Source organism: Gigantopelta aegis, chromosome 3 (genome assembly GCF_016097555.1).
Source record: "Gigantopelta aegis isolate Gae_Host chromosome 3, Gae_host_genome, whole genome shotgun sequence".
Classification (NCBI taxonomy): domain Eukaryota; kingdom Metazoa; phylum Mollusca; class Gastropoda; order Neomphalida; family Peltospiridae; genus Gigantopelta; species Gigantopelta aegis.
Window position 1 is genome coordinate 30461478 of NC_054701.1, and position 72089 is coordinate 30533566.

General features: G+C 37.7%; 3 protein-coding genes across 5 annotated transcripts; 2 read left to right on the forward strand and 1 right to left on the reverse strand.

Moving 5' to 3' along the window:
- Positions 1-17359: 17359 nt before the first annotated feature.
- On the reverse strand, positions 17360-25893 carry LOC121389731. The gene is made up of 3 exons (XM_041521384.1): positions 25799-25893; positions 21512-21848; positions 17360-18011 (listed from the first exon to the last, which is right to left on the reverse strand). Exons 2-3 carry the CDS (start codon positions 21846-21848, stop codon positions 17695-17697), a joined length of 654 nt encoding a protein of 217 aa, XP_041377318.1. The 5' UTR covers positions 25799-25893; the 3' UTR covers positions 17360-17694.
- Positions 25894-26138: 245 nt separating this feature from the next.
- LOC121367866 (complex I assembly factor ACAD9, mitochondrial-like) lies at positions 26139-46721 on the forward strand. 3 transcript variants are annotated; one of them, XM_041492299.1, is made up of 18 exons: positions 26139-26394; positions 28514-28607; positions 29907-30008; positions 30872-30978; positions 31671-31771; positions 32606-32756; positions 33628-33730; positions 34387-34460; positions 35328-35403; positions 36382-36452; positions 37586-37705; positions 38251-38379; positions 38763-38842; positions 40043-40166; positions 40641-40718; positions 42650-42778; positions 44848-44920; positions 45932-46721. In XM_041492299.1, the coding sequence occupies exons 1-18, from the start codon at positions 26206-26208 to the stop codon at positions 46030-46032; spliced, it is 1902 nt and encodes a 633-aa protein (XP_041348233.1). In that variant the 5' UTR covers positions 26139-26205; the 3' UTR covers positions 46033-46721. The 3 variants fall into 3 exon arrangements, with proteins under 3 accessions (XP_041348233.1, XP_041348234.1, XP_041348235.1); XM_041492300.1 differs by having other exon boundaries at positions 40100-40166; XM_041492301.1 differs by lacking the exon at positions 26139-26394 and adding an exon at positions 27162-27953.
- Positions 46722-61198: 14477 nt separating this feature from the next.
- LOC121368594 lies at positions 61199-61831 on the forward strand. The gene has a single exon (XM_041493333.1). The coding sequence runs from the start codon at positions 61199-61201 to the stop codon at positions 61829-61831; it is 633 nt and encodes a 210-aa protein (XP_041349267.1).
- The last annotated feature ends 10258 nt before the right edge of the window (positions 61832-72089 follow it).

The window sequence follows — 72089 nt, forward strand, 5'->3', positions numbered from 1 at the left end:
GAGGGGGCACTTGAGCACCATGTATGCAAATGAGCTAGGTCACGTGACCTGTTCTGAGCTCTGATTGGCTGACCTCTAAGGCATGGCCTCTTCTGATTGGCTGATCTCTAAGCGTGGGGGCGTGGCCTAATGACGTCACGTTCAGTGCCTTGACCTCGGGGTCATGCAGCTGGCTGACCTTTAAGCGTGGGGACGCTACTTTAATGAGTTTAACCGTCGGGGGTCCTTTGATGTACATGAAACAGATAGTGCAGAATGAATGAATGAATGAATGAATCTTTAACGACACCCCAGCACGAAAAATACATCGGCTATTGGGTGTCAAACTATGGTAATGCAAATAAATAAAGTGATGATCAACATCAATATAAAAATTCAAGACTGAAACAAAAACAGTGTAAAGAACTGTGCAAAAACACAAATATAACATAATTTTACGGATACTGAATTTTACTCAAAACTTCAATTTTGTACTGTATTGGCCATTCTCAAAGAGAATGTTACACCCCTGCACCACGGTGAGGTTACAGCACACGCAGGGGCAGATAGTGCAGAAGTCGTTAATGACCCATAGAGTGGTGTCGAATGACCGGGGGGGGGGGGGGGGGGGGGGGGGGTAATTTTAACTGTGACAGCTGTTCGTTTGATGTACAGGAAACAGATGGTGTGGAAGTCGTTAAGACGGCAAGATAGCATGGGTTTTATGAGTGTGTTAATCGTCGGGGGTCTAAACAGATGGGGGCGGAAGTCGTTAATCAGATGGCAAGATGGGTTTAATGGATTTATGTGGGCTGTTTAAGGAGAACCAGTCAACGGGGGAGTGGAATATTCCAGAGGAAAACCCCCAGGGTTTTGCCAGATGTCGGGGAAAGGTTTGAAACGTGCCCATATACGGCGTTGGCCATGAGTCATCCCAGAACGTGTTCAGACACGTCTTGAGTGGGGTCTCTGCATAATGAGAAACAGATGTGAGTCAACGAGGGAGTGGAAATTTCCAGAGGGAAAAACCTCAGGGTTTTGCCAGATGTCGGGGGGGGAAGGTTTGAAACGTGCCCATATACGACGTTGGCCATGAGTCATACAGAACGTGTTCAGACACGTCTTGACCTGAGATAGCGAGGGGATGCTACCTTGGGGGGTCTATAAAAACCCCAGATTCAGGACGCTTGCCATTCGCTCAGCGACACTGCTAGAGAGAAGACGTATACTTACGTTCCTGTGTCTGATTGCGCTGTACTTGGAAAGAAGGAAAAGCATCGGGATATAATAGAAGCACTACAGAGGTCAGTGTCAAAAACGAAGAAAACGAAACGAGATGCAAACTAAACCTTGGCGGTAACGTCTACTTGGTGGCTAAACTGTGGAAGGGGGACATTACCATTCACGTACGTCAGTTCGACGAGGACCGTGGAAAAAAAATTCCCACCAAGAAAGGCGTTTCTCTGACGATGAAACAGTGGTTAGAACTGGCTCGTGAATCTGGTGAAATTGTGGATGAAGAACCCACGGATATCCGTGAACCCGTCGAAATCGTGGATCAGACGGGCCCATGGATCAGACGGATGCTGCTCGAGAAACGGACTCGACTCCCTACGATGATGATGCCTACGACGCCGATGACGAATGGGATGGTCTTTCGAGACATTACTTGTTCTGTCATCGACCCGAAATGAGAAGATTCTACAGACGTCTCTGCATGTTTGGGTGGTGGCCCATACAGTTGCGCCAGAAACCGAGGGAACTCGCCAAGGCCGGTTTCTTCTACACGGGAGACCACGATGCCGTCGTGAATAACACGTTTTGTTTGTTATTAATGTAAGGGTGTGTGTGTGTGTGTGTGTGTGTGTGTGTGTGTGTGTGTGTGTTTGTGGACCTGTGTGTGGCTCTGAGTGTGGCCCCGTGTGTGGCCATGAGTGTGGTCTTGTGGCCCTCCGTGTGGCCCTGAGTGTAGCCCTGTGGCCCTGACTGTGGCCCTGAGAGTGACCCCGAGAGTGGCCCCTGAGCCGTGCACGAGTTATTCTTTGGGATGAGGGGGGGGGGGGGCATGGACCATACGTATCACACAAAATTTAATCTTTGTGCGCATGCGCGAAACTATAGAGAGTATAAATAAAAGGGCAATGGGTAACATCGTCATTTGAGACAGAACCTTCAGAGGTGCAACATGTCAGACCAGTACAAGTTGTACGTTCCCGACGCGGACAAGTGGACAGCTTTTACAAGTTGCAAGCCCAAGGCAAACTTCAACCTCATTTTCCAGTGCAGTGTGGTGGGAAAAGTCAGATGATGTACAGCGTGGATCGATGTCTAGAACTCTACGATCCCACTTGGAAAAAGGAAAAAGAGGAACAGAGCAAGCACCCGACACCTAAAGTCGTCATGGTCTCCCCAACGCAACAGGTGGTAGAACAAGCCAAGGCCGAGCAGAAAAGGAAACGAGAACAGAGCGGCGTGGAACAGAAACGACGAGAGCAGACTCGGCACGTACGAAATAAACATGGACTCTTGGAATCTGAAAATAAGCCTTCCCAGCAGCAGCAGCAACAACAACAGCAGCAACAGCAACAGCAGCAGCAGCAGCAACAACAGCAGCAGCAGCAGCAGCAGCCCTTAAGATTGTTACATCCGTTCACCATGATCGTGTCGGGACCCACGTCGTGTGGAAAAACATTTTTGTTGTAAAAACTGCTACAGGATGGTAAAATCCACCCGCCTCCCCGGCGCATCATCTGGCTCTACAAACGATGGCAGCCTCTCTATGATACGATCAAAATGGTTGCTCGAGTAAAATTTGTTCAAGGCATACCCGAGAATTTGGAAAAGGATCGTTATTTGGATCCCAGAGTCAGAAATCTGATCGTGTTGGATGACCTGATGTCTACAGCTGGAAAAGACTCTCGTATCACCGATCTGTTCACGGAAGGAAGTCACCACAGAAACCTCTCGGTGATTGCTATCAACCAAAACCTATATAGCAGCAAAGACCCGACACAGAGAAGAAACTGTCATTACCTGGCACTGTTCAACAACCCCATCGACAAGCAGCAAGTCCTAACCTTGGCACAGCAGATGTATCCTGGAAATACTCGTCATTTCATGCAACGGTTTGAGGAAGCTACCCACAGGCCCTACGGACATCTCTTGGTGGACTTGAAACCGACCACGCCCGAACATTGGCGCCTTCGACCTAATGGTTTAGAGACGGGGCCGTCCGAATGGTATAAAAGCACGAACGTAACGGCGAATGTCTCAGAAGAGTTTCAACCACCGTCGGACAAAGAGCTCTACGTGCAAATCATGCAAAGGAACGCATTTAAGAGAAAACTACCAGGCATACCCGCCTACGAAGGTGACGACGAATAAGAAGATGAGGTAGAGCCCTATCTGAAAAAAGTCAAGAGGATGCAGTCTTGCGATACGTGTGGTCTGGTCTTTAAAAACGGGAGTGACTTGCAGCGACATCTACGATTTAAAACGTGCAAGGAGGGAAATGAAGAAGAGGAGCCGTCGTCCGATCTGGAAAACGAAGGCGTACGTCTGATGATCGAGCGTGAATTCGACATCAATCGTGATTATATCGAAAGCAAGAGGAAACGCTACGAAGAAAAAAAACATGTCCCAAGATGCCATCGAAAGAAACATGAAGACTTTACAATGGAAGTTATTTAAAGACACGTACGCTCGCTTCCTGGCTTATATGCATTACTTTGATAAAGGCCCCAACACGAGAAAAATTCTACAGTCTGTGATTCCGAAAAGAGATCCGAGACCTCAGATCCAATCTAATTAAAATTAGCTCCACTATTACATGTCGATCTAAAGACAGCCAGTTGGAGCTCATGTCCACCAATCAAAACCTTACTTGCAGAATCCTGCCAGTGATTTAAAACTAACAACACTGCGTAGTCCCCAATGTCCAGGTAACATTTCGTCTGTAAATAATAATTTAAATATTGACCAATCGCACTTCGCCTTTTATAACGTTATTTGGGAGCATACAAATTCTAAAAATATCGGGCGAGTCTATTTTAGTGGCCGCAGTACAGCGAACCATACCAATACGTACGGGGTGGGTTATTTTACATTAAAAATTATTTATTTATTTATAAAAAACCCCAACTAAATCAGTCTTCAGTTTTACATTACAAATTATTTATTTTATAAAATAAAACATGTTTTAAGGCATTCGTAATTCACACGAAACATGTCGTATACCCTCAGGATAATTCGGAATGTTTTCAAATTATTTTTAAATCACTGGCAGGATTCTGCAAGTAAGGTTTTGATTTGTGGACATAAGCTCCAACTGGCTGTCTTTAGATCCACATGTAATAGTGGAGCTAATTTTAATTAGATTGCCTCAGATGCGTTCTAAATTAAATCAGTATCGTTCGTGGATCGGCGAATATTTGGACGAACTAGACGGCGACGATACCGATGGTGATAATACTAATGATGAGGACGAAGATGAGGAGAAATGAACACTCATATTATTCACATGTCGCCCTTTAGGGCCTCTCGATGTAACCCAATGTGTGTCCATTTTATATATATATATATATATATATATATATATTAACATATATAACATGCGAGGTTGTCCGAATGATTTTTGTGTTACAGAAGCACCCGACAACGGCCGAATGCATGGTTCGAACTACCCGATGGGTCGAACAGACTTTGATGCACCGACAGTGTTCGAGCCAATGAGATTCTACTGTATGTAGTTGTCGCCCTTAGGGCCTCTCGATGTAACCCAATGTGTGTCCATTTTATATATATGTGTAGTTGTCGCCCTTGAGGCCTCTCGATGTAACCCAATGTGTGTCCATTTTATATATATGTGTAGTTGTCGCCCTTAAGGCCTCTCGATGTAACCCAATGTGTGTCCATTTTATATATGTGTAGTTTGTGATTTGTCATTTAGAAATAAAATGAAAAAACCCAAACCATTGCGTTTGTTTTTTTGTGTGTTTTACTCCATGACTAGTTTTGTGATTGAATGTCAGTCTCTACCGCTAATTTATAGTAGCAAGGGATGTGTGTACAGGACAGCACATACCACGGCCCTTGGCATAATGCACTGGTTAGCCATAGCCTATTGGACCACCGACGGGGATCGATCCTAGATCGACCACTGTATTTACCCATTTGGTAAAATATAGTCTCTCTCTCTCTCTCTCTCTCTCTCTCTCTCTCTCTCTCTCTCTCTCTCTCTCTCTCTCTCTCTCTCTCTGCGTTTGTTTTTTTGTGTTTTCTACTCTATGTGGCTAGATTTGTGATTGGATATTTCTACCGCTACTTTATAGTAGCAAGAGCTGTGTGTACAGGGCAGCACATACCACGGCCTTTGACATACCAGACATAATACACTGGTTGTCTATAAAGGTTTGTACTCTAGGGAAATACTCGTGTTTCAAATGCAGTTAAAAGATCATAGGTTACGTTGGAACGTTGAGTTGTAGTCACACGTTCTTTCTTCAAAGCAATGGGCTGGGGTGTTTCACACAAACACACACACGCGCGCGCGCGCACGCACGCACGCATATTCCTTTCTTTCCTTAAAAATTAAGCCGTCTATACATTCCTTTATTAATGTTTGTAATGGGCTGGGTTGTTACGCACATTCCTTTCTTCCCCCTACTGGCCACCGAATAAGTGTATCTGCTTTTTCCACTGTATTTCTTTCTGTCTTTGAAAAATATCGGCTGCTTCGCTAAAAATAACCCGGGAAATTAAACTCGACTTTGTAAGCTTCGGTGCGTCGTTAAATAAAGCATTTGCTTGTAGCTTCAGGGGTATCATATTTCAGCCACAGCGTAGTAAGAAAGTAATACTTTGAAGTGACCCGCGTGTGTTTCTCATTACGTATCAATAGCAGACGATATTTCTGTATTATCTAGCTACACATATGTCTCAGTGGGAAGTGATTAATGTTGAAATAAAGTTTCAAACTATGAGGTTATATTTATTTTTCCGTACCTCTATCCCATTAAGGTTTAAACGCGCGCGCGCGCCAGTTATCTGTGGCTAAGACAGTGGTGAGTGTAGGGGTGAGAGAGATTATCTGCTCTTACGTTAAATGCCACTACCAACACCCCCGTGTTTATTATTCTTTAAATGGTATATATCGTTTGAGTATACATTCAGTATTTATTTAATAGTGATACATATGTAATATTAATGCTTTGTCTGTTTATTTTTGAAATTACCATCGTGCGATCATTGCGAGATATGAAAGAAGGTCGTATTTCAAAACAAACTAGCAACCTTCTCATTGGCTAATCTTGTTATGAAGTCTCGGGGGCCATCCTCTACGAAAGTCTGGCAATACGAAATACTCTATCCCGTTAAGGTTTAAGCACGCCCGCACACACACACACACACACACGCCAGTTATCTGTGGATATCTAAGACAGTGGGAGTTGTGTGGTATGTGCTATCCTGTCTGCGGGCTGGTGTAGGACCCCTTGCTTCTATAATGTAGCGGGGTTTCGTCTTTATGTTTCGAAAGTACCATATGTTTGACATCCAATAGCCAATGATTAATAAATCAATGTGCTCTAGTGGTGTCGTTAAACTTTTAAAACTTTTAAAACAAAGCTTACTATTTGTATTTATTTCAACTTATTTCCGTGCTCATATTTCAATTATGGTTCAAGCACGCTGTCCTGGACACGCGTCAGCCATCTGTGGCTAGTGAAAAGGCTGGGTTATGACCAGTTAATACCCGGATACGAACCCCGGTATCTACCCCGGTCTTAACCACCGACTACAGCAATGATTCGGGCATTTCTTGTGACGTCAGACCCCCACGCTATCTCGAGGTCAAGACGTGTCTGAACACGTTCTGGGATGACTCATGGTGTTCCCACGCCATGACCATATATGGGCACGTTTCAAACGTCGTGGAATTTTCCACTCCCCGTTGACTCACATCTGGTTGATACACACGTCAAAACGATTAAACCCATCTTGCCATCTGATTAACGACTTCCACCCCATATGTTTAGACCCCCGACGATTAAACACTCATAAAACCCACGCTATCTTGCCATCTGATTAACGACTTCCGTCCCCATCTGTTTAGAACCTCGACGGTTAACACACTCATAAAACCCACGCTATCTTGCCGTCTTAACGACTTCCACGCCATCTGTTTCCTGTACATCAAACGAACAACTGTCACAGTCAAATAAACCCCCCGTCAGTCGACACCACTCTATGGGTCATTAACGACTTCTGCACTATCTGTTTCCTGTACATCAAAGGATCCCCGACCTTTGAACTCATTAAAGTAGCGTCCCCACGCTTAAAGGTCAGCCAGCTGCATGACCCCGAGGTCAAAGCACTGAACGTGACGTCATTAGGCCACGCCCCCACGCTTAGAGGTCAGCCAATCAGAAGAGGCCACGCCTTAGAGGTCAGCCAATCAGAGCGCAGGACAGGTCACGTGACCTAGCTCATTTGCATACATGGTGCTCAAGTGCCCCCTCTACTACTTTTAAGAAATAAAGTGAAATTTAACCTAGTACAAATAGTAGAACGATCAGAAACACGTTTAACATATAGCCACTAATATTTTAGGGTGAACGTGTATTTACATATACCGGTACCAAAAATAGTGGGGATCGAAATTTTTGGTATATGTAATACTCGTTAACTGACAATAAAATTGTCATGTATTAAAACAGTAAACTCAAATATTGTGGAGATTTATATAATTCAACATTACACACATTTTTCAGTTAGGTATACTCATCTACAAATACATTACATTGATTTATACAATAATTCCGTGTCAAGTGCCTGCGTCACAGTTTGGTTTAGTGTAATCACCTGAAGCCGACAATAATCGTAATTTGACAAGCAGAAACATTTTGGAATAATTTAAAACATTTTGATTTGTATACAAATTTTTCAAATGTATTTACCTTGATTTTTTTGATATTCTAATTTTGTTTTTAAATATACATACCTTGATATTTGTATTGTATTCTGTTGTACTTTCCCACAGCTCTTTACTGTGTTTTACATAATTATACCTTTTTTTATCTTCTTCCTATAATATTACACATCATATAAACAAGGCATCAACACGGAACGATGTATGTGTTTAACGACGGACATATCAACACATTTTTAACTGCAGTTATTTAACATCTAAATTATGGTTATTTTAAAATAATAATAATAATAATAATGGTGATAATAATAATAATAATAATAGAAACACACACACACACACACACACACACACACACACACACACACACACACACACACACACACAAATATTTGTGTGTAGCCTATACCTATGCTTTAGTATTTACAAAAGTAATTCTGTGTCGCCACCTGTAAGTTCGTCTTGCTGGTTTTATCTTTGTTTTTATTGGCAAGCAAAGATCAGCAATAATATGATTCCAACCAAAATATTTCTTCTTTTTAAAAAAATCTGATGAAGTCGACAAATGGCAACTACATACATGCATGCTCGAATTCCTTGAATCTGGTGGAGTCGACAAATGGCAACTACATACATGCATGCTCGAATTCCTTGAATCTGGTGGAGTCGACAAATGGCAACTACATACATGTAAAAAAGAAACGCACTGAAACTGAATCGAATGTGACAAAACACACCGCGTCTGCGCTGGCGCGAACTACAGATCTGGCAGCAGAAAACATAGAACATTGTCTATATTTTGACATCGCCAGTCATCTTTTGTGGCTTTGGACCGGGTATTTCTAAAAATAATGCTCAAAACGTAATACAGACATTGCATGTATTTTTAAAATCTGGAAGTCGTCGGCTTATTGGAATGGGCTGGGTACGTCATAAGTATCTAGTGGACCTAGTTTTTGACAATTGTTATTAAAGGGACAGACCCTAGTTTCAGTCCCATGAAAATTAATACTAAGTTTAGTTAATCTACAAACCTGTAACACATTTGGATAAAGTTACAATTGAGTGAAACACGAGTCTGTGACTTTGAAATGGTGAAATACCCTCCATAACTGTTACTTCTCAAAAATATTCTTAAAAATATGAGAAATGCATTTTGTCATATTAAAAAACCCAGGATGACGAAAAACATTTCGGAATGTACGGATATTGATAATCTAAAACCATAAATTCTAAGTAAAGTTTAATTTCAGTTATCAAAAAACTGCTATAATAGTCCAAAATATGCCTTAGTGTTTAAAAACTAGGGTATGTCCCTTTAAATGTTATGATACAAATTAATCATATTTAATTAGATTATGTTATTCTGGGACAAATCAAAATTTATCTTGTAGTTTTAGCTCATACTACCGTGAGCGCATGCGTGCATATAAAAATAGCAATGGAATTTTCCATTAGTACAGGAATTATTCCAAAGGTCAGTTAATTGATTGTCTTTGTCGGTATCGTTTTAAGTTTAAGCTATTTCCATGCAATAAGAACAGATCTAACATGATGACATAACGTCTAAATATTACTATAATAAACAATAAGTATGTGTTTATGCTTTTTAATATGATAACAAAGTGCATCATTTTTTAAATTGGTACAATGTTGGGTTTGGGTGTGTGTGTGTGTGTGGAGGGGGGGTTATTGAGGGGTTTTTTTTTGGGGGGGGGTTGGAGTTAATAATTAATAATAAATTAATTTGTCTTTTCATCTTTATTTTATTATTAGCCTAATAACTGTAGCATTTATAATATCTCTGTCTAGTGCCTCGTATATAGGACAGCTACTCCCGAGGAGATCCTTTACTGGCGATTCCATCCCTCTTGCATCTCCACAAGGAGGACTGCCACTCCCAGACTAGTTTACTGAAGCATATATATATATATATATATATATATACTCTTCAAAAGAAGAAACGCAAAACCACATTGTCGTAACATTTGGAGAATTGATTTAATTATTGAATGGTGAGTCCGATAATTACCAAATGTTGCAGGATTGTTCACAATTCACTCTAGTCCATTGTGAGTAAGTGATAGGACACACCACCAAGGTCAAGGTCATCTGGAGTCAATACCGGGTGTGGCCTCCGCGTGTGTTGACAACTGCCTGGCACCGCCTGCCCATTGAAGCAACCAGAGTACGGATGACGTCCCGGGGGATGGTGGCCCACTCGGCCTGCAAGGCTGCTGCCAGCTCGGGCAGGGTCTGGGGCTGTGGTTGTCGCTGTCGGAGGCGTCGGTCCAACTCGTCCCATAGATGCTCAATTGGGTTCAAATCCGGTGATATCGATGGCCAAGGAAGGACATTAATGTTGTTGTTCTGTAGGAAAGCCGTTGTGAGACGTGCTGTGTGAGGCCTGGCTTTGTCATGTTGGAACACTGCGTTGGCGTTGGCCATAACTGGAACGATGTGTGGCCGGAGGATCTGGTCAATGTAGCCCTGTGCATTCAGGTTGCCCTGCACGTGGACCAGGTCAGTTCTGCCAGTGTGTGAGATGGCTGCCCACACCATGACACTACCCCCGCCGAATCTGTCCACTTCCTGCACGCAGTTTGCCGCATAACGTTCACCACGACGCCTATACACGCGACATCTTCCATCATGACGTCGGAGCAGAAATCGGGACTCGTCACTGAACCACACCTGTCTCCATCGCAGTTGAGGCCATTGTCGATGAATCTGGCACCACTGCAGTCGGAGTCGACGGTGTTGTGGTGTTAAGATGACACCTCGAACTGGACGTCTGGCACGAATTCCTACCTCACGTAGGCGGTTCCGTATTGTCTGGTCGGATATCCTGCGCAAACCTGGTATTGCTGCGGTTGTGGAGGTGGCAGTAGTCAATCGTTCCCGAAGGTGGCGTACCCGGATGTAGCGGTCCTGCCCGGGGGTAGTGACTCGTGGTCGACCGGATCTAGGGAGGTCACGTGTTGATCCATGTTGCTGGTAACGGTCCCACAGTCTGGAGGTGGTGCTTGGGGACACATGGAATGCCCTGGCAACGGCCGTTCTGGATTCGCCTGCGTCTAGTCGGCCGATGGCATTGTTTCTCTGCGGTTCACTGAGACGTGGCATGTCCTGGATTGTCAACTGTCGGCCAGATACAGAGGCCAGGCAAGCGAACACCCTGCACTTTTATACTGTCGGTGTTCATGTTGCACGTGCAGACAACGCACGTGCAGTGGTGACATGGTTTGCACGTGGCTGCGTTTTTGCGAATATTCACATTTTGGAACTTTATTGTACAGTAGCTGCGTTTTATCGAATGTAACCGTGGGAATGTGTTTGGGACATGCAATGACCTTATATTCACAAAGCATGAACCGGTAGGAAACATAAAATCGGAGTTATAACCCATTTGTACCCTTTTGCGTTTCTTTTTTTGAAGAGTATATATATATATATATATATATATTATTTATACTGGATTTCTTTTTCAAAAAATGTTATTTGAGTTGGTATGGGTTTAAAACTTAATAAATTGTTTTTATATGAATTTTAATTTCATTCATTATGAAGTTGCATGTCAATTCGTGGGCTTCCTTTTGACGCAAACGGACTACATACGGTGTGAACTTGATTACTATTCAACAAAGAACATTCCAGTTTTGATTTTGGCTGTGCAGTTAAATTTCAATATCATAATGGGAGGGCTAGTTGAATTTGAGAAGGGCCAGCAAGATTTTTCTTTAACTGGCGTTGATGGCGACCATGGTTTTCATGCTAATTTTCAACCCTGGTATGCTCGAATTCCTTGAATCTGGTGGAGCTGACAAATGGCAACTACATATGCTCGAACGTTTTGCTACAAACTTTTATCCATTCATTTCTATTTCATAAATCTCTTCAGTAAATGCATAAAACAATAGTACATTCTCCCCCTCCGCCCCCCCCCCCCCCCCAATGACCCCTCTCGTGGGTACAAATAAAAACAGAACAAAAAGTTCGGCCCCATAATAAACGGCAATCTTCTTTTTAGAGAAATGAAAACCTCACATCCCATAGTAATCAACGGCAGAAATCGTTTGTTTACAGCGCCCAACCTCAAACTCATATTCTTTCGCAGGACTCTGCATAGGTCTAAAACATGTGTCATTATGGTTCCTCTTAGTGCTCCGTAGTAAAGTGACGTAAAAGAAAATACATTTAATTTCAGAAATTATGCCAAAATATCATGTTCCCTGCAAGGTGTAATTTAGATTAAAATTGGGATTTTTATTTTTAAAGGGACATTCCTGAGTTTGCTGCACTTTTTAAGATGTTATCGACTAACAAAAACTTTTTAACGATTGTAATTACATATCAAATATATTTTTCTGGATAAAATATCAGTGGCTGTATATTAATCATGTTTCTGATCGTTCTAACATTTGTACTAGGTTAAATTTAATTTTATTTCCTATTTTTTTTTTTTTCATACATACAAAATTATTTGAAGACTAAATCCAGTTTAGGCTTCTTACAAAAATTAAAACGACCAGAAACACATTGAATATACAGACACTGATATTCTAAACCAGATAATGTATTTAATATGTAAGTTTAGTCATAGAAATATTATATTAGTTGGAAACATCTTACAATGCAGCAAACTCAGGAATGTCCCTTTAAATATGTTATTCTTTAACTTTCTTCTGTGAAAATTCCACACCTAAAATGTTACCATTTTTATATTGACAAATACAAATTACAATTATTCTTACTTATGAAGTGAAAGCATGCCCACCTACCTGTATATAACTTAAAATAATTATTTTATTTGCCTGGGTGTGGTAATATTGTAAAAACAAATGTTTAAATAGTGGCCATTTTGAAAACCAAGATGGCCGTCAGCAAACTCCCCTGGAATGTGGCTATAATATTTTGGCTTTTTTGTATTATTTGCAAAAGGTATCCAAATAGGTAGGGGTCTTCCAATAATCTTGTACAAATAAAACATAATAGCATAATGCAATGGGCCTAACTGAATTATTTTTTTTTTTTAGCCTGGGGTGGTGCTTTTAAAATGACTGTAAAAAAATTGCTCAATGATGACAAAGTGTCATCAAACAGTTTCTGAATCAAGATGCCCCAACTGCCATAAAACCACCATAAAACATTGTTTTGTTTTTAACCCTTATTCTGCCAGACTATATCCCTCATGACTACCTGCATAAGACAGTTAATACAATGTAATTAGTCTTTTTCTTTTAAGCCAAAAAGCACTTTTAATGTAGCATTTTTAATTTAATTTTATAAAATTAAAATAGCCGTTATTGGAAATGAAAACATATGTAATGTCCTCTCCTAATATTTGAGTACAATTTTGAAAAACATGTTTTGTCTGGTATTAACTTTACTCTATTATAAAAGTTCACATTAGATGAACGTATACATGACTTGTGTACTACTTTATGCTAACTCAACAAAGTCACAAACTACCTTATTAAGTAACCTGTCATGGCTTTATAACTGACCATGACTTATGTTATAAAAAATAATAATAAACAAACAATTTATATAATAATAAAAATATATATATAAAAAAATTGACATTTTTGTAAGACCAGTTATGATAATTAAATGGCCACCAAAGACCACTAAGAGTTTGATAAATTTTACTGCAGTATTAAATAGGATATAGTCTTCTAGTATGAACCAAACAGCAAAGAGCACTTTGGACACAAAAATTACCAAAATACAGGTATTTCAAATTCAAACAAAGAGTACCGGTGAGGTACATGATACGCCCATCAGGAGTTTGATGGAAAACCATATCTATATTAATGAATATGTTATGGGTATAATTCAATTTTAATTATGTGAAATGTTAGCAATGGGATGGATGAACAGTTCGTTTTGGACCAACCACCATCAGTTGTTCATACATGTGGTTTGATGGTCCTGTATGCATCTGTATGTAAGATATGATCCGGACAAGAATATACTGTTATGTGCAGTAGACCACGAAAAGTAGGTCATAGTGACCTAGTAATAGTATGCAACACACAGCCATCCTAAGTTGTTCCTACATGTGAGGTTTGATGGTCCTGTATGAATCTGTATGCCAGGTGGGGTCGATCCCCGTCGTTCCAGCCAGTGCACCACGACTGGTATATCAAAGGCCGTGGTATGTACTACCCTGTCTGTGGGATGGTGCATATAAAAGATCCCTTGCTGCTAATCTAAAAGTCAGTATCTGTGTGGTCCTTAACTATATAACCGTAAGTAAAAAGTGTTGAGTGCATTGTTAAATAAAACATTTCTTCCTTCCTGTATGCAAGATATGGCCCAGACAAGTATTTACTGTTATGTGCAGTAGACCGTGAAAAGTAGGTCATAGTGACCTAATAATAATATGTGACACGCCGCCATCCCAAGCTGTTCCTACATGTGAGGTTTGATGGTTCTGTATGCATCTGACGTGCAAAACTTTCTCTGCAGTATGCTACAAAGATTAAATCAATGTCAAAACATCCTGCACATAATGCCGAATGTAGTTCTTGATAACAAATATATGAAGTTATTTGATGCGAATGCGATTCCAACATTTGGTCTTCGCATTAAGCAGGTTTTTTTTATCAGTTTCCAGCATTGATTTAACAGACATTTAGAAAACGCCTTCATATTTTATTTCGCCACCCTGGTGTATCAAACCACCAAAAATTGTATTCGATCCTGTGCATCTCAAGAAAGATTTCACAGATGCAGTTATTTATAAACAACATTTCATGGAAATCCAAGACAGATAGGCCTACTGTGGTTCCATTCCTGTTTACACAGATGGATCATGGATGGGAATTTTGTGGCTTCTGCTACAGTTTTTCCATCAGACACAATAATTTCCATGAGATTGCCCAATTCAGCATCAATCTTTACTGCTGAAAGTTGGGCAATCATTAAAGCCCTGGAACAAATTAAGGATTCATGTGCATCAAAATACATTATTTTTACTCTTACTTTCGTGTCTCCAAGCTTTACAGTACATGAAATTGGAGCATCCCTAAGTTGGGATGGTGATACTAAAGTGTGTCTTTTTTATCAACTGCAAATAAAAATGTTATATTTTGTTGGGAAGAAAGACATGTTTTATTTAACGATGCACTCAACACATTTTATTTATGGTTATATGGTGTCAGACATATGGTTAAGGACCACACAGATATTGAGAGAGGAAACCCGCTGTCGCCACTCTTTTTTTCGTTTAGCAGCGGTGCAGGAAGGATGAAGTAGTCATGTACTGTACCCATATTGGCCATACATATTTGACACATTTGTTTATTTTAAAGAAGGACCCTCCTCCTCAGTGTGAACATTGTCAGTGTACACCGACTGTGCACCACATTTTCAAGCTGACGAGAAATGATATATTTGGCAACAGAAATGTTTTGGAATCCTTTAAATTCCATCCAGAATTAATTGTAGTTTTTAAAAACACTTTGACTTCTATACAAAGTTTTAAAATGTACTTACCTTGATTTTATGTACTGTATTATACTGCCCCCCCCCCCCCCACCCCCCCCCAAGCTTCTTACACTGTGGTTTTACATAAATATATATAAATATTTTCATACTTACAATTTGTGACACCCAATAGCCGGTGTATTTTTGTTGGTGTCGATAAACATTCATCAATTCATTCATTTGCATCTGTATGTGGGGCAAAGCGTAGCCTAGTGGTACAGCGCTCGCTTCATGCGCAGTAATTTTGGGATCGATCCCCATCAGTGGGCCCATTGCGCTATTTCTTGCTCCAGCCAGTGCACCACGACTGGTACATCAAAGGCCGTGGTATGTGCTATCCTGTCTATGGGATGGGGCATATAAAAGATCCCTTGCTGCTAATCGAAAAGAGTAGCCCATGAAGTGGCGACAGCGGGTTTCCTCTCTCAATATCTGTGTCTGACGCCATATAACCATAAATAAAATGTGTTGAGTGTGTCGTTAAATAAAACATTTCTTTCAGTATGCAAGATATGGTCCAGACAAGAAAGAAATTAACAGACGGACAGACTGATGGACTGACGGACAACACCATACCATAATATGACCCATCAAAAACGAGCGTATAAAAAGCACTTTGGACAAAAAAATTACCAAAATACAGATATTTCAAATTTAAAACAATGCCGTAACCTGCAACAATTTCTTTGCATGTTAACCATGTTGTTTTGTTTAGTGACACCACTGGAGCACATTGATTTAGTAATCATTAGCTATTGGATGTTAAACATTTGGTCATTTTAAAGAGGAAACCTGCAGTGGCTGGAACAAGATATAGCCCAAAAGGCCCACCAATAGCGATTGATCTGACTGACCAGGCATCAGGCGAGTGCTTACCACTGGGCTATGTCCAGCCTCCTTATCAGAAATGAAGCGTTCATTAAAATATAATAATAACACAACTGAACATTGTTAAAAATATGTATTTTTCAAAATTCCATGATTCTTAATGTTAATATAAAAATGTTGAATCATTGCATGACAGTTCAACAATCTTACATGTATTAACACAACATACTTGGACACCAATACAGAGCGCAGCCAATTGCAAGATTTTAAGAATCACAAGCGTTTCTGTGTTTGTGTGTGACAGTTTGTGTGTGTGTGTTTGTGCCTGTGTGTGTGCATGTGTACGTGTTTGTGTGTGTGTGACAATGCGCGTGTGTGTGTGTGTGACAGTGTGTATGTGTGTTTGTGCGGGTGTGATGGGATGCAATCCATGATTAGGGATTCATAAAGATTTGAAAAGTGCTCGAATTTTAGTAGTACATAATAAAAATTAAAACAGGCCTTGAACTTGTCAAACCTATCAGTGTTTCTGCCAGAAAGAAATTTTTGGGTATGAAGCAATGGAATTGAATGCAACCACAGTTAACAGTTTCCATTTTTATTATCATCACTGTAGACTTCAAAGGAATAGTTGATGGACCAACAAATTGGTATTAAAAAAAACCTCTGCTGTAGACCGCCATAGCAGAGCTATTAATATATATATATACTCTTAAAAAAAAGTAGGGGAACCTGAAATATTAATATTAATATCAACTATTAGACCGAACACAGTCTTTGGCATGAGTAAAATCAAGGCGAGCTGAAATTGTGCTAGGCGAGCAATCTATTGATGTGTCAAATAAAATGCATTAAATATTTTAGTGAGAGGCGATCAGTTTGCCACTCTCCTAAAACCTTCCAGGCGAGTGTGGAGGGAAGCGGGAGTCATCACTCGCCTTTCCTGGCGTAGACTGGAACATATGTTTTGACCAGACATCCTAGTAAAGAATGTTCAGGTCTGTTTATCAACACACCGAAACACATTCTCGATTTTGATACTTTCCAGGAAGGTCCATTAATCACTGTGGAACATTATTTATGTCAATCTTTTTCATTCTGTTGATCACACAGTTATTGTTTTGTTTTTAATAATTTTTATTGTTTGAATTTGCAATTTACTGATAAAAAAAAGTCAAATTTCACTTCTGACCCCAATCGTCCTTCAAGATCTTTGGTGGTCATAAAACTATTGTAATACTAAACTACCGGTTGTAATTAATTCACTGTTATACTGAACAGCCGGTTGTAATTAATTTACTATTATCATATAACCATTCCCCACAGCTAATATACCTCACAATTTTGGCAATTGTAAATTCTTATTTGAGTTCCCCTACTTTTTTTGAAGAGTATATATATATATATATATATATATATATACATATGTACATATTATAACTGGAATGAAACCAGCATTCTAACTTTTATGTTTCACCTAACACCACCCTTTTCGTTAGATCCCAGTCAATGGTACACTTGTCCTTGATGGAATTCAAGGCATTTAGGAAAACAATGAGCTTGGCGTTTCCTCCCTGACGCTGCTTCCACTTGTTGAAGACATTGAACATGTGCACATGTGGAGACATGTTCGCCATCTTGGCCTGCTCGATCTGAGCCTGGGGGATTCCGAGCTCGATTGCCAGTAGCTCCCAGCCATAGCCGAGACACTGGACTAGACGACCCAGCTCCTGTTCACTCAACTTCTGTTGTTTTTTCTTTTCCGCTATCTCATTATACCATGCTGATATGAAAGAAGAAAAGGAAGAAATTTTGTTTTATTTAATGACTGACTCATTTTGTTTACAGTTAGATGGTGTCAGATAAATGATTTGGCCAAATAAAAAAATATGTTACTTTATTGCTCTTTGCCAAGACCAGTTTGACCGGTCTTAGGAATAAAAAAAAAATAATAATAAAAAAGAGAAAAGTTATAGCCTACCTATATGTACCTATGATAACCTAACTGTTTCACGGGGCGGGATGTAGCCCAGTGGTAAAGCGCTCACTCAATGCTTGGTCGGCCCAATGGGTTATTTCTCGTCACAGCCAATGCACCACGACTGGTATATCGAAGGCTGTGGTATGTGCAATCCTGTCTGTGGAATGGTGCATATAAAAGATCCCTTGCTACTAATGGAAAAATATAGCCAGTATGCTCTCTAAGACTATATATGTCAAAATTACCAAATGTTTGACATCCAATAGCCGATGATTAATAAATCAATGTACTCTAGTGGTGTCATTAAACAAAACAAACTTTAACTTTGCCAAGTGCTTTACCACTGAAAAAAAGAAAAATTAAACTCTACCACCCCATGAACTTACAAGATCAAATGTTACATAAATATGTGTAATACTTTTTTTTAATGGAATACAATAATTATAATGGATTTTTTTTTTTGTCACTGTATGATTAATTTTCTATATATTCTGATTCTATATAACAACATTTCAGTCACCTAAAACATAAAATTTTCATTTCAATTACCCAAGACAGGGAATTTTCATTTCAACCTCAAAGACAACGTGATATTTTCTTTTTATCCCTAATTCATTCTGCACAGCTATTTTATTTAGTAATACTGGATTTAAGCTGCCATTCACTGAATAAAGCTTAAAATTTATTTCACAAAGACTAGATTTCATAATAATTCCATCAAAAGATATCGTACATGTCATTAGTGAATGAGTATTATAAAACATTTTGCTTCACTAAGATTAACTTAATCTGGCTACTTGTTCAAACAAAATCAACCAATCCACTAACAATAATTTAAAAAAAATTTCATCAAATTAAAGTAAACACTGGAAATGCAATTAGGAGATAACCATGTGGATTTTTTAGATTTGCAGGTGTTATTTATATTTGATCCTGCAAATGTCATTTTTGACTGAAGCCGTTAGCCAGAGGTTAAAAATTAAACACATGAAATAGACAATAACACCTGTAAATCTAAAACCTCCATATGGCTATGTCCATTGTAAACTGAATCGTTTTTTCTATAGAATTAACTATATATTTGGTACTTCTTGAAAACAAATACCTGGCTACAATCTAACTGTAGACCTTTAAACCACCAACTTGGCATCTTCCAATTGCTAATGACATCATTAGATTTCCAGGTGTTATTTTCATTTGATCCCAGAATTTTTTTTTAATTAACCGATCACAATACAGAACACACTCACCATCAGTTTATAATCAATTATAATATCTTAAATTGTTTGGGTTTTTTCAATTATAATATCTTAAATTGTTTTGTTTTTTCAATTATAATATCTTAAATTGTTTGTTTTTTTCAATGATAATATCTTAAATTGTTATAAAAGCCCAGTCAGTTCAACAGCATTTACCTAACAACCAGGACACAAAATTATTTAGATTTACGTACACATAGCCTTATTTATTTGCTTATGTTTATAATGGTACCATCAATGAGTTTAAAAAAAATAATAATAAAAAGTTTGTTTTGTTTTGTTTGATGACACCATTTGTGGTGCACTGGCTGGAACGAGAAATACGGCTATTAGATGTCAAATATTTGGTAATTCTGACATATAGTCATCAGAGAAAACCCGCTACTTTTTTCTATTAACAGTAAGGGATCTTTTATATGCACCATCCCACAGACAAGTTAGCAGACAAGTTGTGGTGCACTGGTTAGAATGAGAAAAACCCCAATCAGTTGAATGGAGGTTCGATTCTGTGATGCAAGCACCTCAAACAAGTACTCAACCGACTGAGCTAAATCCCGCCCCCCAAAAAAATAATAAAGCCGTAGCTATGTAAATCAGGGCTTGAAATAGCAGCTTAATACAAGTAAAACACACCAAGTTTTAGAACCTAGCAGGCGAAATCAAATTCCCCTGCTAAAAACACCAAAAACATCACAGGCCATTTTTAAGAATGAATGAATTTTTAACAACACCCCAGCATGAAAAATACATCGGCTATTGGGCAGGGCTTCTAGATTATGGTAGCCCCACTCCCATGGCTAGTGATATTTAATTTTGGGCTAGTAAATAACCACTATTGCCATGCCTAACGGCTAGTGAATTGTTTTGGGTCAAATGTTCCAGTCAAGTCTATTTTGTAAATATGAATATCCTGCCCTCACCCCAAGCCCCTAATGTTAAATTCAAAACATGATGTGATGATCAACATCAATGTAAAAATTCAATAGTTAAATTAAACACAGTGTAAAGAACATTATGTACGATTATTTTTATAAATTATTTAGCTTGTGTTTCTGTTCTATTTCAATTCTATAATGACCTAAACTACCTGTACATCTCAGAGATCCCAATTTTTCACACACTACAGTGTTCCAAACCTGTGCTATCTTATTTGCAGAAGGCCATTTAGTTTTTTGTGTTAACAAGACATATTTCTTTAGGACTGTCATATTAAAAAGATAACAGCAGGCCATATTTTACTTCCCATTTTGAGATATGTAAATGTAAGCGAAATTATATTGACGTCCAAAAGAAACTTTACAAACTTTATTGTAGAAAACCAACAAATGGTACGGTGGGATATGAAAGTATCGTGAAGTTCAACACCTAAAAGTCAAATTGCACTTCGTGATACATGTAAAGTGTTTGTAACATAGTTTCTAAATTGGTTCTTTTCGATAAGCAACAATATTTATTAAAATATTCAAATTTTATGTATACAGGCCTCTGAGAATTGTAAATCTGCGTAAAACATTTATGGGTTACGCAAAAAGAAATTCAGGTAAGCCATTTTGTTATTATGTAACCCATAAATGAAGGTAAAGTTTGTTTTTGTTTAAAGACACCACTAGAGCACAGTGATTTATTAATCATCGGCTATTGAATGTCTAACATGGCCATTCTGACAGTCATTGAGAGGAAACCTGCTACATTTTTTCATTAGTAGCAAGGGATCTTTTATATGTACCATCCCACAAACAGGATAGCACATACCACGACCTTTGATATACCATATACTGGCTGGAACAAGAAATAACCCAATGGGCCCACCACCGAGGATCAATTCTTCACCGACTGCACATTAAGCGAGTGCTTTACTACTGGGCTACATCCTGCCCCGATCATGTAAATGATGTCATAAATTCAATGCGCGAACGAAAATAGGTTGAGCAAACTATATACTTAAGCAAGCGATGTGCGAACGAAACTATCGCTCTCACAATTCTTAGAAGCTTATGTATGTAAAGTTTCTTTGGGATATCAGTATATTATCTACATACTAACCTGGACTTGTGTCGGTACTTCCAGGACATTCAGAGGAAACATCTGTTTTTTCTAATATGGGAATAACATGTGGATAACTACGTTTCAATGCTTCTAGGAACACATTGTAGCCATTCACCCCAGAAAACATCAGTTTGTCGAGGAAGACCTCTGTTCTAGCTTTCCGTGTGTTAGGAGTTGCATGTCTAATTTCATCAAGACAGTCCTGGTCAAAAATTCCTCGACTGTACATAATATCAGAGAGATCCTTGCCATCCAGCTCACTTAAAAGGAAAGTGTAGTTCTTTTGTATCTTCCGATCATCTTCCCAACGCAGTCTGCCTCTTTGAGCTGCCATCTATAAGTAATGTATAAGAAGTTTAAAAGCATGTGTGATAAATGTACTAAACAAATACATGTAGGTCTACACAATCAGTTTAAGTTACATACAGACAGCCCAGATAGCTGACGTGTGTGCCCAGGACATCATGCTTGAACCTTAATTGGATATAAGCACGAAAATACGCTAAAGAAAGAAAGGTCTACACAATCAGTTTAAGTTACATACAGACAGCCCAGACAGCTGACGTGTGTGCCCAGGACATCATGCTTGAACCTTAATTGGATTATTATAAGTACGAAAATACGCTGAAGAAAGAAATTTCTACACAATCAGTTTAAGTTACACACTGAAGTTAAAAAACCCACATAAGTAAGTTTAAGTGTTTGCAACTCAATATTGTTTTAAGTACAAATCCTGTGACTATTAAAACTATAGTTAATAAACAATAGATATTTTGTCGACAGGGTTTTATTTCTAAACTTTTGGGAATTTTAGCATTGTTTTACAAAAAATTGGGAATTTTCAGTTTAATTTCAAAAACATCTCATTTAGCCAAGTTAGAATTACTTGTTCACTAAATACATGTACCATGTAAAAGCCCAAATAAATACCCCCGGTGTAAACTATACCCAAAATATAAACCGCCTAGCCCAGAATATACCTGGGGTATAAAACAGGCTAGCCCAGAATATACCTTTCTAGTCTGTATTTCAATGTCCATAGGGTTTTTTCCATCATAATTTATATATTTTGGGCTAGAGAAAATCGAAATATCTTCTAAAATGACTAATCTGTGATAGTTTTATTTTTATGAAAGGCTTAGTTGCTTTTCTTTTAAAGTGTTTATTACTATTATTTATTTATTTATTTTGTATACAAGTTAGTAATAAAAAATGAGGGTTAGGGTTAGGGGTATAAAACAGGATAGCCCACTTTAACCCCGGGTATAATTTGGTGGGGGATATATTTTGGGCTGTTACACCAGTATCTATTTTGCTGTAAAGTAAACAATCCATCTGTTATTTAAAATCTATTATTAATATTAAATGTAAAAAAAACAAAGTAGTAATTTATTAATGTCCATCAAATAATATATCCAATGCAGTATAGTTTTAGTCAATACATTTAGTACCGGTATGTGAATTTTCGATAAATCAACTTAGTAAATTCTAATCTCGAAGTTTGCTACCTAAATACTTTTTATATCATATAAACATTGTATTTCTTACACACCTATGTCCCATTTAAAAACAAAAGCTAAAAAGATAAAAATTTCTATATAATACCTACCTAAATAGGAGTAATTTTTTAGTATTTCAGATCATATTCAATACATTTTGTGAACATTATATCATGCAAAAAAAGAAAAAGAAGGGGAGCTAAAATCTGATAAAAAGTTGGAAAATCACATGCCAACATGTGAGACAGCACCCAATGTTTATTATAGATCATTTTTGTCTCCCACATACACTAAGATCACTTTTGAGACTTGTGATTGGTTACTCCACAGTGATGACCCGGTTGCCAAAGCCATACCTTGTAATAAAGTAAGCACAAACAAAACTGATCACTCTGTGATGGATAAGGTTGTGTAAGTGCCAGTGACATAAGCCTGACGTGACAAGTTCACTTTAGACTATATTTTCAATTACACAGTTGTGTACTCTTTATACTGTTCAAGTTTTAATGTTCACAGGTTATTTGATGGAGAACATTTTAATTTTTGTACAGCAATATGTTGACACAGGTTCTGATCCACTACATGCTAATAATATAAGTAATTTCTAGATACGTTTAAACAAAGATGAATATTAGGACATGCCATGAAAATTAGGACATGCCATGGCATATCAAATTGGTAACAAATACATCACAATACCCTGTGATGTTAACAATACCAACTGGTACATATTTTTATGTCTAGATGGCGGTAATTGTCTTGTCTGGTACCTACCAAATATACACCTGCCAATCAGGAATCACAGATGGAGGCAACTAAAAGAATAGACCAATTGACTAAGAAACACCCCATTTATCATTTCAGTAGGTTAATGCATGGACAAAACATGATACATCATTGGATAGTTATTTTGACTTGTATTGTAGCCACTTTGACAATGGTGGTTTATTTTTAATTGAAAAATAATATATATATTGGTGGCTTACTGGGATGAATATTATTACAGAAAATTGCGATGCATACTTGTTTTATCATCTCACAAAAATCAGGTATGTTTGTACCTTCAGTATGAAGACTAATTTCTGATGTGAGGCATTATGGTAACCACGTACTGGCTCACCAGAAGGCCGATTCACTGGGATGAAACAAAATGACTGCACCTGTTATGTATAATAGCCGTCAATTTAACCATTTTATTTATTAAATATACCAATATACTTGTTGATATAAAGCAATAATGTGCATTATATATCTTTCAATATGCCAACCAGTCCAAAAGCCTTGCTTAAAGGAAGAGTAAACTAAAGCATGAGCCCTATGTGTTGTAAAGATACATACCCGGACCACCAACACATACTGACACTTTAACAAATGAAAAACATGTAATTTTTGTGTTTTTAAAACAATTTGTTTATTGGGGGCAGCCATTTTTTCTTTCTTTTCGAGGCGTCTGGTACAGCTAGCATGGGGCGAAGAGACATCAGCTCCTAACTAACTCCTGTATGCACAGTGTAAACAAAGGCAGTAATTTTCGACAAGGCGCTGCTTTTTGATCAACCTGACTTGTAAAACAACATAAATGACATAATAATATAATACACTATTTAACTAAATATATTTCAAATTGCATTAACGGAACGAAATGGGGTTATAGTATTTTTCTCTGTTAAATAATCCAAAGGAAAAATGTACACTATTAAGCCTATTGGTATGCTACGTTGGAGCAAATACAACAACACACGATACCCAAGTGATAATTTTCTTTTCTTTGGCATTACGTAATTGGTCAGTTCTGTGGTTTTAGATGGGAAAGTCTACTAAATCAATAGTTTTACAGAACTATATACAGTAATAAACCATGTTCATTACCATTTTAGGGGCAACAGGTAATATTACACAATTCCGGTATGTATTTTTATGTCTAGGCAGGGCCAATTAGTGGGCTTGTCTGGTTACCAATCAAATACACACCTGCCAATCGGGAATCAAACGTAGAGGCAACTAACTGCATAGACCAATTAACTAAGAAAACACTGACACTTTAATATACCGTGTATCATTTCAGTATGTTGGTTAATGCATGGACAAAATATGGTATAATTATTTCGACTTGTTGTGTAGCCATTTTGACAATGGTGTTTTATTTTGTATTACTAGGATGTATATTATTACAGAACATTGCAATGCATGACTATTTTATCATCCCGCAAAAACCAGGTAGATTGTGTTTCTCTAGTTCTAAGACTCATTCCTGATGTTATGCATTAAGTATTACGAAACCACCAGCTCGCCAGAGGGCGTATTCACTGGAATGGTACAAAATGGCTGCGCCCATTAAATTATATCTAATAGCCATCACATTTAACCGTTTTATTAATTAACTATATGATTATACTTGTTTATATTAAGCAATAATGTGTATTATATATCGTTGAATATGCATACCAGTCCAAAAGCCTTGCTTTAGCATTCCTTTAAGTTTAATTGCAGGGGTGGTCTCTTAATAAATTCCAATAGTGCAACAGTAGAAATCTGGCTTGATCTGATGACATCCATCTTCCATGAGTCAAAACTGACTTAAAATTTCAACAAGCAACATAAGAGGTGATTTTACCTTTCATTATAAATTAAAATATGAACTTTCAAATTTATCAAAACGAAAATAGGACCACCACGAATTCACATGACTTAGAAATTTATAATACATATTTCTTACTATACAAATGCAACACATTTTCATTCTTGACTAATATGATTAAAACAAATATAACAAATTTAACCATACCACTATTAAAAACTGGAATTCGTTATTTCCAAAGTTATTGGTTAAATCAACCGCTATACTTCCTTTCACGTTTATTTGTCTACCGTCACCCTGTGACAAATTTCTACCGGATATAAATTTTAATGTGCATGATTTTGACATAATATATTTTTTATTTTGTCGTTCTTACAATACTAATCGTCAAATATCAAGTTGCTGCTGTTTTAAATCGAGTAACTTGTTGTAATCAAAATTTACACGTTAATTTCTTAAAACGTCAATTCGAATTGCACATGCGCATTAATAATATGGTTGTTATATTACATGGGATCATTTTGACTCATTACAACATGCATTTAGTTTCATTTTGATGATAATTTTTTTCACGGGGAAATTTAAAATAGTTGCTAATATATTTTTTTTACGATATGTTGTCGTTATCTAGAAATTGTGTTGTAAGGGTTATTACCAGGCTACGGTCAAGGCATTACTGCTTACTTTATAGCACTTCAGCAGTGGAGACAGCTTCAAAAGGCTCTTCATCTCAAATAACTTCACAAAAAACACAAACCAATGAACCTTTTGCTAAAAACCTATTTCTTGGCAAATTCGATAAGGTAATGATGAAATTTTCAAATTCTGGACATCAGCTGGTTATAATAGTAAATTAGGCTATTATTATCGGAAATGGAACCTATGCCAAAACTGCCCCAAGCGAAAACGGAACCAAAATGGACAAAACTGTAGCCAAAATCTATGGCAAAAACAGAACCAAACATTAAAAAATGAATATGGTACCAGAATCATTACAAGTTGTGAACGATGACATCTTCAATAAAAGAACAGCAATATTAAAGGCATATTGTCACAGACCACTGATCTATTAAATGGCCTAACAGGATTATCTGAACAAAAATATATTCGATTTCCCTCTAAATGTACTTTATTCAGACATCTATGTAACCACCATTCTCTACTTATTAATGATATTTTGTGAAAATAATTGAATTATGGCAATGGTCCATAATTCAAAAACTAAAATTGCCAAGAGGGATGACATGGATTTCACTCCATCGTTCAATTAAAATTATGCGATGGCTAGATTTGGGTTTTAAAATTTAATGTAATTTTCATTTATTATCCATTTTTAGAGAAATAAGGTCCTTAAATCAGTGACAGTATGCCTTTAAATCATTTATTACTTTATTTAATTTTTTTATGAGCGGGACATAGCCCAGTGGTAAAGTGCTCGCTTGATGCACGGTCCGTCTGGGATCAATCCCTGTCGGTGGGCCCATTGGGCTATTTTTCATTCCAGGCAGTGCACTACAACTGGTATACTACTCTGTGGGATGGTGCATATAAAACGGCATAAAATTTGGTATGGACAATTTTGTTGTTTGTCTGTCAGTTAAATGCAGAATCAGTATTAACATAAACGACAGGTCATTTGTGCAAAAGCTGTAATCGCTTGTCAGAAAATCCAAACAAATGTGTGTTTGCTAATATCACGAATGTTTTGGAAAACTGACCTAAATGTATGCCATGTGTGGTTGACGGTAATGTTCTAACCATCTTTTCCTCCATCGTTCAACGTATCCAGCTATTTCTTTCATGATCTCCATCAACTTTTGTTATAAAACTCTACCTACGTTAGCACTCCACCGACATATTTACAATTTACAGAAGTTTGCTGAAATTCTCAAACTCCTGACGTCATGATATTCGGTGTTTGCAACACGTCATAGAACTTTTATGGGTAGTTTCTTAGAAAATCTCTCACCGCTTTTCCAAGCCATTTGGAATAAGTTGGTTGATTACGGATTTTCTGCAGACTGATTCAGGTCTATTAGCAAACGCAATGACATTCTAGCGACTGTACCTATATAGTCCATTCCACGGGGAACGCCTCTTTTCATGCTATGGATGGAATTTACTATACGTTATTTAGTTCTGAGCCAATTGTTTTCTAAATTGGACACAAAAATGTTTTTTTGTTCTTATTTCCAAAACACTTTTACCTTTCTTCTTATGTCGAACAGAACTGAAATTATTTACCGAAAACTTTTTTGTAGGAGGATGGGATGGATTATAGTGTTGGACAAAATGACCCCTAATATTAACTTTGTGACTATCAAATCATACCAATACATCACCTTCTCTGGCTCACGTGAAGGTACTTATGCAGCTACCATTAGATTGATTTAGTTTATAACCTATTTTGCCTGTCACAAGAGCATGTACCGGTGCACAAGATATCATGCCACTGTCGCGGGAAGATTGTGTTCTCATTACGATGAATAGCAATTTACAGAATTTATAATTTGCAATGAATCGAAACTAACGGTAATACATTTTTGTTAAATTATATCGAGGTTTTAAAATGTTTGACAAATATCATCTACAGATCATATTTTTTCACCATTGCCACTGACCCTAAAACCATTTTCCATTACTAATCATCAAAACAGTGAGAGGATGCAGGATTTGTCTGAATGGTTACTTTATTGCTCTTTGCCAAGATTATTTTGACAGATTTTAGGAATTTATTTATTTATTATTGGTTTTTTTAAATTTATAACCTACCTATGTGTACTTACTCTGTTTTCCACATGTAACTAAAACCGTACATATTGTCTTTATTTGGCCTAAGTAAATCTTAATTGGACATTTATGTAAGCATGCAAATAATTTGAAAAAAACCACTTTAATATAATATTTTTCTTTGTATCACAGGAAATATTGGTTTATCCAGAATTTTCAGACAAGGGAGAATATGAAGAACTTGGGCAAATGTTGCGACCAATTGAAAGATTTTTCACTGAAGGAAGTTAGTTGTTTTTATTTGATCGCAACATATATCAGTCATGTGATTCTTCCGCTTTTTAGCGGAATTCCGCTTTAAAAAAAAAATCTTTTATCATAAAATAAATCTGAAAATGTTTTCATTAAAAAAAAATCCCATTTCCCTTTATTTTCAGGGTTTTTTATTATTGCACTTCCACTAAACCATTTTCTTAATGGCTGTTCGCTTACCTGTAGACAGTGTACCGTGATATAAGACTGATGACCAGTCAAAGAAATCGCTGCACTTTTGTATGATAGAACATTTTCAGCTTTTTTTAAGAATACCAAATCACATGCCTGATATATGTATATTTAAAACAAGTGAAACATTATACTCTATATGTTATTTTTGTATCATAAAATGTTTCATCAGTTATATTCACTGAATTATTTTATTACTATTTTTTTAATTATTATTTACATACATTTCTGTGTTTACAATACCTGCAATTTGACGTCCAAAATTCAGTATATTTTTTCAGTGCTAGGGTGCTGTTAACAGCAACTAGTCATATTGTATTAATACACTTATGTAAGAGTGATATGTTGTTTAAAATACACAATTGTAATAACTCAGTGAAACCTCTCTAAACAGGACACCATGGGACTAAGTAAAAATTCCAGTTTTAAGACCAGTTACATGTTTGTTCTGTACAGATACTTAAAAATGGACCATGAGAAATATCCAGCTTTGAAGGAATTCTAGTTTACAGAGGGTCTGGTTTTTAGGGGTTTCACCGTATATAATATGTCTGATGTTATTATTAATGTATTACATGTGTGGTTTTTAGGGGTTTCACCGTATATAATATGTCTGATGTTATTATTAATGTATTACATGTGTGGTTTTTAGGGGTTTCACCGTATATAATATGTCTGATGTTATTATTAATGTATTAATGTGTGGTTTTTAGGGGTTTCACCGTATATAATATGTCTGATGTTATTATTAATGTATTACATGTGTGGTTTTTAGGGGTTTCACCGTATATAATATGTCTGATGTTATTATTAATGTATTACATGTGTGGTTTTTAGGGGTTTCACCGTATATAATATGTCTGATGTTATTATTAATGTATTACATGTCTGGTTTTTAGGGGTTTCACCGTATATAATATGTCTGATGTTATTATTAATGTATTACATGTGTGCTTTTGGAGTAACTGGTTTTATTAGTAATTATTGCAAGTACTAAACAGTTTTCTTTCTTTTTAAAATCAAGTCCCATTTAATTCTGAAATATTTTTATGAATTAATGTAAAAATATTTTGTTTTCTAGTTGACTCGAGGTCAATTGATTCCGAAGCTGTCATTCCTGAAAAGACAATGCAGCAGCTAAAAGATTTTGGTCTCTTTGGTCAGCAGATACCAGTGGAATACGGTAAAATTAACGTCAAACTTGTCTTGCATCAGAATGAGCATAGTGTCTGGTGACCCTTGTACAGGTTACAGTAAAATACAGGCCTGGTAACCTAACACGTTTATTAGTCCCCTACCAGTCCAACTGGAGGGAACTGTATGTATCATCTCTGTCTGTTTGTAGGTCCATCCGTCTGTCCCACATATAGTTTTCCAGATGGGGCGGGACGTAGCTCAGTGGTACAGTGCTCGCCCGATGTGCAGTCGGTCTAGGATCGATCCCCGTCAGTGGACCCATTGGGCTATTTCTCGTTCCTGCCAGTACTCCACAACTGGTGTAACAAAGGCCGTGGTATTTACTATCCTTTCTGTGGGATGGTGCATATAAAAGATCTCTTTCTGCTAATCGAAAAGAGTAGCCCATGAAGTAGTGACAGTGGGTTTCCTCTCTCAATATCTGTGTGGTCCTTAACCATATGCCATATAACCATAAATAAAATGTGTTGAGTGTGTCGTTAAATAAAACATTTTGTTCCTCTTTTTTTTCACAGAGTTATGGCCCTTGAATTTTGGAGATAAGAATTTGGGGGGGTGGGGGGTGCAAGTAAGGGACATGTATTGCTTTTATTACTATTATTATTATTACTAAAAGAATCCCAGAGCAGATACACTAATACTTTGTTATTCATTCAAATCACTGTTCTAATTGTACTGATATTTTCTATATGTATTTGATAAAAGCCTACAGTAATTGATCAAAAGTTAGGGGGTGTAGTTTTTGGTTAAATAACAAGTAGTGGTGTCGTTAAACAAAACAAATTTAACTTCAGCTATTATTTCTAAATAATTTTTATTATTTGCATTTGAAATTATTGGGTTTTGCAGGTGGATTGGGTTTGAATGCTACCAAATATGCAAGGATTGCCGAGATAACATCGATGGATGGCGGAATTGCTGTCACTCTAGCTGCACATCAAGCTATTGGACTCAAAGTAAGGCTGCTTTTAAAACATTTTGTAAGAGGTCTCGTGGTTCGTTTAATTTTATTGTAAAAATTATTTTGAAGAAATTATTTCTAGTCACTTTTCTGTAAGTCAAGTTTTAGAAAACACTACATTAAATTTTAAGGTTGACTTTCTTATTGACATCTGTTACATGTGTGTCTTTCCAATTTTTCGACCCTGACCTAACTAGAATCCTGTCAAAACCAGCCAAGTTTCATGGTCATGAATTTCAAGAGTTGTGTTTGAAAATCTGTAATAATAATAATAATAATAATACACTTTATTTCAGATCAGTGATCCACAGAAAATACATAATTATACTTGACATACAAATCTGATTACATAGTATACAGTAGCTTTTGCCAGCGATTTACACCTGCAGATTTGACGTACACACTTGTACACCACAGAATTTGTGTGATTACTGAACATGAGTTTAATGTGTAATATAACCACCAGGTTCCTGTTCCACGAAGTGATCTTAGCACTAAGATCACCTTAAGTGCTCTAGGTAGTTATGCACTTAGGGTGATATTAACGCTAAGATCGCTTTATGGAACGGAGCCTAGCTGGACAATGTTCTGGGGTGTTGTTACTAAGCAAGCAATGTTTCAATCAATGTGTTCTAGTGGTGTCGTTAAAAAACAAAAACAAACTTCAGCTTTAACTTTGTGTTGCAGGGAATCTTAATAGCTGGTACTGAGGAACAAAAACGGAAATATTTACCCAAACTGGCAACTGGAGAACATGTTGCTGCTTTTTGTCTCACTGAGCCGTCCAGGTGAGATTTCTGCTGTTCGTTGACAGCTCTCACTCTAAACACTGCCTTTCTGTTCTGTTATTAGTATGAAGGTTGCACATCACCATTAATTTGTTCATGCATTTCAAATCGGTCATCATGTCGGTTATAGGGGCGGGATGTAGCCCAGTGGTAAAGCGCTCACTCGATGCGCGGTCGGTCTGGGATCGATCCCTGTCGGTGGGCCCATTGGGCTATTTCTCATTCCAGCCAGTGCACCACGACTGGTATATCAAAGGCTGTGGTATGTACTACCCTGTCTGTGAGATGATGCATATAATCGATCCCTTGCTGCTAATCGAAAAGAGTAGCCCATGAAGTGGCGACAGCAGGTTTCTTCTCTCTCTATATCTGTGTGGTCCTTAACCATATGTCTGACGCCATATAACCGTAAATAAAATGTGTTGAGTGTGTCATTAAATAAAACATTTCTTTTTTTTAATGTCGATTATGTTTAAAGGACCACATTGCAAAGAAATGCCTATACCCTTTTGAATCTCATTCCAACCAGTGCGCCACAACTGGTCAAAGACCGTGGTATGTGCTTTCCTGTCTGTGGGAAAGTGCATATAAAAGATCTCTTGCTGTATTGGGAAAAATGTTACGGGTTTCCTCTGATCAGAATTACGAAATGTTTGACATTCAATAGGCGATAATTAATTAATTTGCTCTAGTGGTGTCATTAAACAAAACAAACTTTTTCTGTTCTATTATTAGTATGATGGTTGCACATTACCATAATTTTTTCATGCATTTCAATTCAGTTATTAACTCTTTATGTGTATATTTTCATTGTAAAATTTTATTGTTTTTCAGTGGCAGTGATGCTGCATCGATTCAAACACGGGCTGTCTTGTCCGAGGATGGGAAAACGTTTCGTCTGTCAGGAGGCAAGATTTGGATATCAAACGGCGGGATTGCTGATATCTTTACAGTGTTTGCTAAAGTGGAGGTCACTAATAGTGATGTATGATTTATAGTTTCTGTAATTAAGTGGCAAAAAGTGCATTTAGTTGGCTGTGGCTCACTTAACTATATCAAATGAAAAATAATTCATTGAAAATTTAACATTAATTAAACAAATATTAATGTAAATAAAGTCACTCAGCAGATTTTAGACTATAGCTATTAGGCGTCTAAGATACCGTTGTTGTTGTGTCACTGTTAAGAGTTGTATATGAAACGCACTGTCACGACAGAGGGTTCTATCAAACAACCACGACTGGTATATCAAAGGTTATGATATGTGGTAGCTTGTCTGTGGAATGATGCATATAAAACTTTCCCTACTACTAATGGGAAATTGTAGGGTGTTTCCTCTCTAAGACTATATATATCAAAATATATATATATATTTGACATCCAATAGCCAATGATTAAAAAATCAATGTGCTCTAGTGGTGGTGTTACACAAAACAAGTACTTCCTATCAAACAGCAGCAAGAGATAATGACAGTTTGAGTGTTTACTTGTTTGAATATAGCACAGATGTAATTAGTAACAGTGATGTTTTATTTTCAGGGGGGTTGGGCGGATAAATGCGCACCAGATGAGAGGTCGGTCTAGGATCGATGCCCATTGGTGGACCCATTGGGTTATTTCTCGTTCTCCAGTGCACCAAAATTAGTGTAACAAAGGTCATCGTATGTATTATCCTCTCTGGGATGGTGCATATAAAAGATCGTATGATGCTAATCGAAAAGAGCAGCCCATTGTGTCGGTATACCGGGATCACTCTCTAATTATCTCTGATTCTTATCTATATTCTGATGCCATGTAACCATTATTAAAATGTGTTGAGTGCATCAGTAAATAAAACATTTCTTTCTTTCTTTTAGGGTGAGAAGGAAAATAAAATTACTGCATTTATTGTGGAGCGAGCATTTGGTGGGGTTTCAAATGGTGAACCAGAGGACAAACTTGGAATTCGCGGATCAAATAGTAAGTTTTGTTTTAAAATAACAATTGATCTAACTGGTTCAATCCAACTTTAGCTAGTCATCATCTGTTTATTAGATATAATGGGAATTTGATTGGCTGCTGTTAATCAGATAAATCCTATCCCCCTCTGGTGTAATTTCAACAACTGCACGACTCGAAATAGAAACTAAAATATGACCTGCTGTTAATTTTTTTAAAATAGCAGACCAAAAGAAATATGGCCTGCTGAAATAAGAGCATGGAATGAGTCGTGGGTTTGGGACAGTGTGTGTAAAATTAGGACTTCTAAGATGCAGTGTTCTCGCTGGGTGAAAATTAAAGGAGGGCGGCCGCGCAGCACCACACCCTTCAAAAGGAGCTTGGTGGTTACCATGTTGTTGAGTGTTGATAGACTTTGTAGAAAGACATACTCCTTATTTTGATTACAAAAAGTTTACTAGATAATTTGGCAAAACCTTTTATTAACCCAGAGCTAGCTCTGTTCTCAGATGTACTATGAAACCCCTCTAAACCAGACAACCAGGGGACCAGGTAAAATGTCCGATTTAGAGAGGTTACATTCTGTACTGATTTTTAAAAAGGGACCATGAGAAACGTCTGGTTTTGATGTAATTCCGGCTTACATAGGTTTCACTGTATTTTCTTTTTCTTTGCAGCGACAGAAGTGTTCTTTGATGAAACCCCAGTTCCTGTGGAGAATGTTTTGGGGGAAGTAGGACAGGGGTTTAAGGTTATCATATTGATTCTTTTCGTCGTCTGGGTTTTTCTGCCCCCCCCCCCCCCCCCCCCCCCGAGTGCAATAATTTCGCTTAAACATGATTTTGTAACTGTTGATAACTTATGCTAAAGATTTTACGTTACAGTGATGTTGTATTATTAAATAATAGAAATATATAATATTTGACTAGACTACCTCATTTCTTTCATCCATATTGATTTATATAGAAACTGCAATTAAAATTAGAGCCATTTTTCTGTTGGTTAAAGCCAAATGATGATTGGATTGTAATAAATATTGTTTAATCGGGGTGTATGTTAGTGGTGTGGCCGTTAGATACCATTTATCTCACAACGAGTTGTTTTAAAAGGTATTTAACGAGCGAAATTGAATTTGATACGTTTTTAAACAATGAGTTGTGAGATAAATGGTATCTAATGGACACTAATGTATTATACTATTTCTTACATATCCTCAAAAACCAGGTTTTAAGCAAATTGCAACATCTTTTTCGACTGAAAGATATTTACAACCCTTTGGACTTGTAGCTGACATCACAGACACATGATTGTCAGGTTAACAAAAGTCACAATGTAATCAATTTCCATCGTGTTGTTTTTCATTGGATATATGGCATTTGTGACCTGGTCATCACTTAGGAGCAGCCAGTCGTATGTCTGGAAATTGTTAACACACGCACGTGTGTAACCAGTGTATGTGTTATCATAAATAATGCATGTTGTTCTTACCAATATGTGTGTAAGAAAATTATGTATACCACATGCATTCCAGTTATAACATAACTAATACACTTGTGATGTTTTATAACAAATGTAAAACAATTTTTTATTATTAATAGTTTGACATTATTTTTGATAGATTGCCATGAACATACTAAACAGTGGAAGATTCAGCATGGGATCCTCAGTTGCTGGCATACTGAAAACACTTCTAGGCAAGTGCAGTTTAGAAATTTACAGTGGAAATAAAATGTTTTTTGAACTGTAATGGGTCATTCCCCAGAAAAGGTGAAACATGGATGATTTTGTCCCCATCTATTTATTCTGATACAAATTATTTCAGTTTAATCTTTTATATGAAAATAAATGTTGTTGATGATGCTTTAGCCAAGGGCATTAACATTCATCATTTCAGTGATAATTATTCTGCCTAAAAAAATACTTTGACTTCTATACAAAGTTTTAAAATATACTTAGCTTGATTTATATATTATATTATACTTTTCCCACACAGCTCCTTACACTGTTGTTTTATATAATTATATATAAATAATACTTTCATATACTTACTATTTGTAACACCCAATAGCCGATGTGTATTTTTGTGCTGGGGTGTTGTTAAACATTCATTCATTCAATCGGCCTGAAAATTAATAAATTTTATGGATAAATTTGTTTTCTTCCCAAACCCATTGGGCTATTTCTCATTCCAGTTAGTGCACCATAACTGATATATCAAAGGCCATGGTATGTGCTATCCTGGCTGTGGGATGGTGCATATAAAAGATCCCTTGCTACTAATGGAAAAATATAGTAGGTTACTAACACTGAATATATGTCAGAATTACCAAATGTTTGACATACAGTAGCCGATGATTAATAAATCAGTGTGCTCTAGTGTTGTTATTAAACAAAAGCAACTAACTTTTACCAACCAGTTAATGGTGTGTCCGGTGACATGTCTAGGGTACAACAACTGGGATTTTGTTCTATATTCATGGCTCCCAGATATCCTCTTAGGTTCATCCTCTGGTATATTCAATTTATGAAAATGTACTTTGGTTTGAATTGTGTAAATTTACGTATGTCACCTACCTGTAAAATGAAGCATTCTGGGTAAACTGGAATATAAAAAGGGTTTATAAACTATGAACATTTTCTGTTCTTTTTTACTGACCAGTGTTTGTTAACAGGTTACACCGCCGAACATGCGACAACACGAGCTCAGTTTGGCAAGAAATTGGCAGAATTTGGCCTCATTCAGGTGAGATCATATAACTGAGTTGTTTTGGTTTTTTGTCTTTGAGACAGTTGTGAAAACAGTTCATTATTTTGTGGTAACCTATTGTTTTAATATGTTGGGCTTTTTAAAATGTTTACTTTAAAATAAATAATTTTAAGGATTGTCTGTTATTTCTTTTTCGTTCATCGGGTTATAAAAAAAATAAAAAAATTGCAAACTGTGTGAATCGGTGAAGCCATTCTCACATAAGTTGGTGGATGATTTTTTTTTTTTTTTTCATACCCAGATAAATGTAAAAGAAATAATACACAATACTTATAATTAAATTTTAATCATACTTGCTACTAATAAAACTAAAACTTCATACTTTATTTTGATTTATTTTTGGTCTATAAACAATAATGCTCAATAAGACAACTTGCCCATATAAAATGACGTCATCAGATGTGACGTTCCCTGACGACATCATTTTTACATTCCTTGAGAAATGAACAAACTTCTATTGCTATGGGATGATGTTATGAATGTAACAGAAATGTAATTATAAGGCTATGACGTTAACAAAATTTGTTACGGGAAAAATAAAAAGTGAATATTGGTTACAAACAAATATGAATTAATTGCTGACATTCAGTTGCATAAATTATGCCACACTAATGGAAATAATTTAGGAGTATGCAACCTTATCAGATGTAGTGAAAGTGTAACTGATTCCTTGGTTGATTGGTACAATATCCAGGGTTTTTTTTACCTTTACGTCCACAAAATTATTAGCAATTCAGCAAATTTGATAAGAAAATCTTTAGTTAAAATCATGTTTCAACAGACACAATTTTTGCATGATCTTTTTATCAAATTAGTAATGAAATATATACGTCAAATTCAATATTGATTTGTATTTGGCAGTTTAATAAATGACAGTTTGAACCCAGAGTATCCACCAATCAAAATGATTTAAGTTAAAGTTAAATTATTTCATTGCAACTTAACATATTAGTGTTCTTTTATGTCTTGTATAACATCTGTACCCATTAGTAGAATTAGTGCAGCTAACATTTTTCCATTTTGACATTTCATCCATTTAGACCAATTATTAAACCATTAACATTTGTTGATACCGAAAATGTTAATTTTTAAACACAACTTGTTTTCAGGAAAAGATTGCAAGAATCACGGTGATGACTTATGTTATGGAGAGCATGGCTTACCTAACAGCTGGGATCATCGACGAGTATGAAACCCCGGATTGCTCTGTGGAGGCTGCTATGGTTAAGGTCTGTTTTGAGAAAACTAACTTTAAAAAATATTTATTCATTGTAATGTTTATTAAAGGTTAAAGTAACAGACCCAAGTTTTTAAACACTACGGCATACACTATTAGAAACAGGTTTTTTTACAATTGAAATCACACATTATTTAGATTTTTTTAAATATTATTTATTCATTTTTTTAGTACATGATATCCACATTTGGAATAAAAGAAAATTAGATAAGACAGCCATGTTAAAGATACATATTCTAAATATATGCATACATATATTATCAGAAATAGTAACAACTGTAACAATGTACTACTATTCTTGTCAGTTTTATATGAATATAACTCACATAGGCACATACAAGTAAGTAGGCCTTCAAACTTTTTTATATTAATAAAATAATTTTCTTGTCAAGCAAAAGGTTGTAGGTCATGTGTAATTTAAACATAAAAACTGCTGTAATGTTTTAATAACTAAAGTCCGTGACCAACATTTGCTGAGTTACAAATTGCTAATCTTCGCTAAAGAATAAAGGCTAATTTAATTTGTTCTGTATTTAGGTGTACAGTTCCGAAGGAGCTTGGGCCGGTGTCAGCGACTGTCTTCAGATTCTTGGTGGTCTTGGATACATGAAAGACTTTCCCTATGAACGTTACCTACGAGATGCAAGAATACTATTAATATTTGAGGTAACTTAATATTTCTATAAGCCAGTGCACCACGACTGGTATATCAAAAGCCATGGTATGTGTTATCCTGTCTGGGATGGTGAATATAAAAAAGATCCCTTGCCACTAATAAAAAAAATGTAGCGGTTTGTCTCTAAGACTATATGTAAAAATTACCTAATGTTTGACATCCAATCCGATGATTAATAAATCAATGTGCTCTAGCTTTATTATGTACTGTTACAGATCAAGTTTGACTTGCATGATAATTTACCTATTTTTCACAGAGTTGTGGCCCTTGAAGTTAAAAGATTTGAAAAATGTGTTGGGCCCGGTATTGATTATCAATACTCTCAGAATGCTTATTTAATACTTTGAAATATTTGGTGTACTGACATTTTCAGGGAACCAATGAAATTCTCCGCCTCTTCATTGCACTTCAAGGTTTGCAGCATGCAGGAAAAGAATTAAAAGAACTTGTCAAGTAATTGTTGTTTTTTATTTTATTTATTTTTGTTCTGTAGTTTCTATATAATGTAAATCAGGAAATGTTAGCAAGTATAAAATATTAGCAAATTTAGATATTTTATGTTGCTAAATTTAAAGAGATAAAAAAATAGACTGTTCCAAAAAACAAATGCTGTTAATTAAATTGTAAGTATAGCCAAGAACAATAGTTAGGATATACATTACTGCAATTATCTATTCAATTTGTTAGTAAGCTGCATAATGTCAAAATTTATCAAAAGTATTTTCTTTCTTTTTTTTAAAATACTTTTATGCTGACCTTGCTAAAGTTATGTCTATAATATGTCACCTATTTGAAATTCGTTAAATATTAAGTTCACTAATTTTTTATTTTATTTATACCTGTAGATAAGATTTCCCAAACTAGGTGATATCAATTCCCTTCACCAAAAACAATTCAAAATACCTCTGCTAAAGCTTTGTAAAAAGTTTAACCTTTCAATTACAGAAAACTTAAATATGCTGTATGCAAAATTATTTCTTGTTTTGTTTTGTCGGAGAAACTGGTTTTAAGTTTTATATTGATAGCAGATTATGATGAAGAGTGATTTTGAACAAATTAAAAAAAAAAAAATTCATCTTAGCCTGATCTCAACAAATGGCATAGTCCCTCTATGTAGACTGGTCAGAACATCCCAACAGCCAATGGAATGGCTTAAAATCATCCAGTGAGTCATCTTGTGTCCTCTTCCGGTCATTTGACTGAAGCTGCCTTCATTCTTCTTCCCTGTTACGGTCTGCCAACTTTTCTTTACTCCTGTTAAATCTAAGCCATTTGTTGAGGTCAGGCTAACTATTCATAAAAGAAAAAAAGATCCAAGTTTTTTACACATTTGTATATGTACATATGAAGGCTCAAAATGGCTAAAGATCAAGAGGAAACTTCCACTCTAAATAAACCATACACATTCTCATAATCAGTTTCGCAAGCAGCTTTTGCTTTCATTCTTGAAGTATTTTACAACTATAGAATTTATATTGACACATGTGGTCTACATCGGCTTCTCAATTTCTACCTTTTGCTTCAAGAATAAAATTTGATGTAGCAAAGATTGCGTCTCCACTTCATAAACAGATTTTTTTCGAGCGTTGCTTCTTCTGCATTTGGACAAACAAACATCTTGTAAATTTAAAAAAGATTATATTTGTTTTGTAGGAAACTTCGAAACCCAATGGCAAATCCTAGTCTAGTATTTTCAACCATTTTTGATAGATGGAAGAATCACAAGAATCCAGCCCTCACTCTGCGCCTGAACGAAGAGGTGCATCCAAGTCTCAAGGTTAGTTAATAAATACTTAGCCAGCATTAACTCAGTTACCCCATAGCAAGTAAAGATATTGGGGTCATGTTTATGAAGCTATCTTTACGCTACGAAATCGTAAAACCATTGTAAGCCATGATGTCACTATGGTGTGTGCAGGCGGGACGTAGCCCATGGTAAAGTGTTTGCCTGATGCACGGTCAGTCTAGGATCGATCCCCGTCGGTGGGCCCATTGGGCTATTTCTCGTTCCAGCCAGTGCACCACGACTGGTATATCAAAGGTCATGGTATGTGCTATTCTGTTTGTGGCATGGTGCATATAAATGTTTGCTTGCTACGAATGGAAAATTAAATTTGATGTATTGTATTTAAGAATTGAGCCATTTTGTTGATGTATATTTAAGATCCTTGACTCTTAATTACCTTGTATAAAAGTATTTTCTAATAAAAAATTTAAATGTATGTTGTTATTATTTATGATTTATTTTCAGATAGAAGCTATTGAGCTTGAACGTGGTGTTTTGAGATTTCAGAAAACTGTTGAAGTCGTTCTCAGCAAATATGGAAATGTAGGTTTTTGTTTACAAGCATAAAAATTACACATGTTGTAACATTTATCTTAAAAGTATACTTCTTCACTTCCATCGCCTATGCAAAGTTTAGCATTATGTTTATGAATGTGGTCATTGAGAATATGTTCACAGGGAATTTACCATTAAAATTTACATATAAACTACAAGGTTTGTTTGAAACAGTTGACTCGATATAACTTGCATTTATCAATTTGAAAGTAGTTATATGCTTCTTATTGGTTAGAGTGGAAGTGGGCCACAGTCAAGGATGTCTTTTACTCCCTTTAAGGAAAAAAGTAAGAGACAAAAATATTGTGCAATACATGTATATGAAGCTAGATTTATCAGCTTCAAAAAAGACCTCAAAATGTTTTAAAACGACTAAAACACAACGTCCCATCCATTCCAGTAATGGTAGGTTGCTAGTTCTTTGAAACCATAGGGTGGTTCAGGCCTCACGCGAGGTCAAAATCATAGAGCAAAGTCACTTCTCTCTCGAACTTTAGAGAGGGCGAAGTTTTTAACAGCAGGGAGACTTGAATTTTTAATCTAAAAAAATAAAATGCACAAAAAGAAGTTATTTTAATACAGGTGCAACTTTTACAATCTGCATTTTAATTTTTATTATTAATAAAAAAAATGTTCACCATCTGTACTGCTAACTGAAGGATATGTGCTCTATTTTGATGTTGATCATCACTTTGTTTGCATTGCCATAGTTTCATACCCAATAGCCGATGTATTTTTCATGCTGGGGTGTCATGCTGGGGTGTCGTTAAACATTCATTCATTCATTCATTCATTCATTCCTTGTCACTGTTGTTTAACATAAAACAAAATGTTTATAGAATTTACAGTGGTCACTTAACACGGACACTTTAGCAACTTGGAGATCCAGTTTAGGTGACCGTCGGGTGTGTAGGACAGGTTACCTTTTACATTAAAAATCCACTGCGACAGGTTTGCTTGTATTATTTTATAATTTCGACATCTGTTTTGTATTTTGAATTTATTTATTATGACAAAGTCTGCAAAAAAGTAGTTCATTACTCCTCGCATTTTTTTTTCACGTGGAGGTCTGCTGCTCCAAACTAATTTTTTTTAAATGAATTTTCCGGTGGAGCCTGACAACAGTCAGTAGCACGTTTAGGCCATCTATTAGTGCCCGACACGGGTGTTGTCTGAGTTAGACAGTCTATCGGTATCTGTGAGCATGTTGCATGATTTTGTGGCGCCAGTCTTCTTTTCAAACACTCGGACACTTCACACTTACTTATTATCTATGAATAGGTGTTTCTCAAGGTCTTCACCATTCGTCCGTGATGTGTACATTGCAAGTGATGACTATTTTTAAAAAGGCGATACAGATTTCGCCTTACAGTGACTGGCACGGCGAAGTCAGGCTGGTCAGAGCGAAGTTTGGGCTCACTTAGCCCAGTCGCGTGAGCCCTGGTGGTTGTAGGGTAGGGGGTCAAGACTGATAAACAAAGTTTCTAGGGGATTTGGGTCATGCTCGCCCAGAATATATATCTTTGACCCCTGAACCCACACACTGCAAACGCACCTGAAGCACCACCGCAACAGCAAGAAGTATTATTAAAACTAGATCTTGTTTGAATCTGCACACAGCTATGTTGGTGGTGTGAATATTTCAGCACCATATGATTTGATGCACTAAATTCATTAAATTAATGTACCGGTACTGTTTATACTACTTATTTCATTGCTGATATATTACATTATTAAAACCAGATGTATGGGTTGTGTTTTTTTGTTTGCTTGGGGTTTTATGTTGTTGTTTTGGGGTGAGTTTTTTGTATTTTCATTGGGGGGGGAGGGAGGGGGGGGTGATGATGGTGGTGGTTAATTAAAAAAATTAATTAATATAACATTTTTTTTTAGATTTTTTTCTTTTCTTTTTCTTTCAGAAAATCATTCATGAACAGATGGATTTGAAGAGAATAGCAGATATTGCAATTGACCTTTATGCCATGACAGCATGCATTGGAAGGTCATCTCGGTCGTATTGCATTGGCTTAAGAAATGCAGATCACGAGGTAAATTTAACATAATTATAGGCAATGGAAATATATCTTAGCCCTGTAATCTACTCTCCATCATATAACATTGCACACATACAATATTAATAAGTTATATAGGAGGGTGTGTCATATATTGATCTGTATTTCAACTGGGTGGAGGACAATGCATAATCCAGTTACTGAGTAAACTTTGCGTGAATTAATCATCAGTGGATACTGCTAATTGCCTTGATGCAGCGACGAAGTGTCGCCATCATTTTGCTGACCATGCAAAGGTTGCAGATGTGAACCAATCTTCCAATTTTGTTATGGCTTATAGTAGGAAACAAGAAACGGAAACATACTTATAGCGTGTAATCATGTCTCGTACTCTACTACTTCTCTCCCGGCGGGATTTAGCTCAGCTCGCTCAAGATGCTTGCGTCGCAGGATTGAACCACCAAGGTGGATCCATTCAGCTTATTGTTTTTTTTTCTGGTTCCAACCAGTGCACCACAACTGGACAAAGGCTGTGGTATGTGCTTTCCTGTCTGTGGGAAAGTGCATATAAAAGATGTATCCTTGATGCAGCAACAACGCGTCACCATCGTTTTGCTGACAATGCAAAGGATTGAGATGTGAACCAAGTTGAAGCATGGTTAATTTTCCTGTTTTGTTATGGCTTATAATAGGAAACAAGAAAAGGAAATATACTCATAGCGTGTAATCATGTCTCATCTTCTAATTCTCGTCCATTCTCATTTCTTTATAAAATCCCAGATCAAATTATGTATATTTGCTACTCTAGTACCCACATACAATACTTTTTATACGCCCATCTATGATGGGTCGTATTATGATGTGGTGTTGTCCTTACGTCCGTCCATCTGTTAACTATTTCTTGCTGGACTAATCTTACATACAGATTAATATAGAATCATCAAACCTCACATGTAGGAACAACATGGGATGGCGGTGTGTCGCACACTATTACTAGGCCACTGTGACCTACTTTTCACGGTCATAACAGTAAATCCTTCTCCGGACCATATTTCGCATACAGATGCATATAGGATCATCAAACTTCATATGTAGGAACAACTTGGGATGGCGGTGTGTTCCGTACTATTACTAGGTCACTGTGACCTACTTTTCAGTCTACTGCACATAACAGTAAATCCTTGTCTGGACCATATCTTGCATACAGGACCATCAAACCTCACATGTAGGAACAACCTGGGATGGCGGTGTGTCGCATACTGTTACTAGGTCACTGTGACCACTTTTCACGGTCTACTGCACATAACAGTAAATCCTTGTCCAGACCATATCTTGCATACAGATGCATACAGGACCATCAAACCTCACATGTAGGAACAACTTGGGATGGTGGTGTGTAGCATATTGTTACTAGGTCACTGTGACCTACTTTCACGGTCTACTTGACATAACAGTAAATCCTTGTCTGGAAGATGTCTTTCATACAGGACCATCAATCCTCACATGTAGGAACAACTTGGGATGTTGGTGTGTCACATACAGTTACTAAGTCTCTGTGATACAAATAAATCAAATAATTTGTGCATATTCTGAACATCATATGGTTTCCCATCAAACTCCTCGCAGGCGTATCATGTACCTCACCAATTCTCTTGTTCTATGTATATAATTGTCAGAGGTCCAGGCTTGTGCGTGTGTGCGTACATGTTATACATTTATTATATTTAAAGCACTGATTCAGGGCTCCCACCCCTGACATTGCTGTTTGAGATCTGGGACAATAAAACAGTTTGTCACTAGAAGAAATGTAAACGGATCTATTCTAAACACATAAATAATTACATTTATACTTGAGATTGCAGCACGACTAAATTTATCACTTGATAATGGTTTGTGGTACAGCAACAGATTGATATTTTATTTGACATAATCATTTATAACTAGGAAAAGGTAAATGTTTATGTGTATATTGGTCAGCAAATGACAGCATCCTGGATTTCACAGCTATTTTTCTGCAGTGTTAAAAAAAAAAAATTCTGTAGCCATTTTCACAGGAAACAATAATATTATGTCAAATAAAAATATTATTTAAACTTGTTTTTCAGCTTCTTCTAACAAAGTCTTTCTGTCAGGATGCTGCAAAACGAATTAATGACAATATAGCAAATATTACACTGGGTGAGTTAGTGAAACATTTTGTAATTCAGTTGAATTATCCCTAATACTTTACTTTTTATTTCTTTTGATTGAAAATGCAGATTCACATTGCATAACTGGGTGCCTGAAAACCGGGGTGGGTGGGTTGGGGCCGCTCGAAACAAATATCTGTGTCACCAAAAATACTTTCATATTTTCGACTCTTGGACACGTTAGAGCTGGATGTAGTGAAGTTTATATAAAAGACCCCATGGTGCCAATCAAAGACTTTGTAGGGGACATTTTTCTTAAATCTTAGAAAAAAGAAAGAAATGTTTTATTTAACGACGCACTCAACACATTTTATTTATGGTTATATGGCGTCAGACATATGGTTAATGACCACACAGATATTGAGAGAGGAAACCCGATGTCGCCACTTCATGAGCTACTCTTTTCGATTAGCAGCAAGGGATCTTTTATATGTACCATCCCACAGACAGGGTAGTACATACCATGGCCTTTGATATACCAGTCGTGGTGCACTGGCTGGAACGAGAAATAGCCTAATGGGCCCACCAGCGGAGATCGACCGCACATCAAGGGAGCGCTTTACCATTGGGCTACGTCCCACCCCTCTTAAATCTTAGATGATCAGTTAAGTTCACCTGCTTTTAACCTAGTCAATGGATTGTCCATCACCCGAATTGTATTTGCATAAGCAGAGAGTAACCTCATCTTACGACATGTACTGTTGACGTAGTGTACAAAATTAGTCTGGAAAGGTTTGTTAAAAATAGTTTAGAACTAAAATCTGAAACATATTGCTTCACCATGTATCCTATTGACAATTCTCTTGAATTTTCTATTTCCATGACAAACAGAACAATGGTTCGCATGAAATATTGTGACCACCTTTCCTCCCCCCAAAGTTGCCTATGTGGCAGCAATGACTTACTTCCATTTTTCTCAACCAAGCATCGTAATAGCATATTTTAGACACATCACAGAACAATTATCACCAAATATTTTTTGTACCCATTCTTTGTTCAGGTTCCGTTCACAACCAGGATGAAAATTATCGTCAGATAGCCGAAATGATTTTCAAGAATGGCGGATATGCAGCAGAACATCCACTAGAGAGGAACTGGTGACATACCTCGTTATAAGATGTGCCTTACGAGATGACATCTTGCTTTAACAGGACACCTCTGCATAATGGACAGTAGTGTACTGTTCACATCACAGAAGGGAATAGTACAGTGAATGAAGCGACAGCAATGCCAAATTGTTTTTGAAATCTGTTGGTCTGTTTTCAAGTTTTGTCAAGGTGTACTTTGGAAGATTAAATATTCTATGATGTAACGAGGGAAGAAAAGGGTTGCTCCGAGGTGAAAGGTTATGATTTGGAATAGAACTAATGTACAATATTTATTTATCCATGAAAGATCTGTGGTGTTAGGAAACATTTGTCCTAATTTACAAAGGTATCTTAGGCTCTGCTAGACAACAAAGCATCCTCTTTGCAAGTCTTTTAGCATTGCACTGCGAGATCGCAACGATGCAGGAGTTTAGTGAATTAGGCCCCAGGTTTTTGTGCTCCTAGTTAAAATGCAATGGAGTGGGAACCGGTCAAATTGTTAACAGGTATGCTGTATGAATAGTAACCAGTCAAGAATAGCTCTCAGGAAATAACCATTGTTCACTTTACATACCTGTGATAATCTCTAAATGCTTGCACATGGTTACAGTATTTTGTGAGAGCAATAAATGAGTGAAATGATGTGTGATGCAGTGTTACGTATAAATATGACTATTATATTGGAGTAAATGTTTAAAAGATTATCACTTGTTTGTCATCTTTTATAATTAAAAGTCAGCATTATTCGTAGACTTTTTCTCGTTCCAACCAGTGCACCACAACTGGATAAAAAGTAAAGTTTGTTTTATTTAACGACACCGCTAGAGCACATTGATTTTTTATCTTATCATCGGCTATTGGACGTCAAACATATGGTCATTCTGACACTGTTTTTAGAGGAAACCCGCTGTCGCCACATAGGCTACTCTTTTTACGACAGGCAGCAAGGGATCTTTTATTTGCGCTTCCCACAGGCAGGATAGCACAAACCATGGCCTTTGTTGAACCAGTTATGGATCACTGGTCGGTGCAAGAGGTTTACACCTACCCATTGAGCCTTGCGGAGCACTCACTCAGGGTTTGGAGTCGGTATCTCGATTAAAAATCCCATGCCTCGACTGGGATCTGAACCCAGTACCTACCAGCCTGTAGACCGATGGCCTGCCACGACGCCACCGAGGCCGGTCACAACTGGATAAAGGCTGTGTATGTGTTGTCCTGTCTGTGAGAAAGTGCATGTAAAAGATCCCTTGCTGCATTAGAAAAAATGTAGCGAATTTCCTCGTATCACTACGAGTCAGAATTACCAAATGTTTAACATCCAATAGCCAATGATTAATTAATTGATGTGTTCTAGTGGCGTTGTTAAACAAAACAACCTTCTTCTTCTAACACTCACAAGTTAATGTGCATGGAGTTACAGTTATCCACCTCCATAAAAGTATTTTTGCACTGCTCATCTACATCAGTGATCCATATTAGGGCATCATTCATTCACGGATGCATATTTATTAGTCCATAGCCTCTTACCATTTGACCAATCTTATCCAGCTTGGGTGACCCTATCAGGCTCCAAATTCATAAACGTATGTCAACGTATGATAAACGTATGTTTTGTTTAATGATGATACTAAAGCACAATGATTTATTAATCATAGACTATTGAATGTCAAGCATTTGGTAATTGCTGTGGGGCAGTTTGGGAGGGGGATAATCTGACAATGGGTCCACTTAAAGAGTTTGACAGAAAAACACTAGCACTTTAGAATTAGATAACTTTTAGGTATGTAATCATGTACATTTATGAATATGGAGCAAAGAGCTGAAGCTCCTAATGCAGGCTGTCCAGCACACCTTTATAAAAAAGTAGAAATGAAAATTTAGAAAAAGTAGTAAATTAGAAGGAAAAAGTAGGACTGAAACAATACTTAGCTACATTAATCATGCTCATAATGGGAAAACGAATGTGTTAATTCCAGAGTTATATTAGTGGGAAAACACTTTAAAATGTTTTCATGGTGCTCAGTTTTTACTCAAAATAACATGAATCTTATAGTTATTTGAAATATCTCAAGGCATTGAGAAAAAAAAAACCTTAGGAAAACTATATGTGCGACAAACAGAAGGATGGAGATAAAACCTATAGTTAAAGGGAGGGTAAACTCAAATAAGCGCCTTATGTGTTGGAGTTAATAAAAAAAAAACCATGATTATTCCTGCTAACTGGGGGCAGCCATTTTGTTTCATTTTTTGTGACGTCTGGTGGTAGAGCTTGGGGCGAAGTGACGTCAGCTCTGTACAAATTCTCTAAGCATAACGTACTCTACCAATTAGCCTAATAAAAAAAATTCGTTGGTTTTTTGTAAAGAGAAAAATACTATAACTCCATTTCGTTCTATTGATGCAAATTGAAATATATTTAGTTAAATAGTTTATTATACTATCAAGTCATTTATGTTGTTTTACAAGTCAGGTTGTTAGGGTCACCAATTCCTCTCTAGTTGACTGTTGACTTTTATAATAATATAAGCAATATGTATACTTTAATAACAGCAGTTCGCGGCATTTTGAAACAAACAAGTAGGAAAAAATTAAGTATATGAAGAAAAAGTAGAAAAAATAGGACAAAGACAAAAAATATCACTGGACAGCGTTCTAATATACTCTTCAAAAAAAGAAACGCAAAAGGGTACAAATGGGTTATAACTCCGATTTTATGTTTCCTACCGGTTCATGCTTTGTGAATATAAGGTCATTGCATGTCCCAAACACATTCCCACGGTTACATTCGATAAAACGCAGCTACTGTACAATAAAGTTCCAAAATGTGAATATTCGCAAAAACGCAGCCACGTGCAAACCATGTCACCACTGCACGTGCGTTGTCTGCACGTGCAACATGAACACCGACAGTATAAAAGTGCAGGGTGTTCGCTTGCCTGGCCTCTGTATCTGGCCGACAGTTGACAATCCAGGACATGCCACGTCTCAGTGAACCGCAGAGAAACAATGCCATCGGCCGACTAGACGCAGGCGAATCCAGAACGGCCGTTGCCAGGGCATTCCATGTGTCCCCAAGCACCACCTCCAGACTGTGGGACCGTTACCAGCAACATGGATCAACACGTGACCTCCCTAGATCCGGTCGACCACGGGTCACTACCCCCGGGCAGGACCGCTACATCCGGGTACGCCACCTTCGGGAACGATTGACTACTGCCACCTCCACAACCGCAGCAATACCAGGTTTGCGCAGGATATCCGACCAGACAATACGGAACCGCCTACGTGAGGTAGGAATTCGTGCCAGACGTCCAGTTCGAGGTGTCATCTTAACACCACAACACCGTCGACTCCGACTGCAGTGGTGCCAGATTCATCGACAATGGCCTCAACTGCGATGGAGACAGGTGTGGTTCAGTGACGAGTCCCGATTTCTGCTCCGACGTCATGATGGAAGATGTCGCGTGTATAGGCGTCGTGGTGAACGTTATGCGGCAAACTGCGTGCAGGAAGTGGACAGATTCGGCGGGGGTAGTGTCATGGTGTGGGCAGCCATCTCACACACTGGCAGAACTGACCTGGTCCACGTGCAGGGCAACCTGAATGCACAGGGCTACATTGACCAGATCCTCCGGCCACACATCGTTCCAGTTATGGCCAACGCCAACGCAGTGTTCCAACATGACAACGCCAGGCCTCACACAGCACGTCTCACAACGGCTTTCCTACAGAACAACAACATTAATGTCCTTCCTTGGCCATCGATATCACCGGATTTGAACCCAATTGAGCATCTATGGGACGAGTTGGACCGACGCCTCCGACAGCGACAACCACAGCCCCAGACCCTGCCCGAGCTGGCAGCAGCCTTGCAGGCCGAGTGGGCCACCATCCCCCGGGACGTCATCCGTACTCTGGTTGCTTCAATGGGCAGGCGGTGCCAGGCAGTTGTCAACACACGCGGAGGCCACACCCGGTATTGACTCCAGATGACCTTGACCTTGGTGGTGTGTCCTATCACTTACTCACAATGGACTAGAGTGAATTGTGAACAATCCTGCAACATTTGGTAATTATCGGACTCACCATTCAATAATTAAATCAATTCTCCAAATGTTACGACAATGTGGTTTTGCGTTTCTTCTTTTGAAGAGTATAGTATAGTTTTCTGGGTCATCGAGATATGCAAGCTACTTCAAGATAGAATAAACATTTTTCTCAAATGGACATTAAGTTGCATTTACTTAACCAACTTTCATAGACAGCCATGATACTTGATAAATTTGTTAGGGTCTTGACTATCAGAATGATAATGTAAAACAGCCAGAGTTTAAAATATGTTGATGACTTTTTTTTCACCTGCCTCATTTCTAGAAAATCTGCACAAACTAAAATTGTTTCTGGTGGATAATGCGATAATCTTACTGCTCTGATTTTAAAATGCTGGTACACAAACACAAACTAATTATGCCTTATTTTTCCACAAGTATCCACTTCCCATTGCCACTTCCCATTGGCATATACAAGAAAAGAAGATTTTTTTTTAATTCATCAATGTTATTTTATTTAGTTTTCCACGTTTCGTTTAGAAGGTGGTGTGTGGGCGACGCGTGGTGAAGCGCGAGGTGTGCAGTTTCCTGTCCACGCAGTGAGGCAGCGGGAACTTGATCTTGCTGTTCTGTCATTACAAACAAAAAACTAATTAATTAAATACAAATAATTTTTTTGTTACTCTGCAATACAATATTTTTATCTGGTTAGAATTTTGTTAACATAATAAGTCTTTGAACAGGTCAGTACATACTACAGACTTTGACATGGGGACACTGGTTAGGACAGAAGAAAAAAACAATGTGAGAAATGGCTGACCAAGGCGGTTTGATCTTATGGCCAATACACCTTAGGTGGGTTTTTTTGTTTAACGACACCACTGGAGCACATTAATTAATCGTCCGCTATTGGATGTCAAACATTTGGTAACTCTGACATGCAGTCATCGGAGGAAACCCGTTACATTTTTCCTAATGCAGCATGGGATCTTTTATGTGCGTTTTCCCACAGGCAAGAAAGCACATACCATGGCCTTTTTCCAGTTCTGGTGCACTAGTAGGAACGAGAAAAAAAAACCCCAGTTGAATGGATCCACCGAGGTGGTTCGATCCTACGACACAAGCACCTCAGGCGAGCATTCAACCAACTCAGCTAAATTCCGTCCCTGCACCTTAGATGAGCACTCTACAGACTGAACAAAGTAAAGCACAATACATTTCCCGTTCTGTGGCATCTTTCCATTACTCAAGTATTAATGAATAATTGTTGCATCAAAACACCTTTGATATATATCACTTAATTGTTACATCAAAACACCTTTGATATATATCACTTAATTGTTGCATCAAAACACCTTTGATATATACTGAACCGCAAAAGAAACGCGAGATTTTTAAATGTCATTTCTATATGGTAAATTATAACAATTTATTTCGGGGATGTAACTATCAATATTACAAGACATGCTGGTTTATGACTGAGACCCAAATTGCAGGTACCCTTTCAACTTTCCATGAAACGACACGCCAAAACGCACCTGTCTCGAAGGCCGTGGGTGGCAGTCGCAAACAATTGTCATGAAAACCGAAATGCACGTGCATCTCGTGGAGTTATGGGTATAAAAACCAACTTGAGCCGCGTTCCTGGCATTCGTAATTTGCACGCATCAGGTATGACCCGATTGTCAGCAGCGCAGAGAGAACGAGCTATCGGCCGATTGCAAGCCGGGCAGCGTGCCCTGGTTGTTGCTAACGCTTACAATGTCCATGTCAGCACCATCCATCGTCTACAGCAGCGGTACATCAACACCAACAGCATTGCAGACAGTCACCGCAGCGGGCGCCCCCGGTTGACCACGCCCAGGCAGGACCGCTACATCAACCGGCAACACCTCCATGATCGCTTCAGAACGGCCAGCATGACAGCTCGCGCGACCATTGGCACTGGACAGCGACCCATTAGTGACGACACGGTACGACGTCGACTGGCCGCCAACAACCTGTTTTGCCGACGTCCCGCTCGAGGACCTGTCCTCACCGCCCGCCACCGTCAGACACGACTACAGTGGGCTACACAGCACCAACATTGGCGGCATCAACAATGGAGGTTGATAGTCTTCTCTGACGAGAGCCGGTACTGCGTTTCCAACTCGGATGGCAGAGTGAGGGTGTGGCGTAGGAGGGGTGAACGCTACAGAGACGCATGTGTCCTGGAGAGAGACCCGTGGGGTGGCCAAAGCATCATGGTTTGGGGTGCTATAGGCCTGAATCAGAGAATTGGGCCCCATTTGTTCCAAAATGTTGGTGCAGGCAGAGGGAATGGCATCACAGCGCAGCGCTACGTTGACCAGATTCTAACACCTCACATAGTGCCCTTCTTCACGCGTCACCATAACCACGTGTTCCAGCAGGATAATGCTCGCCCCCACACGGCCAGGATCACCATGGACTTCCTGCGTCAGCACAACATCAGAACCATGCCGTGGCCGGCTCTCAGCCCTGATTTGAACCCGATTGAACACCTGTGGGATGAAATCCAGAGACGGCTTAACCAGGTGGTCCCACGGCCGACAACTCGTGTACAACTGGAGGCAGCTTTCCTGAGGGTGTGGGCACAGGTGCCAATGGCTTTTGTGAACCACCTCGTGCACTCCATGTACAGACGGTGTATGGCCGTTTTGAACAGCCAGGGAGGACATACACGGTATTGAACATGTCACGCCCTACAATCTCGATGTGCTGGATCCCCCCACTACCTGAACACAGGCAAACGACCCAGAGACTGTGGTCAAAGTGCATCCAATAAATTGACTTTTATCAGATTTTTCAAAATTTATCTTTGATATTAATAAATTGAAACATATTTTCTCAGCCACACATGTGTCGCGTTTCTTTTGCGGTTCAGTATATATATCACTTAATTGTTGCATCAAAACACCTTTGATATATATCACTCCTGGTGCACTGGTTGGGAAAACACAATCAGAGATATGATTTAATCCAAGCACTCCACCAATTAAGAGTTCTAGATCCTGCTTCATATTCATTCAGAAGTGCACAAGATTTTTTTAAAAACGATTTGTACAAACTCATTTTTATCCACCAAGACATTAAAAATAAGTCTGAAAAACTCTTACTGGAACTGCTGGATGTTGGGTCTCCTGCACTTGTTTGCTTGAGTGGACTCCACACGAATAATCTGAATGAACGATGCTCTAGCACGATGTCTAGTGCCCATGTCAACGTCTGAAACATACAAAGTAATCTTTTAGTATGCAAAATCAAAATGTGTGCAACTGTGTAGCTACATAAATTTCCAAACTGACAACAATTTGATCACACCTCTCTCCTACCCCAAGATACACACAAAGTTCACTTAAAGGGACTGTTAATGCCACTGTAACATGTTTACAACAGATCCTTTTTGATAACTAAAATTACATATAAAACAGACCTTGCCTTTTAAGGTGCGCGGGTGCGATCGCGCTCGTACAGCGCACGTAATTTCAATCTGGCGAGTGTGAAAAATAACGCACGTTACACTTAACAAACAGTGTACGTAAAATACTTTTGTATATTGATTGCCACTATTTACCTTATGTAGCTGATAGAAAGATCCGTATAATAATACTAAAAAAAATGTTTTTACTATTAATTAGAAACAGTCCACTTTTGTAAGGTAATAGTTTACAATGTCTGATACGGATAACTTACCTATACTGTTCATATAGTTATGACAAAAAGAGAAAAGGCATTGAATTAAATAGTGGCGTCTGTAGCCTCCTTAAAGGAGGGGACAATTAAGGAATTTGGCCTGGTATGCATATTCAACAATATATAATGCACATTATTGCTTAATACCAACAAGTATAATCGTATACTTAATTAATAAAACGGTTAAATGTGACGGCTATTATATATAACGAGCACAGCCATTTTGTACCATCCCAGTGAATACGCCCTCTGGCGAGCTGGTGGTTACGTAATACCTAACGTGTCACGTCAGGAATTAGTCTTCAAAATGAAGAAACAAAACATATCTCATTTTTGCAGATGCATCGCAATGTTCTGTAATTATATCCATCCTAGTAAGCCAGCACCAATTATATATTATTATTTTTGAATACAAAATAACCCACCATTGTCAAAGTGTTGAAATAACTGTATTATGTTTCGTACATAAATTAACCCACGTACTGAAACAATAATCGGAGTGTTTTCTTCTTTTCTTTTCTTTTGTTTCTTGGTTAATTGGTCTTTTTTTTCCGTGGCCTTTCTGTGGTTCCTGATTGGCAGGTGTGTATTCAGACGGTCCCCAGACACCGTGTCTAGACACACTAAAAAGACGTGCCTCTTTTATGAAGATCACAGGGTATTGTGTGATAACAGTACGGATACAGCTCAAATCGTAATGAACATTACCAACCGCCCTGCTTTATTACTGTAAGTAATTCTGTAAAACCCTTGATTAAGTAGACTTTCCCATCTAAAATCACAAAACTGACCAATTACGTCGTCCCAAAGAAAAGAAAAGTATCACTTGGGTATCGTGAGTGGTAGTTTTTGCTCGAACGTGCCCTACCAATAGGCCTAATACTATGCATTTTTTCTTTGGATTTTTAAAAAAAGAAAGATACTATAACTCCATTTCGTTCTGTTGATGTAACCTGAAATATATTTAGTTAAATAGTTTATTATACTATCAAGTCATTTATGTTGTTTTACAAGTCAGGTTGATGAAAGCGAAGCACCTTGTAAATTAGAGCGTTTGTTTACACTGTGCATAGAGAAGATGGACGGAGCTGACGTCACTTCGCCCCAAGCTATACCACCGGACGTCACAAAAACGAAACAAAATGGCTGCCCCCAGTTAGCAGGAATAATCATGTTTTTTTTTATTAACTCTAAAATTACGCGTTTTTCATTTGTTAAAATGTCAGTATGTGTTGGTGGTCCGGGTATGCATCTTTCCAACACATAAGGCTCTTGTTTGAGTTGACCCTACCTTTAATCAGGGCTATCGGGGTCAGATTATTTTTACTCTTGGAATTCTGCACGCACACGCTGGTCTACTTGACAACGTATTACCCATTGATGATGGTGTCTAAAATTATGGGGGTGGGGGGGGGGGGGATATGATCTTTATTATGGCATCCCCACGTTTGGAATAAAATCCTTTGTAATGACAGAGTTTGTATATTTTGTTATCAACAACATTGGGGCCGTTCAAGATCAATGACGTAAACGCAGTCAGAGCCGTTCGTAACTACTAACTAGTCTCAAATGACGTGTCACAAAATGTTGAATTAATTGTTGAATTAAAAATGCCACGTTAATGTCAATGTCCCAACCAACACTATCATTTGAAGTAATTGTAGGCCTACATTTCACGAGTTATTTAAAAACATGTTTTAATAATACGAGTCGGTAGTGCACACCTGAGATGTTTGGGTCATAGTTCATGAACCACCTCCTCGGTACCAGTAGGTTTTCCCATCCCAACTATCCTAATCATGTTCGTTGTACATAATAATGAAATTCAAGACAAGTTGATTCCTATATAATTATGTTTAGCACGTTAATCAAACCATCTAATACTGAAATGGTATATATATATATAACTGTGTGCAGCAAATTATCTGAATAGTACATATTGTAATTAAAAAATCAAATTGTCTGCATTAGTGTATACATGTCATAATTATATTCCTATAGTACTACTCCTGAAACTGTTTAATAAATTATAACCCCTGAAAGGGAAAAGAAGTCAGACTACAATAATGAACCAAACAACATAAAATTAGAAGAAAACATTATTGGTTTATTGGTTCGTTTTTTGCAACATATGTCTCTGCTTTTACATTTACCAATTACTTCGTAAATTAATAATGCTTGGTTTTCACTCGCCTTAGCATTTTGATGAGTGCGATTTTTCACTCGCCTAAGCGTTTTGAGGTGTGCGATTTTTCACTCGCCTTTGTTTTTCAAAAGCCAAGGACTGTTACCGCAAAGTGGCAAATTGTAAACATTGCTGTATTTTTATCAATAAAAAATACTTCCGTCAACAAAAACTTCTGCATTTGACGTCATACATTTTTTTTTTAATGACGCACACTTCTATTTAAAGATAGCGCTTCAAAACCCTCGAAATAATTACAACTTTGGTCCTAAAGATCTTCAGGATCTCACTGATCAGATCCCAAAACTTTTTATTCTTATGGGACATTTTAATGGCCACCACACTTTGTGGGGATACGAGGATGTAAATATCAGAGATACACAATTGGAATTCTTAATTCTCAAAAATGACTTAGTTTTATTTAATAATAAAAGTCATACATATTTTCATTCTGCAAGTGGTTCTTTTACTTCCATTGATTTAACCCTTTGTAGTCCATCACCTTTTGTTGATTTCTCCTGGAGAGTAGGACCAGACCCTTGTGGTAGTGATCATTTTCCAATTATTTGGGAGAATTATGGACTACCATCTCTTGAAAGGGATTAGAGGTGAAAGCTGGGGAAGGCAGATTGGGATCGGTTTCAGCATCTATGCAGCACTCGTCTGCAACAATTCCTAAGACTTCGGCAGTACCAAAATTTTTCAATAAGCCATGGTTTAATGATACTTATAAAGATGCAATCAAAGAACGAAACAGGGTCCTCGAGAGGTTCAAACGAGAACCTACCAGGGATAACCTGAATGCCTTTCGCATGTTTAAGCCTAAGGCTTTCAGAGAAATCAGACAGACTAAGAAGTCATCTTGGAGGAATTATGTTTCCAACTTGACTTCTCAAACATCAGTCAAATCTGTCTGGAATAGGATCCGTAAAATCAAAGGGAAAGAATCCAGTAACACTGTTCATCATTTGTCTGTCAATGGTACAGATGTCTCTCGTCTCGACGTGACATTGTCAATGCCTTGGCAGACACCTTTTCACATAACTCTTCTTCAGCTTTCAATACAGATAATTTTACAACTTTTAGAAATAAAGCTGAAAAGCAACCTATTAACTTTACGTCTGAGAATGTTAAGGTTTACATCAGGCCCTTCTCTGTGGACGAGTTGCAAAATGCTCTACGTAGAGCCCACGATACTCAGTAGAACCAGATGAAATACATTATCAATTATTAAAACACTTATCTAAATAACTTTTAAACATCTTTAATAAAATTTGATATTCTGGTAACTTTCCTTGATTGAAGGAAAGCAATTAGTATTCCTATCCCCAAGCCTGGTATCCTACCAGTTATCGCCCTATTGCTTTGACAAGTTGCATCTGTAAAACCATGGAATGAATTATCAACCGTAGACTTGTCTGGTATCTTGAGTAGCACAAATTGCTTGATAATGTATAATGTGGATTCAGATAAACAAATTTAAAAAGACAGCATTTATGTGCATCAAAGTAGCCTCCTGTCGGTAAATCTATTTTCTGCGAAAATTAACATCACCCAGTGCTTAAAACCTGGTGTTGATTGCTCGTTATATGTTGATGATTTTCAGATTTGCTACAGATCGTCCAATATGATATGAGTATCACTGAACAACAGTTGCAGCTTTGTTTGAATAAACTTCAACAATGGGCAACTGAAAATGGATTTCGATTCTCAATATCTGTATGCATATCTGCCAGAAAGGAGATCACCATTTAGATTCACAGCTGTTTCTGAATAAAATTTTGATTTCAGTTCGGAGGAGACCAAATTTCTTGGAGTTATATTTAATAGGAGGCTATCTTTTGTCCCCCATTTAAAATATGTTAAAAAGAAGGGCTAAAAGGCCATCAATATTTTAAAACGTATTGGCAAGACTGAATGGGGAGCAGATCGAAAGGTCATGCTCGGACTCTATCGATCTTTAGTTAGGTCTAAACTTGATTATGGGTACATTGTGTGTGGGTCAACACGCAATTCGTACTTGCAAATGCTAGATCATATACACAACCGGGGACTTGGGCTTTGCCAATGGAGAGCTTGTACGTTGATGCACATGAACCTAGTTTGGGTTCTAGACGTGCAAAGCTTTCTCTGCAGTATGCTATTAAGATTAAATCATTGTCAAAACATCCTGCGCATTATGCGGTGTTTGATATCAAAAAAAGAAGAAAAAAAAGAAGAAGTTATTTGATACTATCCGAACATTTGATCTTCGCATTAAGCAGTTTTTATCAATTACATTTTAACTGACATTTTGGAAACTCCTTCATATTTTGTTTTGCCACCTTAAATGGTGCAGCAAACCACCCCAAATTGTATTTGATCTTGTGCGTATGAAGAAAGATTGCACAGATGCAGTTATTGATAAACCTCTGCGCGTGCTGTAACCTCACCGTGGTGCAGGGGTGTAACATTCTCTTTGAGAATGGCCAATACAGCACAAATTGAAGTTTTGAGTAAAAGTCAGTATCTATCTGTGATATTTGTATTTGTCTTTTTGCACAGTTCTTTACACCGTTTTTATTTATATCTTGAATTTTTATATTGATGTTGATCATCACCTTATTTGTTTGACACCCAATAGCCGATGTATTTTTCGTGCTGGGGTGTCGTTAAACATTCATTCATTCATTCATTCATTCATTTATTGATAAACAACATTTTATGGAAATCCAAGACAGGTACCGTGATTACATTTCTGTTTACACAGACAGATTACGAGATAGGGACTTCTGCTAGTTTTTCCATCAGACAAAATAACTTCCATAAGATTGCCCGACTTGGCATCTATGTTTACTGCAGAAATTTGGGCAATAATTAAAGCCCTGGAAGAAATTAATGATTCGTATGCATCCAAATATATTATTTTTACATACTCACTTTAGTGTCTCCAGGCTTTACAATACATGAAGCTGGAGCATCCCTTGGTTGGTATAGTGATACGAAAGTGTCTTTTTATCCACTGCTAATAAAGATGTTATATCTTGTTGGGTACCGAGCCACACATGTTGGCATTAAGGGCAAAGAAAAGGCAGATATATTCTGCTGCCAAGTCTGCTTTGAATTTGCCCCATGCCAGTGTTGGTGTTCCCTACAAATGATTTTAAATATAGTATAAAGCAATATCGGTTATTCTATAATTGCGGTATCTTTTTTTTTGTTGTCTTTAGCATCTAAATTATGAATGTATGAATTGGTGTGGGTTTTTTAGCTTTTTAAATTAATGATTATATTTATAGATTTATATTTATAGAGTAATGAAATTATGCTAATAGTTTTAATTCCAGTTTCAAATTTACTGTACTAGCCACCCAAAAATGTTAAAAATCTCATTGGTGTTACCCGTCACTGATCCAATTGGATATTTATATAAGTATATCATTAATAAAATTATCAATCTACGAACAGTTTTCTTTCTTTTATATTTATGACATTTTAGTTTACCTTGAATTGTGTTTGTTTCTAATATATTGGTCCAATATTTATGATGTTATTACATTTGAAAGTGTTGTCTTCAGATACTGTGTCACTGATGTTACTCTATGACGTTATTACGAAAAGAAAAAACATCGATGGTCTATGGGAGATAACTCATTTCATCTAATCATCATAAAAAAGAGTAATGAAATAGAAAAGTAGCAAAATGCATAACATAATAGGGACAGGATTTAGCTTAGTATAACGCTTTCCCGAGGTGTTTGGGTTGTAGGATCAAATCTGGCTACCATAGGGATTATTACCGTCACAACTAGCGTCCATCGACTGATGTATCAAATGCTGTGGTATGTACTGTGCTGTCTATGGCAAAGTGCATATAAAATATTAATTGTTGTTTTATCAGTAGGAGTAGCTCATGGAGGGGTGGAAGCGAGTTTCCTTTCATTATCTTAACAATATGCCTGGCATAAATAAAATGTGATGAGTGCGTCGTTAAACAAAATATTTCTTTCTTTGCATAACATAATAAACCAATAATTAAAAATATTTTCAGAACAAATCGTTGAGGAAGAAGGATGGTTGCACGTGATTGTGTACAATGTTGCCTTGAAAACCCCCCAAAATAATAAGAGTTGGAATGTAAAAGGTCAAGACGATTTATAAAACGATATGAACGTCTTCAGATTAAAATGACATCCAAATCCATGGGCACTTGTCCAAGACGCAAAACAAAGCAGGTCCTTTGAAACTGGACCCACAGGCCTAACACTATTAAACGTACATTAATTTTCCATTTTGCTTTATTAGCAGACATAAAACAAACTCCAGATATAGATCTACAAGGAGTTGGCGAAATAAACAGCTCTTCGTTTTCTACGTGGAAAAAATCATTATAAAATATAAGCTGAGAAAATTGGCAGAGCGTCAGCTCCCCTTTTCACAGAAAAAGGTGGAACTCCTCTTTGGATACGTTTGCATTTAATCGAAAGGAACGTGTAAATCCTTTACATGCTACATGTTGAGAGGTTTTTTTTTGTTCGTGGTGATATTAGCAGGCTTACAACAGGTAAGACAAATACAATAACATGTAACAAAAATAAAAAAACAAAGGCTTTTGACAGAAAGTTTAAATCAATTTGCATCGGAATTTTTGTGCAGGGGTTTTGAACAAGATATAGAGAGTTTGGCAGATCAAGCAGAGCAAGCTGCACAAAGACAGGATTCGAAAACTCTATACAGAATCACAAAAACTCTGAGGGGAAGAAACCATCATAATGACCTACCCGTCAAGGATATGAATGGAAACATCATAATAAACGAGACCAAAAAGTTAGCCAGATGGAAAGATCACTTCCAAAGCATACTGAACAGAGCAGAACCAAACAGCCTAGCAGAAATTCCAGAAGCAGACCAAGACCTTGACATGAATATTGATCCATCAACACTCACGGAAGTGAAGAATGCCATTAGAGCTGTGAAGAATGGAAAAGCACCAGGTGCAGATGGGGTAACTGCAGAAATGCTAAAAGCAGAAGAAAATGAAACACCAAAAATCCTGATTGAGATCTTCAAGCAGATTTGGGAGACAGAAGATATACCAGCAAATTGGAAAACCGGCATACTAGTCAAACTGCCAAAGAAAGGAGATCTTACCAACTGTAACAACTGGAGAGGAATTACATTGTTGTCACTCACCAGCAAGGTCTTCAACAAAATCATACAGTCGCCTAACCACTGCATTAGAAAATGATATGCGTCAAGAACAAGCTGAGTTTCGGAAAGGAATGTCTTGCAGAGACCACATCTTCACTTTGAGACAGATCCTGGAACAGAGCAAGGAGTGGAACTCAACAGTATATGTCAACTTCATCGACTTTGAAAAAGCCTTTGACAGTATTCAAAGGGAATCGCTCTGGCGGATACTCAGACACTATTGCATACTCTCCAAACTTGTTAACATCATCAGGCTGTCATATACAGATTTCTGTTCTCAACTTATAAATGGCAACCTTCTTAGTGACCCTTTCAATATAAACACTGGGGTAAAACAATGGTGTATTCTTTCACCATTCTTGTTCATAATTGGGATAGACTGGATCATGAAGAATATGGAACAATCAGGAAGAAGAGGGATCCAGTGGACTTTCACAAGCATGCTCGAAGACCTGGATTTCGCAGACGACATCTGTTTACTTTCTCACCGTCATATAGACATACAGGCCAAGACACGAGACCTAGCAACCACTGCAGAGAAGATTGGACTTAAGATTAACATTCCTAAGACTAAACTCATGAGAATGAACACCAAGTCCAACGAATCCATCATCCTTCATGGTGACAAAGTTACAGAAATTGATGACTTCACCTACCTTGGCTTAAGATGACAGCCGATGGAAACAGAAATCCACTCAAGAATCTCCAAGGCAAGCCAGACCTTTGCATCACTCCGAAACATCTGGAAAGCAACCAGGATTAGATTGAAGACAAAGATACACCTTTTTAAAAGCACTGTCTTAAGCACTCTACTGTATGGAGCAGAATCTTGGAAAATGACCAAGACCATCGTTCAGAAGTTGGAGGTCTTTCAAAATCGGTGCCTTCGCAGGATTCTGAATATCTTCTGGCCCAACATCATAACCAACGAAGAACTCCATAAACAAACCTTCACACAGTCATTGGTATCGGAGATCAAGTGCCGAAGATGGCGCTGGATTGGCCATGTCATCAGAATGCCCCAAACAGCCCCACCAAGAGTGGCACTCCGATGGACCCCTCCTGGAAAAAGGAAACGAGGAAGACCGAAAGAAACATGGAGGACGACAGTAGAAAAGGAAATCCGAGAGAGCAGTCTGAGCTAGGGGGTGCTGGAGAAGCTGGCAAAAGACAGGCAGCAGTGGCGATCTCTGGTTACAGCCTTATGTGCTTCTAGCACTGTCACGGCGATTCTATAATTCCCGTAACTGAATAAAACACGATTATCAAAATATCTCTCCTAACTGTATATCTATTAGATCTCTCTGTAACAGGCTGTTAAACCCTAGTATGGCTCGTCTAGGTATGATCAGAGATACGATCTTATATAAAGTATATATTATTATAGCACGTTTAGCTCACTAGAAACACAACAAAACACAATACACTTTGGAATCTGTATTATCCTACGCTGACAAATGTACAGCCGTAGTAGTTAATTAATAACAGCAATAATAACAACCCAGAACTGATCACTTAATTAGTTAATCTCTAGGGGTCTAGTTACACAATATGCGAATCACTTCACTGTTACACCACACCCACACGTGTGATAATTGAGAAACGCTTCCAGGAGAAGTTAATTAATAAAGGAATTACAACACCATTCCTAACTGGTTAATTTTTAATTAACCCTACTACTCGTTCAGTAACGTGTGATAATTTAGAAACGCTTCCAGGGGAACTTAATTAATAAAGGAATTACAGCTCTATTCCTAACGGGTTAATTTTTAATTAACCCTTAACTACTCTTTCAGTAATCTTGCAACACAGAATTAATACTGGTACCTATCACAATAAAGACAATAACCTACAGTTTACCTAGGTCGTCTAGGATGACTGGCTAAGCTTTATATTACCAAATACTCGTATGATGTTAGAACAAAAAGTCTACGATTTACTTCGTCAGATGACCGAAGACACTGTCTAAAGAATATTGGTATAATACAGTATCAAAATATTTAAAGTCACATCAATCACATCAAGTTTATACACTGAGCAGAAATAAAAATATTTACCAAAGTCCAACGGACTACGTTCCCTGAGGGCCGTCCTTTTCGTTCTCCTCGATATCTCTAAAACACTAGCTATTTATTATAAATCAGGATTTTGCCTGGGGGTACAAGGCGGTACCTCACGTATCATCTCATATTCTACCTCTACTAGAGTCGGTATATTTCTCTCTGATCGTCAGTCTGGCTGTCGCCAACCGCGAGCAATCTCCTGGCCATAAACAGCACTACCGGAGATATTACGTAACTACTAGCCACATGGCCTCCGCACCTCGCTGGGTGTGTATTAGGCGTACCGATCGAGGACCGTCGCGCAGAAGTATTACGTATTGCCCAGCTAGCTAAGTGCAATTAAACTGCACACGGCCCTCTAACACAATTAAAATCGCCACAGGCGAAAACAAATTAAGAGTATGTACCGTCACAAGCACGAAGGGGATTAAGTAAGTAAGTTCGAACAAGGTGAATTATTCATTGTTTTGTAACCTAAGGCCCTTATGGGCAGTAGAGCCAACATAACTGGATCGACAGACGTGTCAATGTAAGTGACATGAAAATCTTCAATTTATGGCTGACAAGTTAAAACAATTTAATGATATTCCAATCAGCCATGTTGAGGTGCTGGCAAACCACATTGTTTGTGATGTAACCTCTAAAGCATGTGCGTATGGCACGTGTGAAGACTGCAAACTAACACTGTATCCAACTGCATCTGGGGGATTAGACTGAAGTCTAATACTTGCAGTGGACATTGAAGAAGGTTCCACGTGTTAGCAAATCTCATTATCTGGGGAATCTTCTTCTGCTGAAACTGTAAATGTAACCATAAAGGAAGCAGTGATTTCTAACCTTGACAAACTGCAGGATGATTTTCAATAATAAAAAATATTAATAAAAAAAACATTTTCAACACAAAGTCAGTACAGAATTTACATAAGTATGACGAAACAACTTGAAACTAAATATTGCATGTTGCACATTGACATCAGTGAAACTTTCTCTTGTAAATATGCCCGTGAAATCCAATCTGTATACTTTGGAGGTTCTCATCAGCAAGCCTCTCTTCATACGTGTTGTGTATGTTGGTGATGAGATAATGCCATTCTGTTCCATATTCCCTTCAAAGCAACACGACCCTCCAGCCTTGTTTGGGCTCTCGTGAAACCCATACTTGAAATGATTAGAGTGAAGTATCCTTAAGTACTTTGCAAGTGTTCAATGATAGACCTGCAACTCAACATAAACAAAGAGGTAACTTCATTATCTTTCTTCTGTCCCTTCACAATGGGATTCAGTGCAGTTTCTTGGCACTTGTTTTAAGCTTCCCATGGGAAGGGTGCTCCAGATGGTGTTGGTGGTACACTGAAACGAACAGCTGACATATTGGTAAGACTTGGAACAGACATATATGATGCAAAATCATTGTACGCTGAACTGTCATCTCATTATTTTTAATGAATGTTCTACAGTTGAGGAGAACAATCATGACAGTGCTCACATAGGTGATTTGCCGACAATAAAAGGAACAATGAAGATTCACCAGGTCATTTCTCTTGTCCCAGGTAAGTTGTAATGTAGAGGTGTAAGCTGTATGTGCAAAGTATTTTGGATTGTCCATATTATCAAATTAACGATTTCACTGTTCTGACCTTCTGCCGGCACATACCATGAACATATCTAACACGTACTCTGCATCAAATGCACAAACTTCAGGCACATCTTTTCATGGTAATTGCACAATTACGTCTCTTGACAGACCAGACATCACCAATAACAACCATGTAGATAAGTACTGTGTTCTGACATATGACCTTAAGCCATAAGTTATTGAAGAAAGTGATGTCCAAGTAAAATGTATGGCTAGCGTAGGCCAAAATAGATTCCTATGGCCAACTTTGATTTTAGTTGGTATCCCGAGGATGACATTCTTTGTATCATCCCAAAGCGACAGCCAGCCAACAGAAGACATTTTATGATTCTGTCTGACATTTGGGAACTAACTGAAAACAAATTAAGAGTTGAACTAGTTTGTACTAACATCATGTCTCATGTTAACAATAATAAGTATTCCAAATTAATTGAAATATGAATAATACATCACAAATCACATACATTCTACCCTTGCTGCCTATCTGGGTATGATTCAGGCACACCTCTGCATGTATATCCTGGAATAAATACAGTAGTTCCGACATTGACTTATCTTTGCCACTCACTCGTATTACTTAAACTTGTGATATATATTTGAATAATGCCTACTTGTTTAACAGTATAGTCTTCCTGTGCAGAAGACGTTTGTTTTGTTTAACGATACCACTAGAATACGTTGATTTATTAATCATCAGCTATTGGATGTCAGGTGTAAGACATTTACATACCGTTACAACATAAATATTATGGTGTTTTATCGCTTTGTTTATATAGTCAATATAATTATGTTTTAAATGCCTTGGATCACTGTTTGCAAGTAAATGCATTTATGAACATTAGATTGTGTTGTGGTAATTGTGTTTATTATTGAGCTTTAAAACCTGTTTGATTAATGTTGCAGATCTGATGTATTGACAATTTATTTTTGAAATGATAAAAACAAATAAGTGTAAAATATAAGAAAAAATAGCCACCTCCAAAATGTCAGACCTGCAACTTTAATATCAAACATACATACAATTTTAAGGTTAATAACATTTCAAACTGTCTGTAATATAATTTGTTTTAACTGAAATGTTTTCATAGTTAATTTATTCGTGAAAAAAAATTGTTAAGTTTTTGTCATTGGTGTTACTTATTGTCATTTGTGTTACTTTTTGTGTCATTGGTGTTATGGGTGGTTTTAAATAGTGCAACGCAGGAAAGGATCTTTTATATGCACTATCCAACAGACAGGGTAGTACATACCACGGCCTTTGATATACCAGGCGTGGTGAACTGGCTGGAACGTGAAATAGCCCAATGGGCCCACCGACGGAGATCGATCCCAGACCGACCGCACATCGAGCGAGCGCTTTAGCACTGGGCTACGTCCCGCCCCTATTTTGTTGGGTAGGTTTACCCAGCCATGTTGGTATTAAGAGTAACGAAAAGGCAGATGTTGCTGCCAAGTCTGCTTTGAACTTGCCCGTGTCCATGTTGGTGTCCCCTACAGTGCTTTTAAATTTCATATTAACCAATATATATATCGTTTCGACTTGGCAAGATGATTGGGACGGTGCGGTTGCGAACAAGCTTCAATCTGTCAGGGCAGCCATGGGAGAGTGGCAGTCATCCAACAGGTGCAGGAAGGATGAAGTAGTCTTGTACCGTACTCATATATCTGGCAACAGAAATGTTTTGGAATCTTTCAAATTCCATCCAGAATTAATTGTAGTTTTTAAAACACATCTATACAAAGTTTAAAAATATACTTACCTTGATTTTATGTATTGTATTATTGTTCAGGGGGAGGGTGACAGCACAGACCATTCGAAACCGGTTGCGCGCTGCACGACTTCGTGCCAGACGACCTTACGTTGGACCCATTTTGACGGCAAATCATCATCTTCAGCATTTACACTGGGCACGGAGACATGTGAGATTCACTCAAAGACAGTGGAATAGCCAGAGCTCCTTCCATTTCTTCGCGCACATGGATCAGGACTAACGTTTCAGCATGACAATGCTACGTCCACACAGCAGCCGTGATACGAAACTTCTTACGTAATGCCGGTGTGAATGTCATGGAATGGCCGTCCCGCTCACCAGACTTAAATCCTATCGAGCACATTTGGGATGAACTTGGCAGACAACTTCAAAACATCAGGAACCCACCCCAGAATCTCCGAGAGCTTGGGATGGCGCTTGTACAGCAATGGCGTCAACTTCCGGTGCGGGTGTTTACACAACTCCTACGGTCTATGAGAAGACGTTGCAGAGCTGTAGTGGAAGTTCGAGGTGGTCACACACGTTACTGACTGTAATCGACTTACTAATCTGTCGATCGCTTGTTATTTTGGAAAATAATACCCCATGACGTCATGATGCTTAGGCTACTGCTAAAATAAAGTAATGTTAACTCCCACGGTTTTGTTGTTGTGTCGTTTATACTCAAAGGATACTATAATCGAAAACTCTTGTTCTTAAACTTCTATTAATTTATCCCTGTGCTATATGTATTCCAAGTCAAGTTTCTTTTTTGTTTCAGTATATATAATTTGCTTTGAGCTGGGAGGGGTTTTGACCCACTCCACTCCACTCCACCGCCACCCCCCCCCCCCACAACCCCTGCATACACGATACATATCTGTATTCGTAAGTGATTTGTGTGAAAGAGACATCTGTAGTTCATTCATTAGGAAGGAAATGCTTTCCCAGAAGCTAATATACTTGTATGTGGATTCTGTTGGTTGGTATGTTTGTCTATATTATGTCGAAAACAAACAATATATTAAATCTTGATTCAAGGTCAAAATACACAATGTTCAGAAGCTTTTAATAATGCATTTCTCTACAAAGTAATCAATGCCTTTAAAAAAAAAAAAAAATCCGGTAACATTCCAAAACAATTAGGTAATGGACAGGGTTTGTGGGGTTTTGTGGGGAGTGGTTCATGTTTTTGGTTTTTTACTACATTCACCCTATGAATACATGTAAAAATGTTATATATGTTCTTTTTTCCCCCTAAATATTAATTTTAAAAACTAAGATGAGAGAAACATAAGAAAAAAAAAAGAGTTCGGTTTTTGGAACGACATTTTATTTTTTAATTAAAGAATTGTCAACACCTTAAAGGAAGGGACAATTAAGGCATTTGGCCTGGTATGCATATTCAACGATATATAACGCACATTATTGTTTAATATCAACAAGTATAATCGTATAGTTAATTAATAAAACGCTTAAATGTGACGGCTATTATATATAACGGGCGCAGCCATTTTGTACCATTCCAGTGAATACGCCCTCTGGCGAGCTGGTGGTTACGTAATACCTAACGTGTCACGTCAGGAATTAGTCTTCGAAATTAAGAAACAAAACATACCTGATTTTTGCGGATGCATCGCAATGTTCTGTAATAATATCCATCCCAGTAAGCCGGCAACAAGTACATATATTATTTTTCAATACAAAATGAGCCACCATTGTCAGTGTTGAAATATCTATTATGTTTTGTACATAAATTAACCCACGTACTGAAATAATAATCGGAGTGTGTTCTTGGTTAATTGGTCTTTTCTTTTCGTGGCCTGTACCTGTGGTTCCTGATTGGCAGGTGTATATTTAGACGGTCCCCAGACACTGTGTCTAGACACACTAAAAAGACATGCCTCTTTTATTAAGATCACAAGGTATTGTCTGATAACCGCGCGGACGCCCCTCAAAATCGTAATGGATATTATCACTTTAGTACTGTAAGTAATTCTGTAAAACGCTTGATTAGTAGACTTTCCCCATCTACAAAACTCACAAAACTGACCAATTACGTAGTCCCAAAGAAAAGAAAATTATCACTTGGGTATCGTGAGTGGTCGTTTTTGCTCGAACGTACCCTACCAATAGGCCTAATAATAAGCATTTTTTTCTTTGGTTTTTTAAAAAGAGAAAAATACTATAACTCCATTTCGTTCTATTGATGCAAATTGAAATATATACTGAACAAAATAAGAAACTTCCGCTAACTTTGTTTGAACATAACTTGATGAAAACAAACCGGGGGAATAATTGTTATATATGCGTTTAAAGAGTGTTCCATGGTGCATCGTTTGGTGCAAAAATCATGGCCATAGGTTAACAGAAACTGGGAGAAATTTTGACCAAGTGTGGTAGGGTTAAAAAAAACAAAAAAAACTTAATAACGGGTATGACCACCTCTTGAACTGACCACTGCAGTGCATCGCAGGCGCATAGAATTGACTAAAGTGTTGATTTCTGCCTGTGGAATATTGTTCCATTCCTGAATGAGCGCTTGACGAAGTTCGTTGACGTTAGCGGGTGAGTTGGGACGACGCCTCAGTCGTCTGTCCAGACTATCCCAGACATGCTCGATGGGGTTGAGATCAGGACTTTTACCGGGCCAGTCATCAATGAATTCAATGTTATTTGTCCTAAGAAAATTTACAGTGTCTCTAGCTGTATGAGAGGTGGCATTATCATGCTGAAAAATCGAGATGTTGGCGTTGTTATGGAACAGAGGAATGACGTGATGAGCGAGAATGTTATCGCGGTAACGTTGAGCATTTAAATTGCCATCAATGACGACTAGTGGAGAACGATAACCATGGGCAATGGCTACCCAGACCATGACACAACCCCCACCCCCGAAACGATCTCGTTCAAGAACACGACAGTCAGCATAGCGGTCATCCGAAAAAAGAATGGTATTCCAGCGTCGCCGTATCCAACGAGTGTGTACACGTGCCCAATTAAGACGATTTAGACGATGACGTTGCGTTAAAACGCATCCGACGTAAGGACGTCGTGCATGTAAACCGTTCTCCCGCAGACGATTACGAACAGTTTGCCCACTAATTCGGTTATTATGAAGCCCAGGTGTGTTAGCAGCAGTAGCAGTGGCAGTTTGGAATCGATTGCGAAAATGCATGTTCATGATATAGCGGTCTTGACCACGCGTTGGTGCTTCCTGTCGTTCGAAATCTTACGCGAAGATTTCGTATCACTCAACTAGAACTCCCAACATGCCTTGCAACGTCTTCTGTCGACATGCCAGCATCAAGCATGCCAATCGCCCGTTCGCGTAAATGATTGGGTATTCTTGGCATACTAAAAATGCTACAATGTAAAAAACGTTAACAAATTTTTTTACACATTTTTAAGCGTTTTCGTTCACTTGACAACAATGTCAGTAAGGTCTCACTACACAAATATCATCTGCCATTGAAACCCATGTTAAACTGCCCAACTTCAAGCGAAGATTGCCCATAGAACGGGTTCTCGTTGGCACCAACAACATACATTGCGAACATACATTATATAAGCATTTATTTTCACTCCAAAATTGAGAACATTTCCGTCTTTAACACAACAAATACTATATGTACAAATCGGAAGTTTCTTTTTTTGTTCAGTATATTTAGTTAAATAGTTTATTATACTATCAAGTCATTTATGTTGTTTTACAAGTCAGGTTGATGAAAGTGAAGCGCCTTGTCGTAAATTAGAGCGTTTGCTTACACTGTGCTTAAGAGTTCGACGGGGCTGACGTCACTTCGCCCCAAGCTATACCACCGGACGTCACAAAAACGAAACAAAATGGCTGCCCCCAGTTAGGTCTCACTACACAGATGTCATCTGCCATTTTAAACTGCCCAACTTCAATCGAAGATTGCCCATAGAACGGGTTCTCGTTGGCACTAACAACATACACCATTGCGAACATACATTATATAAGCATTTATATTCACTCCAAAATTGTGAACATTTCAGTCTCAGTTTTTTGCTATATGACCGCATCTGGCTGTAGTACCGGTCCGAACAGGTGGTTCATTAACCGATTCACTCCGGCTGTCACTTGCGCTATATACCCATGTCCCAAAAGGTCGATGCACAATATTACAAAATAACATGGGCAAAATACAGCCAGAATGCTTACCATTAAACGTACATATTGTTTTAATTCTTCACCATTTCCTAGAAGTGAATATGTGAACCATAACATGTGTCACAATTAGGAACTATAGTGGACCCGTGATGAATGAACTGTCACCCGGAAGTGATCTGTGTAGTGAGACCTAAGACAAGTAAAACAAACTGACCGAATACTACACGGGACATGTCGAACCATGTATGCACGTGCAAAATGAATTTCACGTTGTCGACGATTAACAGTGCAAAAATAATCGATAAAATTCATGAATCCTGATAATACAGCTCAAGGCTAATACTACCTATATAATTTCATTACACAATGAATTCTTTAACACAACAAATACTATATGTACAAATCGGAAGTTTCTTTTTTTGTTCAGTATATTTAGTTAAATAGTTTATTATACTATCAAGTCATTTATGTTGTTTTACAAGTCAGGTTGATGAAAGTGAAGCGCCTTGTCGTAAATTAGAGCGTTTGCTTACACTGTGCTTAAGAGTTCGACGGGGCTGACGTCACTTCGCCCCAAGCTATACCACCGGACGTCACAAAAACGAAACAAAATGGCTGCCCCCAGTTAGGTCTCACTACACAGATGTCATCTGCCATTTTAAACTGCCCAACTTCAATCGAAGATTGCCCATAGAACGGGTTCTCGTTGGCACTAACAACATACACCATTGCGAACATACATTATATAAGCATTTATATTCACTCCAAAATTGTGAACATTTCAGTCTCAGTTTTTTGCTATATGACCGCATCTGGCTGTAGTACCGGTCCGAACAGGTGGTTCATTAACCGATTCACTCCGGCTGTCACTTGCGCTATATACCCATGTCCCAAAAGGTCGATGCACAATATTACAAAATAACATGGGCAAAATACAGCCAGAATGCTTACCATTAAACGTACATATTGTTTTAATTCTTCACCATTTCCTAGAAGTGAATATGTGAACCATAACATGTGTCACAATTAGGAACTATAGTGGACCCGTGATGAATGAACTGTCACCCGGAAGTGATCTGTGTAGTGAGACCTAAGACAAGTAAAACAAATTGACCGAATACTACACGGGACATGTCGAACCATGTATGCACGTGCAAAAATGAATTTCACGTTGTCGACGATTAACAGTGCAAAAATAATCGATAAAATTCATGAATCCTGATAATACAGCTCAAGGCTAATACTACCTATATAATTTCATTACACAATGAATTCTTTAACACAACAAATACTATATGTACAAATCGGAAGTTTCTTTTTTTGTTCAGTATATTTAGTTAAATA

Coding starts and splice junctions, on each gene's coding strand:
- LOC121389731 (XM_041521384.1), bottom strand. CDS start 21,848: ATGGCAGCTCAAAGAGGCAGACTGCGTTGGGAAGATGATCGGAAGATA. Junction 18,012..21,511: donor AAGTACCGACACAAGTCCAG/GTTAGTATGTAG, acceptor CTTTCATATCAG/CATGGTATAATGAGATAGCG.
- LOC121367866 (XM_041492299.1), top strand. CDS start 26,206: ATGTTGTCGTTATCTAGAAATTGTGTTGTAAGGGTTATTACCAGGCTA. Junction 35,404..36,381: donor CATACTGAAAACACTTCTAG/GCAAGTGCAGTT, acceptor GTTTGTTAACAG/GTTACACCGCCGAACATGCG. Junction 40,167..40,640: donor AGGTGCATCCAAGTCTCAAG/GTTAGTTAATAA, acceptor ATTTATTTTCAG/ATAGAAGCTATTGAGCTTGA.
- LOC121368594 (XM_041493333.1), top strand. CDS start 61,199: ATGCGTCAAGAACAAGCTGAGTTTCGGAAAGGAATGTCTTGCAGAGAC.